We start from the raw sequence: 71,883 nt of genomic DNA on the forward strand, positions 1-71,883 counted from the left end.
CCCCCTTCTATTGGTCCCCCAGGTGCTGCCACCCTCCCCCAGTCATCCCTCATTGCCCCTTGTCACCCCCAGGTGCTGCCACCCTCCCCCAGTCATCCCTCACTGCCACCCTCCCCCAGTCATCCCTCACTGCCCCTTGTCACCCCCAGATGCTGCCACTCTGCCCCAGTCATCCCTCACTGCCCCTTGTCACCCCCAGGTGCTGCCACCTTCTCCCAGTCATCCCCAGTTGCTGCCACCCAGCCCCAGTCACCCCTTGCTGCTGCCACCCTGCCCCTTGTCACCCCCAGGTGCTGCCACCCTCCCCCAGTCATCCCTCACTGTCCCTTGTCACCCCCAGGTGCTGCCACCCTCCCCCAGTCATCCCTCACTGCCCCTTGTCACCCCCAGGTGCTGCCACCTTCCCCCAGTCATCCCTCACTGCCCCTTGTCACCCCCAGATGCTGCCACTCTGCCCCAGTCATCCCTCACTGCCCCTTGTAACCCTCAGGTGCCACCCTTCCCCAGTCATCCCTCACTGCCCCTTGTCACCCCCAGATGCTGCCCCTTGTCACCCCCAGGTGCTGCCACCTTCTCCCAGTCATCCCCAGTTGCTGCCACCCAGCCCCAGTCACCCCTTGCTGCTGCCACCCTGCCCCTTGTCACCCCCAGGTGCTGCCACCCTCCCCCAGTCATCCCTCACTGTCCCTTGTCACCCCCAGGTGCTGCCACCCTCCCCCAGTCATCCCTCACTGCCCCTTGTCACCCCCAGGTGCTGCCACCTTCCCCCAGTCATCCCTCACTGCCCCTTGTCACCCCCAGATGCTGCCACTCTGCCCCAGTCATCCCTCACTGCCCCTTGTAACCCTCAGGTGCCACCCTTCCCCAGTCATCCCTCACTGCCCCTTGTCACCCCCAGATGCTGCCCCTTGTCACCCCCAGGTGCTGCCACCCTCCCCCAGTCATCCCCAGTTGCTGCCACCCAGCCCCAGTCATCCCCAGCTGCTCCAGTCACCCCTTGCTGCTGCCACCCTGCCCCTTGTCACCCACAGCTGTTGCCACCCTGCCCCTTGTCAGCCCCAGCTGCTGCCACACTGCCCTTTGTCAACCCCAGCTGCTGCCACCCTCCCCCAGTCATCCCTCACTGCCCATTGTCACCCCCAGGTGCTGCCACCCTCCCCCAGTCATCCCTCACTGCCCCTTGTCACCCCCAGGTGCTGCCACCCTCCCCCAGTCAACCCTCACTGCCCCTTGTCACCCCCAGGTGCTGCCACCCTCCCCCAGTCATCCCTCACTGCCCCAGTCATCCCCAGTTACTGCCACCCAGCCCCAGTCATCCCTAGCTGCTCCAGTCACCCCTTACTGCTGCCACCCTGCCCCTTGTCACCCCCAGGTGCTGCCACCCTCCTCCAGTCATCCCTCACTGCCCCTTGTCACCCCCAGGTGCTGCCACCCTCCCCCAGTCATCCCTAACTGCCCCCTGTCACCCCCAGGTGCTGCCACCCTCCCCCAGTCATCCCTCACTGCCCCTTGTCACCCCCAGGTGCTGCCACCCTCCCCCAGTCATCCCTCACTGCCCCTTGTCACCCCCAGGTGCTGCCACTCTCCCCCAGTCATCCCTCACTGCCCCTTGTCACCCCCAGGTGCTGCCACCTTCCCCCAGTCATCCCTCACTGCCCCTTGTCCCCCCCAGGTGCTGCCACCCTCCCCCAGTCATCCCTCACTGCCCCTTGTCACCCCCAGGTGCTGCCACCCTCCCCCAGTCATCCCTCACTGCCCCTTGTCACCCCCAGGTGCTGCCACCCTCCCCCAGTCATCCCTCACTGCCCCTTGTCGACCCCAGGTGCTGCCACCCTCCCCCAGTCATCCCTAGTTGCTCCAGTCACCCCTTGCTGCTGCCACCCTGCCCCTTGTCACACACTACAGGATGTGTATACACAGGTATACAGCTATGTACACTCTACAGGACGTGTATACATAGGTATACAGCTTCGTAGTAGCTGTATAAATGTGTAAACACATCCTGTAGGGTGTATATAGCTGTATACTTGAATATACACGTCCTGTAGTGGCTGTATACCTGTATATACACGTCCTGTAGTGTGTGTATAGCTGTATATTTGTATATACACGTCCTGTAGTGTGTATATAGCTGTATATTTGTATATACACGTCCTGTAGTGTGCACATAGCTATTTACATATGTATACACGTTTTGTTTTTGTTTTTTACTCTATTGAAAAAATATGATCCCCAGATTGGCACGGTCAGGTGGGTGTGGCTTGCAAAGGAGCGTGTCATAATTATCGTTCAGTTATCGTTACCGCGGCTACATGTGCGATTAACTGCAATATTGATTTAGGCCAATATCGCGCAGCCCTAGGTCCCTGATGCACTTTGTCTCCAGCGATGTCTAACTGTCTCTGTAAAACTGTTAGATGGCTTACAGCTTAGGCTAAGTTCACACTGCGTTTTCAGCATCCGTTTAACGGATCCGTTTTTTTTAACGTCCAGAAAAATAGGGTCAGCAACGTTTTTTGGGCCGTTTTGGTCCGCCAAAAAAAACGGATCCGTTTTTTTTTATAATGGAAGTCAATGGAAAAACGGATGCACACAAATGAATCCGTTTTTTGCAATCCGTTTTTCATGCGTTTTTTGCAAAAAACGGATGCGTTAAACGGATGCTAAAAACGCAGTGTGAACCTAGCCTTACAGGTATTTCACTCAGGTAAAATACATGTTAAATCATCACCCCCTCTAGAGACTAACAATTTATTCTATACATATCACTACCTTTTCTGTTGCCTTTCCCCAGTCCTGAGCCTGCTTCTTTCTGCTGAAGACACAAAACTGTGTGTGAGCTGTTCTCTCCTTCTCCCCCTCTCTTCCGAGACAGCTTATGTAAACAGTGTCTCTGTCCAGCTGTTTCTGCACTCTATGAGGCCAGAAGGGTTAAAGAGGTTATCCAGTTAGAAAAATGTGGGCACTTTCTTCCAGAGACAGCACCACTCTGGTCTCCAGCTTGGGTGAGGTTTTGAAACTTAATTCCATTGATGTCAATGAAGCTTAATTGCAAACCACACCTGAACTAGAGACAAGAGTGGGGCTGTCTCTGGAAGAAAGTTGGCATGCTTTTCAACCACAATCGCTGTAAGGTCACAAGTAACTTGACCTCAGATTAACCCTCCAGGCATTACACAGTGCTGAGACAGCCGGCCATGGAAACAAAACTGCTAATTTCCAGGAGGGGGGATGATTCAACATGTATTTTATCTGAGTGGAATACCTTTTTAAACTTACCTGTTACATGTTTATTCTATGTGCTGTATTGGATGTGGAATTTATTTTCTATATATGGTCTTATATTATCAATTGTACTGTACTGGCACTTCAAGGGCCCGCATACCTCCATGATTCTTGTTGTTTTTGTGTTTTTTTTGGACAGCCATTTGCAATAACATAGGTATTTTCTACTAAATAAATGTGTTGGACATTCTTACTAATTTATTGAATGATGGATAATCATTGTGTAGGTGTTTATAGAAATAAGCCTAGGTTCACAGTGTGACAGAGGCCTCCACTGCAGAGTTGAATGTACAGGACAAAAAAGAATTTAACACTAGACTCTTTTAAACACAACAAAAATGACATGAGCAGAAAGCCAGACAGACCCCATTAATGTTTGTGTCTAAAGATGTGAACGATAACCATTTCAGGTCTTCAGTTTAATAAAAACATGCTCACTGGAAAATTGTAGGATCTGTATGGTCAGAAAAATCTATGAAAGATCATAAAACTGCATGTCCAGAACCTCAGAGATCTAGAATAGGAACAATATAATGGGAAGATGAAAACTAAATCTGTTTAAATTTTCACATAACCGAGTTTTGACAAAGATTCAACCAGAACCTGATAATGGTAATCCACTTGGCACAATGGAAGGAAAGTGAATGAGGTCCAGCAAAACAATCAAAGCCAACTATACTCAATACAGGTTGTAAAGGCTTGTGGCTCATGAAATAAATCATATATATACAGACTGCTCGCATCTTCTAGGGAGTCTCTATGTACATAATAGAAGTCACTACCTCTTTCTTTTATCCTCACTGTTAAACTGAGGTCTAAACCCGGTCCACCTTTGGTAATGTTTTATCATGTTCATAAAGTCCAATCACATGGAGGTTGTGTCTGATGATGGCAGAATTCAGGTCCCATAAAAATTCCAGGAAATAACCTTTCAGAAGTTCTTCCATGGGTATGAACTCAAGGACCTGCTGAGAAGAAGCAGAGCTCACCAGCTGGTCTACCAGCTGCTTTAACTGGTGAAGGTGCTGGAGAACGGGGCTGGGAAGAGGCTGGTAACCACAGCACATCAGTACAGCATTGGTACCACTGGTAAGATTGCTGGTTGGACATGAGAAGCTGATAATCTGGAAACAATGGCACAATATGTACACAATCCCAGCAGTAAAGCGGGTAAGCGAGGACAGGAGTGGTAGAAGAAATGAGTCACCTGTTTGTAACTGCTGAAAAGCCTGCAGAACCAAAGATATGAGCTGCTGCTGGTAGGCTGGATCTCCATCATGAAGAAGGGAGACTGGATGCTCTGGAGGGGAACACTCAATGAATCCTGAAGACAATTGACTTTGGTGAAGAACTTCAAACACTGAATAAGCCCCACAGACCAATACATGATGTCCATTCTCAACCAGCTCTAGCAATGATGACACTACATCTCTCGCAGGCTGGAGAAAGCAGGAAGAGCAGGAGAGTGATGTCAGGGAAATTACTGATCCCCCTTTAGAACATCCCTCAATTGTTTCATTGTATTTATTTAGCAGTTCACAGTCACAGAATGAAGAGCTGTGTATCCTTGAGAGCCGCTGCCCCTGGAGACAGTACCAGTCTTCTGGTTTCATTTCACAGTTCCATCCTTCCAGAAAGCATCCCTTACCCAAGTTACTGGTCACATGTTCTCCCAAAAAGGAAGTGAAGTACCCCTGAGTGACTTTCTCAGACCAGGTCAGTGCCTCAAGCTGCTTCCTCTCATTGTATGTATCTGTGCGGCGGTTACGAGTCCCCATCCAACGTGCATTAAAACTGCAGCCGACACGTGGTTTCCGGACCAGCCAATGTTTCCTGGGTATGTACTTTATCTGAAACCTCTGCAGGTAATAGGAGACGGCAGACTCCCGCAACATATTCAGGTGCAACTTGTCTTCCTCATCCATATGTGAGAAAAGTTTCAAATTCTCCAAGATAGTATGAGTCTGATGGTCATAAAAATAAGAGCAGCATTCCCAGTGGCACTGTAGGAATGATGCTGGGATGGAGTGATGAGAAAACAAGGATTTTACTCCAACCTCTGTCCCCAAATGTGCAATCATTTTTTCAATATGCCCCTGGATGGCCTCCCTACCTATGTAGCCCAAACACACCACATACACCTCAGAGTTTCCAGATTTGCTGGTGCCAGGCTTTATAAGGTGGACTGTCTCAAAGCAGCAGTTCAGAAGGTACATGAGATTAACAGAAGAATGCTGGAAAAGGGTGAACATCTTCAAGACAAACGATCCCCCAGGGCTGAGCATTGCCAAACACGTGACCACCTCACAGAAGTGTAGAGGGTAGACCAGGGTCTCCTGTTCTCCGGGGTTTCCCTGGCAGTCAAAACTTCCATCTGCTGTAACAAGATGTAAAGAGGACATGTTACTGATGAACTTCTGTAACCCATCCAGGTATCTGGTGGTCATGATGTCTCCTGTGTTGTCTGGGCCAAAATACCACCACGGTAAGGTATTTGCAATCAGGCGGTCATCAGCAATCATCACTAAACCATCATTGGCCTCATGATAAGGGTTTAGAGTGTTAGCCACCCAATTCCAATCACAGCGCACATCCTGGGTTTTCAAGTAGTGGTTGAGGCTGGAGATGAAGGCCCCAGGAGCTTCGCACAGGTGCAGAGTGTTCAGCTCATAGCTCCAGAGTGCTGTGCTGGGCAACAAGGGGTACCTGCATATAATCTCATGGAACTTACACCAGGCCTGAGTGCACAGCTCTGCGTTGGCCTGTCTGCGGACCTCAGGCACAATTTTTCCAGCTTTGTTTGTGAATGACGTATGTCTGTGCCAGTCATCTAGCTTTTTATCGCTTAGAAGATTCTTCACCTTGTTCAGCGACTCCTTCAAGATGAGTAAACGACTGAACTCCTTATGGTCAGAGCTCAAGATCTCAGAGGTTTGAGGCAGATGCCAGTCCTCTTGCTTGTTGTATTTGAACTGCTTATTAAACAGACTCTTGATCTCAGGAGGGAAGTCGCAGTTAAACATGGTGGAATTGGCGCCTGTGAGGAAAGGCAACAGTAGATTAATACTGACTAATATCCTACAGAACAACAGAAACATGACTGCCCGTCACTTCCGCAATGACCCACACCTGCCCGTCGCCTCCCTAAAGACCTACACACCTGCCCGTCGCCTCCCTGATGACCCACACACCTGCCCGTCGCCTCCCTGGTGACCCACACACCTGCCCGTCGCCTCCCTAAAGACCCACACACACCTGCCCGTCGCCTCCCTGGTGACCCACACACCTGCCCGTCGCCTCCCTGGTGACCCACACACCTGCCCGTCGCCTCCCTAAAGACCTACACACCTGCCCGTCGCCTCCCTGGTGACCCACACACCTGCCCGTCGCCTCCCTGGTGACCCACACACCTGCCCGTCGCCTCCCTGGTGACCCACACACCTGCCCTTCGCCTCCCTGGTGACCCACACACCTGCCCGTCGCCTCCCTGGTGACCCACACACCTGCCCGTCGCCTCCCTGGTGACCCACACACCTGCCTGTCGCCTCCCTGGTGACCCACACACCTGGCCGTCGCCTCCCTGGTGTCCCACACACCTGGCCGTCGCCTCCCTGATGTCCCACACACCTGCCCGTCGCCTCCCTGATGTCCCACACACCTGCCCGTCGCCTCCCTGATGTCCGACACACCTGCCCGTCGCCTCCCTGATGTCCGACACACCTGCCCGTCGCCTCCCTGATGACCCACACACCTGCCCGTCGCCCCTCTGATGACCCACACACCTGCCCGTTACCTCCCTGATGACCCACACACCTGCCCGTCGCCTCCCCGGTGACCCACACACCTGCCCGTCGCCTGCCTGGTGACCTACAAACCTGCCCGTCGCCTCCCTGATGACCCACACACCTGCCCGTCGCCTCCCTGGTGACCTACACAACTGCCCCTCGCCCCTCTGATGACCCACACATCTGCCCTTTGCCTCCCTGATGACCCACACATCTGCCCGTCGCCTCCCTGGTGACCCACACACCTGCCCGTCGCCTCCCTGGTGACCCACACACCTGCCCGTCGCCTCCCTGGTGACCCACACACCTGCCCGTCGCCTCCCTGGTGACCCACACACCTGCCCGTCGCCTCCCTGGTGACCCACACACCTGCCCGTCGCCTCCCTGGTTACCTACACACCTGCCCTTTGCCTCCCTGATGACCCACACACCTGCCCTTTGCCTCCCTGATGACCCACACACCTATCACCTTTCTGGCAATTCTGACAACCTATACATGGCACTGTCCTTCCCTGCTTCTCCATACAGCGCTACACACCTGATTCCTTCTGTATACACAGCACTGTACACCCTGCTCCTTCCCTCTATACACAGCATTGTACACACTCCTTCCTTCTCGACACACGGCACATGTTGTGCAACTCTCTTCCTTTACACACGGCTGTGCAACCCTCTTCCTCCTCTATACACAGCACTTTACACCCCTCCACCATACACTGTGCTGTACACCCCTCTCCCTCCTCTATAAACTGTACACCACTTCTTCTCTGCACAGGTTGTGCAACCCTCTTCCTCCTCTATACACAGCACTTTACACTCATCTCTCTTCTCTACACCACTCTTCCTCCTCTATACACCCCTCCACCATACACTGTGCTGTACACCCCTCTCCCTCCTCTATAAACTGTACACCACTTCTTCTCTGCACAGGTTGTGCAACACTCTTCCCTCTTTCCCCATTATACACAGCACTGTACACTCATTTTCCTCCTCTGTACAAAGCACTTTACACCCCTCTTCCTCCTCTATACACTGTGCTGTACACCCCTCCACCTGCTCCATACACTGTGCTGTACACCACTCCTCTTTCTCTATCCACAGCACTGTACACCCCTCCACCGCCTCTATACACGGCGCCGTACACCCTCCGTAGCACGTCTAGGTACTTACTTGATAACCCGGAAGTTACAGCGCGGAGTCAGGTGACGCGCACGCTCTTTAATCACGTGATGTCTCTATAGTAACTGCAGCCTAACGCTCCGCCTATAACGCTCCTTTTGATGGCAGGTTCCCTAACATCAGGAGCTGTAGTCACTGCGGCGGGATGTGAACCGCATAAGCCCACCGCTAATACACTGCTATTATAGCCGGTACAGCGGCGACCTCTAAACAATAATATATAATATATACATGGGGGGCTAGCATACTGAAGTAAATATAGGACCCATTCTAATGTGTGGGCATGCACCTGACCATGGCTTCCATGGAGCATGTCATAGTATGTACGGGCTCCCATACGTCTTATGGTGCGTTTACACAGACAGATTTACCTGACAGATTTTTGGAGCCCAAACCAGGAATGCATATAAGAATAGGAGAAATTCCAATTTTTCCTTTATGACTTGTTCTCTGTTTATAGTCTGTTCCTGGCTTTGGCTTCAAAAATCTGTCAGATAAATCTGTGTAAAGGTACCATTATATGCATTGTCCATGAGTGGGGATGACACTCTGTGGGTCATGATCTTTACCAATGGATGAGTGGTTTTGTTTGTGTGCACACGGCTTAAATATGTGATTAGCCACTAAGTATATTCCCCATTATAATACCTATAGCATGCTTCTAAATATAACCTGACCTTCTGTGAGTGTCCCTATACACCTCTGATTGTGTGTACATAGAGACTACACAGCGTGTGTGATGGGACGTGAATACAGAAAGTGACTCCATGGTGATAAGGGTGTGTACATACTATGGAATCCGCATGGATAACCTGCCGCTCGCCGATGACTTGTCAATTCTTGGGCGGACGGTGGAATCCGCCTGTGCATAGAATGGAGTTTATGGAACGGGTGGAGATGCATGTGGGAGCAAGTGGTGAGTTAACCCTTAAAGGGAAAATAACAGCAGGCTAGAAGGCTCTAACCTGCTGTTATTTTCTCATAGAGAAAACCTTTATCCTCAATGGGGTTTTTGCTAGAGCTTTATTGTAATCAATATGTATAGTAATTGTAGAATAGATTTCAAACAATCGCGCTCCTGGTAAAACACTAAAAAAAATTTTTTTTTTTTATTTTTTTTTATTTTTTTTTAGTGTGCGTACTGCTGCGAGCTATAGCTAGTGGTATCTGCTTCCACTAAAAAAATAAAATTATTATAAGAAAAATGCCGTGCCGCGCTTAGTACTAATATAAAAAACAGCAATAAAAAGCACCACTATTAGTGCATAGTGCGAGCAGTGTAGGGTATTAAAACCAAGACACTCACCATTGGTGCTTGTTGATGTCGGCTTGGATTTGTAGTCCTCCCCGTTTGTAGACCTGTGTGGCTTCCCTTGTGTGACTTCCTTTGTGTGACTTCCTTGTGTGAGTTCTTAGTCACCGATTCCTTTTTAGTTGTTGTTCCTAAAACGTTCTTTACACCGGAATATAATCCAGATAGGGCGTGCGCCCCGGCCGGCTGGATTATATTCCGGTGTAAAGAACGTTTTAGGAACAACAACTAAAAAGGAATCGGTGACTAAGAACTCACACAAGGAAGTCACACAAAGGAAGTCACACAAGGGAAACCACACAGGTCTACAAACGAGGAGGACTACAAATCCAAGCCGACATCAACAAGCACCAATGGTGAGTGTCTTGGTTTTAATACCCTACACTGCTCGCACTATGCACTAATAGTGGTGCTTTTTATTGCTGTTTTTTATATTAGTACTAAGCGCGGCACGGCATTTTTCTTATAATAATATGTATAGTAGATGGTTTGGTGCACTGGGGGTGGTACTACAGCCCTCAGTACAGCGATCCAGCCTGCCCCTCCTCGTGAATATAGGGGTGACTCCCAACACTACAGAGCACCAGTTGAATGCTCATGAGAGGTAAGGGTGGGGATTATTGTGCTGAGAGCAGTAGTCCTACCCCTAGTGCACTGAACCACCTAATTTACATATTGATTAAAGTCAAGAGTTACCAAAAATAGCACTGAGACATAAGAAAAGTACCTTCATCCTCAGTGCTCTGTGGAGACATAACTGCAGGTTAGCATCTAACCTACTGTTACTTTCCCTTTAAGACAACTTATTGTAATAAATATTTTATTGAACTAAAGTCCCCTAAGGTGACCATAGTTGAAATCGCAAACACACACAATTAGTTGGCACAGAAATTAGTGAAAAAAATGTGCTTTTAAAGGGTTAATGGTGTATTTCCAAATTTCTTTTCTAACTGTGCTCAGGATGCAGTTAAATTAAAAAAAAAAAAAAAAAACACTACGCGGCCTGGCTGTTCGATTTATTGTGCTGTATAAAGGCACTGCAAATGAGTGGCAATCTTGCTTATTTGCCCTTGTTTGCATCCTGACGAGGCCCCATGATTGGCTGTGTAAAACAAACCGAAGTGTGCTGTCGTATATTTACTGTCTGCTCCAAATTACAGGTTTAAAGTATTAATTGTTCACAAAAGAACCACCCTGACACATTACATGGTCAAAATAGATCTCCTTTATTCAAAGATGGCAGGCAGTTATATCCTGGGGATTTTAATACTAATGCTGCATTCACACATTCCGTGTTACACGCGGAACACGGACGTACAATGCCAATGTAAGGGATTCCCCCCCACACCCACACACACACGGGCAGCATCTTTGATGTGATGCTGGGAGCAGAGGAACTGTATGAACTCAACCACATTGACCACATTTTTGTGTATGTTAAAAGTAACCATTTAAAGAAAATTTTTGGTACCACAATAAGTGTGCCCATACACATTATACTACAATCAGCAAAATCCACGGGTGGCCTTATGACAGTATAAGCTGTATGGGGGCCTCCCAGACTTTCAAAGAGAAGGGTTGGTTAGTGATGAATTTTCACTGTCTGTCCCCTATGTTTTCGGAGGGATAAGCCAGTGGCAGAGCAGTCTGGCAGCAGCTTAGCCCTCCCTATAGGGAATACTAAAGGCTAAGCCATGCCCACAGTCATAGGCACCTTTAGTGCAAAGCAAGAATAAAATGCTATATGTTCAGCACCATGGACAGTACATCAGCATTCTATGCGTGTCCTATGGAGACAGGTCCAGGTGACTGTCCTCGTTCCAACCTCATCCCACCCAGTAATGGGTACATTCTGCCTGTTACATGCAGTACAGTAAGGTGAGAAGTATCTGAGACACCTGAGAGGGAGAAGGGAAAGCTGAACTGATGACACATACATTATAAATGAGAGCAGATGATGGGAGTGATATACAGAACAAGTATCCTACATTATAATCCGACAAGCAACACCATCTCATCTAACAGTCAGTTGATGTTACACTAGAATAGGAACAAATAATAGTTTTTAGATTAAAGGAGTTTGCTATTATTTTCTTAAAATTAAATTCAGACAAACCTGCATAAAAAAAAGAAAAAGTCCTTACCCATAATTCTACAAATGCTCCACTATTCACGGCTGGCTCTGCCAAAATGATGTCATGTACACACAAGTGCTGCTGCAGCCAATCACTGGCCTCGGCTGTCTCTTCCTGCTTGTACAGCATGTGACTATCGGGGCCTGTGATTGGCTGCAGTGTCATAGGCATACATGACACCATTGCCATAAACCCAGAGGGGGACATGGAGGCAGCAGTTTGGAACTCTACCAGCAGAATAGTGATTGCAGCTCTAGAGAATAAAGCAGGCTGTAATTTGGTGGAATCCTATTCTTTGTGATCGGACTGTAAACTGTGTAACTTTTTATCCTATGTCCGTGCATGTACTCCTGGTCATGTTAAGGCCTTCATTCTGCAGTCGTATAAAGAAGCTTCTGACTGGATAGTGGCCCACACTGACTCGGATTTAAGGGTTCAAGGCCAGAGCTGTATATCATGGCTACATTGGGCATGTAGACATGATATACAGCTTTGGCCTTGAACCCTTAGTGGACAGTCTGGAGGATAAGACTGCTATTCCTCACTTTATCTACAGTGCAGGTCAGTGCCAATATATAAGAGGACATCTGCATATGCAAAGGCATAAGGGGAGGGAAGGAGGTATCATTATAATTAGGTAAACCATACACTTTATGAAATAGACCTACATGTACATGACAAAGACATTGTATGAGGAGACTGAACATACATATAATCATGGTTCCAGTCCCTTGATCTTTGACAATTATATGACTCTGTATAATAACAGGTTCTATATGATTGTAAGGATTAGCATCCCAGGGGTTCTAACTGCCATTGATTACGCCATTTCTGTTTGTAGTACCTTGTCATGCTGGAACACTGATGTTTGGGCTTCTGAATAGAAAGCATTATATGTGCATACATGGATGTTTCCAGGTACATGAAGACTCCATCTTCACATTGTTGCCTTCACCAGGCATATTAGTGCAAACTACTAAATTGCTACAGCTAAACCTTGTCATAAAAATGTAATTCTATGTGACAAAAGGGTGGTTTGGCTAGGAAATAGGTATGGATTTTCAAAAATGGGTCTGGCTTAAATAAGAACATTTCACCACAACATCGGTGAAGAATATTGGTACAAAGTAAGCCATCCAAAGTTTTGTACTGTGAACATTTTGTTAAAAAAGCTATATGTGTGTCCCCTGATAGATCATGCAGGAGGAAAAAAGGATTGGGCATGGGCACTGAATAAATTATTCCTTTTGTGGATATTCAAAAGATAAAAATCCAAACCACCATGAGCAAACAGGTACAAAATCAACGCGTTTCAATACCATGAGTAAGGGGCAATGGAATGAGCCTGAGATGTGCTTATTTTTTACCTGTTTGCTTGTGGTGGTTTGGACCTTTATCCTTTGTACATCAATAAAAGTATATATGGAGGTTTATGGCCTACAATTGATAGGGTGATATAGTGTTTACAGTTATGTCAGATTTACTAACTCATGTAATGAATAAAACCGTATAACAAAACTTGTATGATTCACTTCAATCTTTATTAGAGAGCGAAATATATATACAGCAAGTAAATAACAACCGTCTTATCTGAAGGATTGGGACACAGAAATGATTGTTCTTGTCCACAATTGGTGTCGACTGGTAAGTTGGCAAATCCTATTATGAGCTGCCTGACCACTGGGCGACCCCCTGGCATGGGTGTCCCCAAAGCCAAAAAATAGGAGGGGGCTGTCTCTTTATTATGTTAATGGGTGATGTCATATGGATACAGCAAATGACAAAAAATTGGCAGAGCCCGAATCACATATACAAAAAAGAGTTGGCTGATATAATAGTCATCAGAAATGAGTACAGCATAATGAAAGTTATTCCAGATATTATGATAAAGATTGAAGTCAATCACACCAAGTTTTGTTATATAGTTTTATTCATTACTTGATTTACATTAATAAATGGAACGGTTTTATCCAGTGAGTGCGAACCTACACGTTTATCTCCCTATCAAGATGCCATTGGGATAAAGTGATGAGGCCTATAGTATTCATGGGTATGCAGGCAACAGGAGAGACATATATAGTTAGCCCATGACTACCAAGTCTATGTATTTCACAGGATTAGTAAATTTGTCTCACAGAGCCGTATAGATAGCCCCTGCCCATCTGTAAGTGAGCGCTAATGCCGATTACAGAGCCTTCACAAGGTCCGATCGGTGATGAGGCCTTTCCTGGCATCAGCCTCACATCCCTTATTACAAGGGGAGATGTGTGGCCTATGGCTGATTTCTTTTTTTTTTTTTAATGGTGCCTTGATTAGCTGAGAAACAAGCTTGCTTGGCCAATAATTGCCCGATGTAACAGGACCCTTAGCCATATCATTAACTCTTAATTCCTCATGTTTTTTTCCTGTCAATCACAGAACAGAAATGTGCAAGTGATTTATGATTGCAGCATAAACAATTACCTCCTTGCCTGTCTTATGTTTTTATGGCATGTGCATTGACCAGCTGCTTCTGTGTCTGCAGGTGGCATATCCTATCCATGACTGCTTGTTGCTGAGACTACTCTGGTTGTCACCAATACAGCTAAGTGGTTGAGCAGAGAATATAGTGCTGGAACATCAAGCTGATCAAGGATTAAATCTATAAACCTGGTTTCTTAAGGCAGCAACCCCCGCAAAGACCCAATAAGAACAGGTGAGGATGAGCTCCCAATGCCTCAACTAACAATGGTATTAATGCAATATATGCTGGGCTTGTTTGATCTCACTGAGGCTGCTTATGAGTGCAAAACATATACACACAGATACATACGCAGCCACAGGTGCAGCAGCATCACTAATGGAGACACATTACATTATTATTATTATAGATGTGAATTCATGTTGCCATTTATAGTCTTTGTGTCCTCCTCAACCTAGAAAGGGCACTGTTCATCCTAAACTGCTGCACAAATATAATGCAAGAACCACAGTAAAAGCTGAATATAATATTTATTCATCCATATGCAATGTCTCCTTCATAGGTTGCAGGAGACATCGTGTGTGGATGAATAAATATTATATTCAGTGGCCCAGCTCTATCAGGCTATGTCCAATGTTTTTCACCAGCCGCTATTTTAGACTCAAAATGTAAAATACGTAAAAGGCTTTATTAATTCACAATGTTACTTAAAAATGCATAAAAAGGGCCATACATCTGACAACCATAAAGACAGTTTGGTTAGTACAAGGAGAGAACGATAGGAAATGTTCCCAAAAGTCGTACTGAGTCATCTGAATGAATAAAGTGCATAGTGAAAACATATCCAACCCTTATAGGGGGAACCACAGTACCAAGGGAAATGGAAAATAGAAGTCTGTACCAGAAAACATGTTTCACTTAGTGCTTCTTCCAAGGATATATGCATAGATCATCCCAACCAGAACCATCTGGAATCGAGGCCTTTCTATATGGACTTAGCGCAGGTATTGGGGTGTCACTCATTGGGCAGTCACACATTAAGTTCGTGACCATACAAATGCCAGATGATGTGTGACCTCCCAGAGTGACATCCCAATACCTGCACTTAGTCCATATAGAAGGGCCTCAATCCCAGATGGTTCTGGTTGGGATCATCTATCCATATTGTTCACTCCGGCTTGGAGCCGAGAGTTCCCTGGAGAAAGCTGCGATGGAGGAGGTGTATATATACCCTCTATACAGTTGTGCCTATATATCTGCACAACTCTTCTAGGTGAGTGAAACACACTAAAATGTACTACACCAGAATGCGCCCCGTCTCTCTTTTTCTTCTAGTTCCAAGGATATATGTAACTCTTTGGTACTTTCCAAGTAACAGGGATAGGTTTAGATCATGCATTCATGGAAGTAAAGATTAGTCAGCTCACCATATATGTGAAAGTTCACTTCATGGGCTGGTGGGCTGGGCCCCACAGCAGGGACATGGAAAATAAGACTTGGGCTGAGTCCTGATGAGTATCCAATGTAAAGGCAGTAGTTCCAGCTCCAACATGTACAAAAGCTTGAAACTTCATGTTTTTATTAAATCATGGCTAAGACCATAGGTTTAGGCCAACTAGTAGTTAGTTTTTGTTTTGTGTTGCCACACCTAAAGCCATGGCCATTTTTTATTACCAAGGCCCCTTTTTTAGACCCAGTGAAAAAGTTTTAGGCTAGATTCACTTTGGACGTATCCACAGCGGATACCTCTCCTGTCACTTCCAATGTGATTACATACTCGCAGCAGGATTGCGAGTATGTAAGTCCCGGCCCCATTAACCCCCTGCGGCCGGGATGGTACATTAACTGTTCCACGATGTGGCCGCGTCTGAGGCTCCCAGAGGTCCTGTGCCGCCAATCAGTGCATGGCCCAGCCTCAATCACTGATTGGCTTTGTGCAACCTCCGGGAGCCAGGTGCCTCATATGCGGCCGGAGCATGGAACAAGTAATATATCATCCCGGCGGCAGGGGATTAATGGGGCCTGGACTTACATACTCACAGCGGGATGACAATCCTGGGTATGTAATCACATTGGAAGTGACAGGAGACGTAATCCACTGCGGATACGTCCAGTGTGAATCTAGCCATAACAAAAGTGTCAAAAACGCATAATAAATGTGGCATAAGTCCTATTAGATGGTTTTTGGCACAGTTGCTACAAAATTAGTGCACATTAGCAAGAGTAACTCTGGGCATTGAGTCTCCAGGTGCCAAGTAGAATCAAGCTGATATGTCATTTCTACTGCTTTAGGGTGAGTGTAAAAATTACAACATAAAAACAATGTAACTAGTCAGCATGAGGTAGGTATATCTGATAATGTCACAGGTCAGTATGATGTAGGTATATCTGATAATGTCACAGGTTGGTAAGTCTCAGGTCAGTACGATGAAGGTATATCTAATGATGTCATAGGTCAGGTTATTTTGATGTAGGTATGTATGATGAAAGTTTATTTTAACTTGTCATAGGTCAGGTGAGTATGATGTAGGTATTTCTAATGATGTCCCAGATCAATATGACGTGGGCATATGTGGTCATGCCATAGGTTAACCCACTTTAAGTGGATCCCCTCTCTGTAGAGTGTAGAACTGTTGTTGTTGCTGCTACACTGCGTCTAAGGGAAGAGGGATTCAGCAGCAACCCTACTGCTAGTCTGTGCTAGATTGACACCTGTAAAAGTTTCTCCCCTAAAATACACAAGTGTTTTTCTGCATACAGTTTGTCTAGCAGTAACAGATCTATGTATTAAATGTCAGGTCACCTACTTCAGGAGCATGAGGATAGCTCACACCTCACCCCTTTTCTGTTACTGACATATTCAGTAAGATTCATTATCAGTGCATAGAATACTTGTCTTCTGTGTCCCTGAAATAGGTACATAATCCAACATGACAACTAATGTGTAGACATTTACACTCCCCCGCCCCCCTCGCTTTCATGTGCATGAGAGGGAGGCATCAGTTTTTGTTGTTTTATTAAGCCTTCCATACTGTGCAGCGGCTCCAGGTATCCACCACTCCATATCAGTGTCTGGGTGTATGGCTCAGCACTGCCCTCTGTGTGTGACAGCTAGCAATGCAGCCTGGGAGATGTGTATATAAAGGAGGGGCGCAGTGTGGATCTGGGATCACTGGAGAGAGAGGCACTGAAGCTCCGTCACTTGCTGCTCTCACTGGGAATGATGGCTCACAAGCAGCAGCCTCTGTACCTGCACCTGGCAGAGCTCACAGCCTCGCAGTTCCTGGATATATGGAAACACTACGATTCTGATGGTAAGAGTGACACCCCAAACTTTGCCCCTGTCTAACCTCTGCCCACTGAGAAAGAAAGGGTTAACAGCCTGTGTCTGTTAGTTGGTCTCCCCAATTTTCGCTTTTTCCTGCTCAATGCACTCCTATATTTGGACATTAAAAAACAGATAGCAACAGTTTTCCGGACAATGGACCCTGCCAAAGCGATCAATACCTGGAGTCCTCTGGACACTGGCCTATGTTGGACCTGATGACCAGTACCAGGAGTCTTCCAATCACTGGACAGTGCCTTCCTGAATAGCAATACTAGGAGTCCTCCAGACACTGCACCCTGCCATCCTGCCCACCAACACCAGGGGTCCTTTGGACACTGGACCCTGCCACTCTAATCACCAGAGCCAGGAGTCCTCCATACACTGGACCCTGCATTCCTGATCAATAAAACCAGAAGTCCTCTGGACAATTTGCCCTCCCATCCTGACCACCAAAACCAGGATCCCTCCAGACACTGGATCATGTCATTCTGACCAGCATTACCAGGAGTCCTTTGGACACTGGATCCTACCATTCTCACTACCTCTTTCAGGAGTTCTCTGAATACTGAATTCTGCCATTTTAACCAACAGTACCAGGGGTCCTCTGGACACTGGACTGTGCCATCCTGATCACCAATACCAGGGTTCCTCTGTACACTGCACTGTGCTATCCTGATCACCAATACCTGACGTTCTCTGGACACTGCACCCTACTATCCTAAACATCAGTACCATCTCACCCTTAAACAGTGTCCTCTGGACACTGTACTGTGTCATCCTGATCACTAATTCATCTGACAGTGGACAATATCATTATGACCAACAATGCCAGGAGTCCCCTGGATACTGGACTGTGCCATGCTTACCAACAAAGCCAGGAGTCCCCTGGACACTGGACTGTGCCAAGCCTACTAACAATGCCAGGAGTCCCCTGGACTGTGCCACGCTTACCAACAATACCAGGAGTCCCATGGACTGTGCCATGCTTTCCAACAATACCAGGAGTCCCCTGGACTGTGCCATGCTTACCAACAATACCAGGAGTCCCCTGGACTGTGCCATCCCTACCAACAATACCAGGAGTCCCCTGGACACTGGAATGTGCCATGCTTACCAACAATGAAAGGAGTTCCCTGGACACTGGACTGTGCCATGCTTATCAACAATACCAGGAGTCCCCTGGACACTGGACTGTGCCATGCTTACCAACAATACCAGGAGTCCCCTGGACACTGGACTGTGCCATGCTTACCAACAATACCAGGAGTCCCCTGGACTGTGCCATGCTTACCAACAATACCAGGAGTCCCCTGGACACTGGACTGTGCCATGCTTACCAACAATACCAGGAGTACCCTGGACACTGGACTGTGCCATCCTTACCAACAATGCCAGGAGTCCTCTGGACACTGGACGGCATCATCCTGACTACCAGTACAAGGAGTTCTCCTCTGGACACTGGACCATGCTATCCCTTACCATCAATACTAGGGGTCCTCCAGAGCCACCCTGAACACCTGCAGACACCTGCCTCTGCTTCTGTCTGGGTAACACACCTCTAACCCCAATGATATTATATTGTGCTGCTCTCCATGCGAATACTGTATGCCAGTGATAGTAAGTGGACATGGCCTGTTAGGGTCAGTCATGCTGTGACATTGTTGAAGATGAGAAAGATCAGGGGGTAGACATGTATAAAATCTTTCTCTCCTAGCTGCAAGTCATGGGAAATAAGGGGGCTGCTGCCAGCTCAGCTTACATCCCCCTGGGGGCGCTCTTTTTCTTGCCTTTTGAGATGCTGGAGATATGACATCTGATCCCTCCCCATCACCTGCCCCCCACCTTGTTCTGCGCTTTCCCTGGTGTTTATTTACAAATTCGCCGATTAGTGAAAAGACGCTAAGATCCTGAGAGAGAAGAAAAGCCACCAGAGATCAGAGGAGGACCCCAGGGAAATTTGGAGATGACATGACAAAATAGGAGAGCAGCTGTGGCTCCGCTCATGCCTGCTGGGTCCCCAGGAAAGAAAATCACACTATAGATTCTGCCTCGTGTCCTTAGAATATCAGTTTTCATTGCAGAATCCTATCTCTTTCTGCCCCCAGAATGAGAATAAAATGGCCTCTGCCCCCTAACTTTGTTCTGCTCCAGAATTCATCTACCTGTGACACCAGCTGTTTGTTTCTCTCAAATATATATTGTTTTCCTATCCCTAGCTGTCCTCTTGTAACTTGCTCCCTCTTCTTCTGCAGTCAGATCCATAAAATACATACACTTGCCTGTTCTGTGCTTCCCGGATCTGGAGCAATGTGGCAAGGAGAGGGATACATTTAGAGGATTTCCAAAAGGAAAGGGGTTAAACTCCATTCGAAACCTACCAATACTGCTGAGCCTGCAGCAAACCTAAAAGCAAGTTGAGATTTTTGGAGCTGGACAAACAAGATCCACAGTTTAGTCACATAGATCACATAGAATCTTCAGTGTGCCCTGAAAACGTCTGGTAGGAGGGTATGGTGACAACAGGGTACTGTTGTCAGTGCTGTCAAATCCAACAGGAGATTTGTATTCCTGGGGGTGGGTGGGGGTAGTCTGGAAAAAGCTGAGTTGTTGGAATCCATGTTCTATTAGAAGGTGACATAGCATAGGCTTCAAGGGCTTGGGATGGCAGGTAGGGTGGACCTGTTGAACCTTCCATCAGTAGCACTAGTGTTCACATTGCCATTGCTTCTTCTCTCTCTAGGAAATGGCTACATTGAAGGAAAAGAGCTGGAGAACTTCTTCCAGGAGCTGGAAGCTGCAAGAAGAGGAGCTGGAGTGGTAAGAAATAATAATCAAACAAAACCTCTCCCCAGTACAGTGCTCCTGGTGCTGGGAGGAAGGAGGTCCTTGGAGACATTTTCTGTCTTCTTCTTAAAATGCTCCTTCAGCTCAGTGCAGTCTTCAGGATCTTAGTTACATCTGTTCTTGGAAAAAGCTGGATACAATCAATGTAACTGCCATTACAGACACTCCACTTTTCCAAACTCCTGAATTGGCAGGTCTACTAAAGTCTACATTTCTGCTCTGCGTAAGCGCTTCTTCTGCTCATCGTCAGTCATAGGGAAAGGGTGGATGCTTCCCCCTGCTGGTGATGATACATATTGTTCTATGACTTGTAGAGTGACATCGTCTTCTGCTCTGTAATTAGGAAGGATCCAGCATTAACATTGGGGAGAAGTTGAAAGAGTTCATGCAGAAGTATGACAAGAATGCAGATGGTCGCATAGAGATGTCTGAGGTGAGTTCAATGAATTTAAAGTCTGGGTCCTGAGAGTGAGAAATGTCAGAACATCACTAGGTATGCATGCAGTGCAGAGTATACCATACACACCAGGCTTGTGTCATTGCATCAGGTTCATCTGTCTTCTCCTTTTAGTTGGCTCAGATTCTCCCAACAGAAGAAAATTTTCTGCTTTGCTTTAGACAACACGCCGGCTCTAGCACTGAGTTTATGGAGGTAAGTGGTGAACCACACAATAGTTCACCAGTGCACACTCTGCTACACCACACTGAACCCTACCTGTACATACTCAACTCTCCCACGCTACACTCTCTGCAAACAAACCTGTACTGCATTAGATTATGTTTTATATGCTCACACTAAATTCTGATGCACCAGGGGCGTAACTAGAAATGACTGGGCCCCATAGCAAACTTTTGATTGCAAAATGTATTACTATGCATGACCACTAATGTTACCACTTTACTGACCAAATCTAGTATACTAGCACCAATAATACAAACAGTACCAGTTTACAATTGACAAATATTACCACCACTGCTACTGAATAAAATCTACTCTACAATGATCAATATCACCTTATACAGTGACCATATAGCAGTAGATATCAGGTGTACCTAGGCCCTGCACGCCATAAGTGATTACAGTGCAGTTACAGCCAATGACTCACCAGGGGTGTCTTCTTTAAATTAATCACAAGAGTTGTTCACATTTCCTTTTCTTCTCCATCTGGCCTGGGCAATCATTCACGAGCTGTCCCTGTAGGATTTATCAGATAAACATTTTAGACTTCTCACTCATGTATGATCGTCATCTTCCACATCTGTATTGTCCCATCTGTGCCCTCATATAGCAATTAGTCCCCTTGTATTAATTTAGTAGTTAGATTCTTCTGTGCCCCCATACAGTAGTTAGGTCTCTCTGTGCCCCCCATACAGTAGTTAGGTCTCTCTGTGCCCTCCATATAGTAGTTAGGCCTCTCTGTGCTACTATATAGAGGTCAGCCCCCCCTCAGTGCATCTGTGTAGTATTTTGGCAACTCTGTTTAAGTAGCTCCCCCAGTAAGTAGTCCCTCAGCTATGTTCCCCCATAGGTAGTGTCCCTGGTAAGTAGGCATCCCCCTATAAGTTAACTCCCCAGTGAACTCCCCATGTCCACCAGTATGTAGCATACCATGTGTAGGCATTCTCCCTGTAGGTAATACCCCCTGTTAGTTAGCCCCCTCCCCCATGTAATCATCTCCTAAGGTAGCTAGCCTCTCCATAGGCATTTCCGCTGGTTAGTTAGCCCCCTCTCCCCATATAGGTATCTACCCTGGTAGTTAGTCCCTCTCCCATCTATGTAGTAATCTCCCCTGGTAGTTAGCCCCACTCTGTAGGCATCTCTCTTGGTAGTTAAAACCCACCTATGTAGTCATCTTTCCTGGTAGTTAGCCCCCCTTCCTGCCATGTAGGCATCTCTCTTGGTAGTTACCTCCCACCTAAGTACTCATCTTTCCAGCACACTACACTGCACACACTAACCTGTACCCCACCTGTACATATATTTCTACTGCAGCACACTACACTGCTCCTGCACACACTAACCTGTACCCCACTTGTACACATGTCTACTGCAGCACACTACACTGCACACACTAACCTGTACACATATGTCTACTGCAGCATACTGCACCGCACACACTAACCTCTACCCCACCTGTACACATGTCTACTGCAGGACACTACACTGCACCTGCACACACTAACCTGTACCCCACTTGTACACATATGTCTACTACAGGACACTACACCGCACCTGCACACACTAACCTGTACCCCACTTGTACACATATGTCTACTGCAACACACTACACCGCACACACTAACCTGTACCCCACCTGTACACATATGTCTATTACAGCACACTACACTGCACCTGCACACACTAACCTGTACCCCACCTGTACACATATGTCTACTTCAGCACACTACACTGCACACACTAACCTGTACACATATGTCTACTGCAGCACACTACACTGCACACACTAACCTGTACCACAATTGTACACATATGTCTATTACAGCATACTACACTGCACCTGCACACACTAACCTGTACACATATGTATACTGCAGCACACTACACTACACTGCACACACTAACCTGTACCCCAATTGTACACATATGTCTATTACAGCACACTACACTGCACCTGCACACACTAACCTGTAACCCCACCTGTACACATATGTCTACTGCAGCACACTACACTGCTACACTGCACCTGCACACAATAACCTGTACTCCACTTATACACATATGTCTACTGCAGCACACTACACTGCACACACTAACCTGTACACCGTCTGTACACATATGTCTACTACAGGACACTGCACTGCACCTGCACACACTAACCTGTACCCGACCTGTACACATATGTCTACTGTAGGACACTACACTGCACCTGCAAATACTAACCTGTACCCCAATTGTACACATATATCTACTGCAGCACACTACACTGCACCTGTACACTTATGTATACTGCAGCACACTACACTACACTGCACACACTAACCTGTACCCCACCTGTACACATGTCTATTGCAGGACACTATACTGCACCTGCACACACTAACCTGTACCCCACCTGTACACATATGTCTACTGCAGCACATTACACTGCACCTGCACACACTAACCTGTATCCCACCTGTACACATGTCTACTGCAGCACACTACACTGCACACACTAACCTGTACCCCACCTGTACACAATTGTCTACTGCAGCACATACTGCAGCACACTACCCTGCACACACTAACCTGTACCCCACCTGTACACAATTGTCTACTGCAGCACATACTACAGCACACTACACTGCACCTGCACACACTAACCTGTATCCCACCTGTACACATGTCTACTGCAGCACACTACACTGCACACACTAACCTGTGCCCCACCTGTACACATATGTCTACTACAGCACACTACACTGCACCTGCACACACTAACCTGTACCCCACCTGTACACATATGTCTACTGCAGCACACTACACTGCACACACTTACCTGTACCCCACCTGTACACATATGTCTACTGCAGCACACCACACTGCACCTGCACACACTAACCTGTACCCCACCTGTACACATATGTCTACTACAGCACACTACACTGCACCTGCACACACTAACCTGTACCCCACCTGTACACATATGTCTATTACAGCACACTACACTGCACCTGCACACACTAACCTGTACCCCACCTGTACACATATGTCTACTTCAGCACACTACACTGCACACACTAACCTGTACACATATGTCTACTGCAGCACACTACACTGCACACACTAACCTGTACCACAATTGTACACATATGTCTATTACAGCACACTACACTGCACCTGCACACACTAACCTGTACACATATGTATACTGCAGCACACTACACTACACTGCACACACTAACCTGTACCCCAATTGTACACATATGTCTATTACAGCACACTACACTGCACCTGCACACACTAACCTGTAACCCCACCTGTACACATATGTCTACTGCAGCACACTACACTGCACCTGCACACACTAACCTGTAACCCCACCTGTACACATATGTCTACTGCAGCACACTACACTGCTACACTGCACCTGCACACAATAACCTGTACTCCACTTATACACATATGTCTACTGCAGCACACTACACTGCACACACTAACCTGTACACCGTCTGTACACATATGTCTACTACAGGACACTGCACTGCACCTGCACACACTAACCTGTACCCCACCTGTACACATATGTCTACTGTAGGACACTACACTGCACCTGCACATACTAACTTGTACCCCAATTGTACACATATATCTACTGCAGCACACTACACTGCACCTGTACACATATGCATACTGCAGCACACTACACTACACTGCACACACTAACCTGTACCCCACCTGTACACATGTCTATTGCAGGACACTATACTGCACCTGCACACACTAACCTGTACCCCACCTGTACACATATGTCTACTGCAGCACATTACACTGCACCTGCACACACTAACCTGTATCCCACCTGTACACATGTCTACTGCAGCACACTACACTGCACACACTAACCTGTACCCCACCTGTACACAATTGTCTACTGCAGCACATACTGCAGCACACTACCCTGCACACACTAACCTGTACCCCACCTGTACACAATTGTCTACTGCAGCACATACTGCAGCACACTACACTGCACCTGCACACACTAACCTGTATCCCACCTGTACACATATGTCTACTGCAGCACACTACACTGCACCTGCACACACTAACCTGTACCCCACCTGTACACATATGTCTACTACAGCACACTACACTGCACCTGCACACACTAACCTGTAATGTCACCTGTACATTTATGTCTACTACAGCACACTACACTGCACACACTAACCTGTTATCCCACCTGTACACATATGTCTACTACAGCACACTACACTGCACCTGCACACAGTAACCTATACCCCACCTGTACACATATGTCTACTGCAGCACACTGCACTGCACCTGCCCACACTAACCTGTACCCCACCTGTACACATATGTCTACTGCAGCACACTACACTGCACCTGTACAGACTAACCTCTAACCCACCTGTACACATATGTGTACTGCAGCACACTACACTGCACCTGCACACACTAAAACTATTGCACTGCCCTATTCTGCACCATACTACAACCCAAACTCTACTACATACACCGCTGCTTTCTCAAAATTATGGAAGAGCAGAAAATTAATTTCTTAACAATATTTCAGGCCTGGAGGAAATACGACACAGACAGGAGTGGCTACATTGAAGCCAATGAACTAAAGGTGAGAATGTGCAGAGGGTAGGATGATGGGGTAGGGGCTGTAGGTTTATGCACTTAGGAATTGGCTCTGAAAATTAATCCTGCCCTGTACTTTAATGTAATAACTTCTCCATGTCTTTGTCATTTACCTGATGAAGTTTCTGATCGTTTCAGGGCTTTCTGTCTGATCTGCTGAAGAAAGCAAACCGACCATTTGATGAAAAGAAACTCCAAGAGTACACCCAAACTATAGTGAGTATACTCAGATTATAGAAAGTACACCCAAACTATAGGTAGTTGACTCTAAATATAGTGAGTAAACCATGACCATAGTGACTACAAGTAGACCATAGAGATTATACCAAGACTATAGGTAATTCACCCTGCATATTGTCAGTACATCCCCAACTATAGACAGTGCACACTGATAGTACAGGTGGACTCCAAGAGCACTTCCAGACTTAAGAGAAAGCAGGTAAACTATAGAGAGTACAGGTAGAGTTAAAAAATTAACTCCGACAATAGAGAGTACACACTAACTATAGACAGTTCCCCCTGACTTTAGTGAGTGCACCCTGACTATAGACACTATCCCCTGTCTATTGAGCATTTACCCTAACTAAATTTAATACAAGTAAACTATATAGATTATACCTACATTATAAGAAATACACCTTGATTATAGAGAGTACACACCAACTGTAGGCAGTACACCTCGATTATAGAGAGTACAGGTACACTCTAAAGTATGCCCTCACTGTAGAGAGTATTGGTAGAACATACGGAGTGCAGCCCAACTATAGATAATGGGGGAGATTCGTCAAAGGGTGTAAAATATACACTGGTGTAAACTGCCCACAGCAGCCAATCACAGCTCAGCTTTCAACTGAAAGAGGAGCTGTGATTGGTTGCTGTGGGCAGTTTACACCAGTGTATATTTTACACCCTTTGATAAATTTGGGCCAATGTGTGTATATGTGTATATATTAGATTTTACATCCAAACTGAATATAGAATACATAAAGTAATGCTAAAAAGGGGACTTTAACCAAAAACATTTTTGCTTTCAAATTAGCTGGTGAGAGCACTCTGCTGCCACTTTGAATAATGAGTGCACTCTGCTGCCACTTTGAATAATGAGTGCACTCTGCTGTCACTTTTAATAAAGAGACACAACACCACAAAAAAAACAGGGGTATGTTATATAAAGGAGCACTCCAAGGTAAGAGATAATACAAAAAATGTTTATTGATAATTACCAAAAAGAATAACATATACTGACACAAAGGTTGGCAGAGGAACAGAAATCCCTGCATATTAAAAACAATTAAAATTCCCAAAAGAAAAAAAACACACATGGTGGGACCCACACAATATAGGGGACCCCCGGGGTAAACACACGGTCCTACAGTAAAGCTCAACTGACCCTCATTAGTGAAACACAGTGAATATACAACCTAGAAATACAGGAATCATAACCAAAGGAAAAATGTATATATGTATATAACTGTGTGTGTGTCAAATAATTGGTGACTAAAAGAAAATAGTGAACAGTAATGAATATCAAAAAGAAATGAAGACCATCAAAAAACACATCACCAAATAAAGAGGGAGAGGAGTGATCCGTGGCTACCCATGATGCCCCTACGCGTTACGTTCCACCGGAACTTCGTCAGGGAGAGCTGTAGGACCGTGTGTTTACCTAGGGAGTCCCCTATATTGTTTACCCCGTTTATTTATACCATTTGGTAGTGCATGCCCCAATTCTTGTATATAACTTTTAATAAAGAGTGCGCTCTTCTGCCACTTTTAATAATGAGTGCACTCTGCTGCCACTTTTAATAATGAGTGCACTCTGCTGCCACTTTTAATAATGAGCGCACTCTGCTGTCACTTTTAATAATGAGCGCACTCTGCTGTCACTTTTAATAATGAGCGCATTCTGCTGTCACTTTTAATAATGAGTGCAATGAGTTTTTTAAAAATATTTCTCCTTTTCTATCCCTTTCCTCTACTGCAGCTCCCTTCTCCATTGGAGATGACAAACCTGGCCATAATATGCTCATGACTTGGCTCTATTACCCAGTCGGCATATCATGTTTAATTATATTCCCATGTAAACAGGGTTAAATGAAGTTTAAAACAAACAAAAAAACAACAATCAACTCACTTGTCACCCATTCCTGGCAGCCGTGCGTCTCCCGTCATGTTCCCGATGCTGGCAGGTTGATGCACACTACATGCGCCGGAGGTCTTTGAAGCTCTCCCGGCAGCCGAGCGTCTCATCGGAGAAACTCGGAGACGTACGGCTGCCGGGAGAGCTTTGGGAGAATGACAGAGGCTTCGGGGACTGGTGTCATTTTCCCGAAGCAGCCGAGCATCTGCGAGCTTCTCCAATTAGACGCTCGGCTGTCGGGAGAGCTTCAGGGACTTCTGGCACAGGCAGTGTCTCTGCATTACACTGTCTGCACCAGAAACATGATGGGAGACGCGCAGGTGAGTTGAATTGTTTGTTTTTTTTATAGCGGTCGCCGCATACGGTGGGGCTGTTTTTGAGCTCCCCCACCGCATGGGGCAACCATACCCGATGTATAAGACCACCCCCGACTTCCGAGAAGATTTTTCGGGGTTAAAAAGTCGCCTTATACACCAGAAAATACAGTATATCAAATAGGGGGAAGTATTCTGCACAGCATTCAGTATCAACACCTAGACCCCCACCAATCTAGATTTCTCAAGCCTTACAAAGCTTTTGTGACTTATCCATCCCCTGCCACCTAAACCCCTCACAAAATTACTGTGACTCCTGCAGTCAGAGTGCCCTCATAATTAATAGTACATGTTGTTAATGCTGAGAAAGTCAGACACAACAAATATTATGCTTGTGCATCCTCTAGAGGTCTTGTAACAATAGAGAGTAGTATGGTGTGTGATATGGATCCTCTTTTCTTGCAGCTCCGCATGTTTGACCTGAATGGAGATGGGAAGCTTTGTTTGTCTGAGATGTCCAGGTAACATGACTACATGTTGGGCCGTATTAACAGCTACTGCTGCCCTAGGCACCGAACCTGCAGCCGCCCCTTCACTCTTCACTCACCAATTAGCATCATGATTTTCTAGTTTGTGAACATCATATTGATATCTGATCAATCTTAGGCCGCATTCCTACATTAACTGTACGACGCCACATGCAGCCGAAACCAGACTGTCATGCGTTAACCAGGATCAAGCAACTCATCACATGTAGTCAGGGCACCTTGCAGGGGGCAGCACTAGGGAGCAGGGGGAAGGAAACAACCTTTTTTTGTTTTGTTTTAATTCTTTAGTCTCCCACCTCCCTTTCAGACTTGCCAGTAAATCTGGTGTTTTTTTGAGGGGGATGGTGTTATTGGTAAGGTCTGGTATTGGCCAATAATCCTCTGGTTAACACTGTTATACCAGACCTGACCAATACCGCCGTACAGTGACTGAATAACACCGCCATACCAGACCTGACCAATAACACCCCCCCCCCCCCTAAAAAAAAACACCAAATTTACTGGCAAGTCTGAAAGGGAGGTGGGAGACTAAAAAAATTTAAACAAAAAAAAAGGTCTTTCCTTCCCCCTGCTCCCTGGTGCTGCCCCCCTGCAAGGTGCCCTGACTACATGTGATGAGTTGCTTGATCCTAAAAGCCGCCATCTGGAGATGAGTTATTACAGCGATAACTATTACTTCATAACATAATATTCTGAGCCTGTGTGTGGAGAATGCTTCACCCCCTTTAAATTGGTAGCTATAGTAATAGTTAACATGTACTGATCAATATATTCTGTATTACAGACTGCTTCCTGTGCAGGAAAACTTCTTACTTAAATTCCAGGTATGGCGGGTCCTCTAATACACCAGTGCTGGCCCCTTGTGTTTTTATGTACAGTCCAGGGGTCAGGACTTTACTGTTGTCCTGTTGTCTTCCAGGGTATGAAGCTTAGCTGTGAGGAATTCAATGCAATTTTCAACTTCTATGACAAGGTAATGACAAGACAGTACATGGGGACAGGGCCTGCCGCCGCAGGATGACCTCTAACCTGTGGCTCTTGTTTCAGGATGGGAATGGATACATTGATGAGCATGAGCTGGACGCTTTACTGAAGGATTTCTTTGATAAAAACAAAAAGGTGAGTTACTGAGAGAAGAGATAATGGCATGATGGTGACAAAATGACGCAAGGAATCAGAGCGACTGGGGAAGTGCAAAGGAAACAGGAATAGTATGGCTGTAACAAGGCCAAGAATTCTACAAGGAGGTGACAGAATAATAAAGGATAATAGAACCTCTGTGACCTCTTCCTTTTCTGGACACTTCAACCATTACTTGACACTCGGCCACTGCCTGACACTTTGTCAACTGCTTGAGTTCATTCTGCTATTCAGGAAATGTTTTAGGCCTCTATATTGTGGCCAGTGATCTCTCCCCAGGTGATAAATGTTAGCATGAGGGATAGAGGTGGAGACAAGGCAGCAGTTCAGAGCCACATGGCGCGGGTTTGAGGGACACACTTAGGGCAGGTGAACAAAATGCCACTCACCCTTCTGTAGATGCTGTAGCCAACCTGCTGCTTACCTGCCCTTAAAGCGTACCTGTCATTTCAGGCAGATGTAGGTGTGTACATGAGGATTAGCACTTATATATGGCATTTTTCTGCACACACACAGGAGGTAAACCTGCACTTTTCTGTCTTTGTGTACACCCTAAAAACCAGCAGAAGCATGGGAGCCATGATAAAGCTGTAGTGAGCAGGCTAAACTGTGTAGAAAGCCCTAGGGATCTCATAAGGCTTACCCCATCCCATAGAGAACACAGGAATGCTTGGTGGTTCCTGTGTATGGGGAGGACGGGCAGGGGATGGGAGGTATAACTGACGGCCAGACAATCATTCAGCCGTCAGTTATTAAAAGTGTATGGGGCCCTTACATCAGTGAAATGGAAATGATAAGGAGTTTTTTTGTCTGATGCTCCACTCTCCCATGATCCTGTTGTCTTATTGCAGGAGGTGAACATTCAGAGCCTGACCGGCTATCGTCAGAGCATCATGTCGCTGTGTGATGGTGGACGCCTCTACCGCAAGGAACTGGAGATTGTACTCTGCAATGACTCAACCCCAATGAAGTAACGGGGGGTCCCACTGCTCACAATCACTGCACTGCGCTCCTGTATCTTGCCCCACCCCCTCCCACCAATGAGAGACAGGGGAGAGACTACTGGATTGAGACATTGTGGCACAGGGAAACCGGTGCTGTCAGAGGGTTGTATAGAAGAGACAACAGAGTGAGGGCTAAACTGTCTTTCAGGTCTCACTCTAATTTATATTTCCCAGAGTGGTCAGTGGCTGTTACCAAGGGTGATTAACAGGCAGAGACCTCACCTACCCCTGCACTGGGGCCTTTTCTCTGACACTTTCTGGTTTCAAGTCCCAGGCTGTTTCTCTGAATAGTTTCCCTCTACACCTCATATTCCTGGGTCTCCCCCCTGGCTGCTCTCACCTAGATACCCGCCATCCTGGTTTTAGGGGGCTCATCTCCTTATTTGGGTTTTCCGCAGAGTGGATCCTCGATTTTAATTTCTTTTTGGGTTTTGCTTGTTTTACCTGTTTTACCAAAGAATGAATAAAATGACAGATCCTAAGTGTGGAGTCTGAGTCTATGGGATCCTGCAATACCCTAGAGAAGGGGACTAGGAAATAAGGGGCACCTTATCATATAGGCCACAAAAGACATGTGACATGCGATAAACCTTTTTTTAACGCAACGCGTTTCGGCGCTATATTGCATGAGCGCCTTACATAAGGTGATGCCTGAGGAAGGCCCTCATGTAAGATAGAGCCAAAACAAGTTTAACCAACCCGATGTGTAACTGCCCACAGTGACACCCCAATACCTGTGCTAAGTCCATTCAGAAGGGCCTCGATCCCAGATGGTTCTGGTTGGGATCATCTATCCATATTGGTTATTCCAGCCTAAAGACGAGAGTAGCTTGTAGCAAGGTGTATATATGCTCTCTATAGAGTTGTGCCTATATATCTGCACAACTCCTCTAGGTGAGTGAAACCACTAATTTCTATAGTTTTATTGACTAAGATTTACTACACCAGAAGGCACCAATGTCTCTCTTTTTCATCTACACATTACTAACTGACACACACACTTACTGACACACATTACTGACTGACAAACATCACTCATACACACAGCAATTACAGCTCATACACACAGCAATTACAGCTCAGTCTTCTCCCTCTTCCTATCTGCCCAGGTGATCTGCACACTATACTATTGAGGAACTGCAGTTCATGTGATCCGGTCCTTCATCCCTCTCACTCTCTGCAGGAAGGATCACAGGTCCTGCTCTGTTTTCTGATGTCCAGCACACTCACCTTGCACTACAGTGAGCAGGCTGAACATCAGAACACCGGGCTCCCCTCCTCTCTGGGCCATATGTACTGTATATGTGTGTGTATGATGTATGTGTCAACTAGACTGCCATGGAACGACTAGAAAGAGGACAGGGTGGACACTAACAGCGGGCAATGAACTCACTCCACCCAACTGTGCCTACCTACTTGCCTCAGACAGCCCTAGGCAGCTGCAGGCAACTGGGCAATGTCTCCTAACCTGAGTCAAGGTGTAAACAGGAGAGAAAGACAAACAAAACACCAAAAGATGTTCATAGGAGCCACAGTGAAACCTAACGAACAATAAGAAACAAAGTCAGAATCCAAAGAGTAGACAGAAGAACAAGAGCCAAGGTAAGATAAGCCATGTATAAAAATACAAGAACAGGGTACGCTTATCGCGCTTAATGAGACTAATAGCCAGCAAAGAAAAGGAGACATGTGAAACCTTTTATAGGAGGTCAGGGGCTCAGTCCAGAACGTGATTGGACCACCTTCCCCCTGATCCTCACACAACACCTGATAACGAAACAAACTGGCAGGGAGACCTGCCGATCAAACATAACTGCAGCACAGCTGCCAGGAGAACGATGCCTATCAAGTGGAGCCACTGAGCCATGATGTCACCCAGCCGGGAGCGCCCTCAACAAAGATTTGGAGTGTGATCCTGCAGCACGCTCATTTTGAAGCTGCCGGAGTGCACTTATGGAGGTCTGGGGCAGTGCTCTGGCCACTGAGGAGGAGCACGGACTCTGGAGCACGGTATGGCAAGGATCTGTATGTATGTAAAGTATGTAAGTGTGTGTTTACAATGTATGTATGTATGTACAGTATGTGTGTGTTTATGATGTATGTACCATATGTATATTGTGTATATAAACATTTATGCCATGGCCCGGGTTGCTGTGACTTGTATTAAACCTGCTGGTGAGCTCTGGTGTTTGGGGGGCTACTTGCCACAGTGGCCAGGAGTGGTAACACCCACCCCCGGACACACGGCAACTGGACCTCGTTTAGAACTGATGTGAGGTGTGGTGTGTAGGTGCAGCGGCAGAGTGAGAGTCCCACTTTAAACACTATTCAACTTTTTAATTTTTTTATTTGCATTCTCATTGCAGGGGTAGCATTAACATTATCTAATCATACAGTGCAATAAAAGATTACAAATCATGTTGACATATAGTAAATCCGTCAAAAATTGTATGTAATTAACATGGAGTGTACAATGTTTTCAGAAGTTAAACAAATAAGGCAATAAAAACACCCTGCAATGAGTTCTCCTTTTTCTGTCTTTTCCTCTTTTATGCTTTTTATGTGACTCACCGCCAGTGAGCCAAAAAGGACATAAAAAAAAAGTACAATACAAAAACAGTTTAAGTTTAAAGAGGATGTATCACCACAAATAGATTGGCGCTGTCATGGGGAAGCCGATGCGGTCCGTTTTTCGTTTTTTTTCTGGTTCCGATAGAACGGCGCCGTACACAGGAATCGTGCCGCGGTTCGAAAAACGTACTGCGGCACCGGCTTCCCCATGACAGCGCCAATCTCGGTGTGTTAAATTCAAGAGGATGTACCTGGTGGCACATCCTCTTTAACAGTACCAACGGTTCAAGTTTTAAAATGTCAACTATAGGCTCTATAAGAGTCCAATATGCCACACTAAGTAATCAGCACTAGAGATGAGCGAACCGGGTTCGGGTTTGAGTCCATCCGAACCCGAACGATCGGCATTTGATTAGCGGTGGCTGCTGAACTTAGATAAAGCTGTAAGGTTGTCTGGAAAACATGGATACAGCCAATGACTATATCCATGTTTTCCACATAGCCTTAGAGCTTTATCCAACTTCAGCAGCCACCGCTAATCAAATGCGGAACGTTCGGGTTCAGATGGACTCGAGCTTCGCTCATCTCTAATCAGCACATATTGCATCAGGTTTCTGTCCTGATTGGTAGTACGAGTCCCAGGACTTTGTCTCTGGGGGTAGCTAGGTAGTGTTTTCTTTCCTACTCAGCCAAACAAAAGTCAGTAGAAAGCAGCTATCTTGCACTGTGCTGTACTGCAGTACAGTCCCTTTGATCTCTCCTACTTGAGGGGTATAACTGTCCTGAGGTTAAAGGGGAAGTTCAGGCAAAATAATTTTAAGAAATATTATTGCCCAACAAAAGTTATGAAAATTACTAATAGACACTTATTATGGGAAACACGCCTATAGTGCATTTTCTCTGCATTTACTACAGCATGGCGTGTTCAGGTCTCTGTAAAGTTGGTGACATCATATCACATCAACTGCCGACTCCTGATGCAGCGGTGGGACAGACTGGAGCAGCATGAGTTGGCATGAGTGTGACACCTAGTGGCTGGAGTAGGGCACAGCATTTAACTGTGACACCTGATAGAGACAGTTTTACCTAGGTGTAAGAAGAAAAAGAAGAAAAACATGTATATGGCATAGTTTAAAAGAAAACTGTCAGCTATAACATACATCCCAAACTGGTTACATGGTTACATAGCTATGTGAGCCGTGAGACGTTTCACACCTTTATGGTAGTTGCAGTAGTGGAATATAAAAGGGGCGTTTCGGATAGCAGCCCGGAGCCCTGAGCTCCTGGGGGGCCCATGACCACCCAAAAAGACTTATACTTTCAGTGGTGCACGGTCTCCTGGCTACACTTCCGCCATGATTTGCATGATTCACTGTTTTTTTATGGCAATTTTGCACAAATCAGGGCATCATGACATTATCTATCCTGTACTATGAACGCCACGCTAGTGCTGCCATAGCTACAGTGGGTTGGGGAGGTGGGGCAGGCTTGGTGGGGCCTATGACTATGCCTGGGTAGTTGTTTTTACTGCCTCTCTGAAGCATCTTATAGGTGTGGTGAGGGCACTTCAGTGAGCTTCACTGTCCTGGCCACTCCTCTATGACACTCCAGAGCAACAGTAAGGTGATTGCGGCTTCAGGCAGCTATAATACAGGTATGGCTAGTCACCCCGCTTACATAACTATATAGCTATATAAGCCATTTCGGATGTTTTTAATAGCTGACAATTTCTCTTTAAGGATTTGTACATTTACTTGATTTAGACTACAACATTAAATATAGACTATAAATATACTAAACCAGAGAAAAATCTTGCTGTCATACTTGTGACCTTATTAAAGGAATCTGTACTTGGAGGTCTTTGCCTGTGGACCCGTTTAGAGCACTCTCCAGTTGTTCTCCCTTCTCCCCGCCAAGTGGGGCTGTGCCACTGTGTCTGTGGATTGGTACACTGCGCTCTTCAGTTCTTCATCCTTAACACCAGGTGGCGCTGTGTTTCTGTGTATGTGGATCGTGAAACACTGCGCTCTTCAGTTCTTTCCGCCAGATGGCGCACCTTGTGTCTGTGGACCGTACCATGTGCTCTTCTGTTTTCCGTCCTCCTGTCCTGCAGGTGGCGCTGTGTTACTGTGTCTCGTTCTTCTCCCTCCTCTCCTGCAGGGGTCGCTGTGAAGCTGTCTGTCTGGCAGGGGGCGTGCTTTCTGTGATGTCACCCTGTAATACCCGGCCTCTGTCAGTCGTCCTTCTCTCTCCACCTGGTGTCATGGCTCTCCTGAAGTCTAGTATGTTGGCCGGGGTTTCCCGCTTCCAGCCCTGCCTGGGGGCCGTGCAGAGCCGAGCCAGGTAAGGGCCTCTGTGTCCTGCCGGGGAAGGGAAGGCGCTGATGCCTGGGCCGAGGAGCTGACACTTTCCTTGCACGCGATATGTGCGCTCACCCCATGCACTGTGGAGCTGGCAGTGTGGCACGTCCTTGTGCCCTGATCTAGACCTTGGCAGGATGGGCTGAGCTCAGGAGCTTGCACTCTGTGGTGGAGGGCACTGCAGCTACATTACTGGGTGCCAAGGGTCGCAGGGTTGGTGACAGTCATGTATAGCAGAGGTCACGGTGCAGCTTGGCCCATGAGCTCACACTCTTCTTCCTCTTAGTAACCACTATGCAGCATCTACTGCACACTAGGTCCCAGCTGTTTCTTGTGCTCATAGTCACCTTAGTTTTCACTTATAAGTAATTGTTATACAGCTAATGATGAGTGGAATGGGCTGGTGTAACCCCTTCACTGCCAGGCCATAGGCAGCAGCTCAGCTGTGCAGCTGTTCTAGGTAAATTGTGATTCTGCACCCCCATCCTAACAGCAGCCAGATGACAAGGGTGTTTCAAGGTCACTGTCATGCCTCATCATCAGGGGTTAAATCACTGCACAGGATTAGTAATGAGTGAGCGCCAGAAAATTGTCTGGGTTCGTCCGTGTGGCTGAACCCAAATACTCGGCATTCAGCTCCCGACGTCTGGAGAAGTCTGATGCCACTCGAGGAAGTCCTGGAAAACATGGATACGGCCATAGTCAGTACACGCTTTCCTGGCAGCCCTAGGGTGGCATCCAATTTCTCCAGTCACTGGGATTTGAATACTTGGGTGCTGAGTGTTTGGGTTCAGTCACGCAGACAAACCTGGAAAATTTTGTGATGTGATCACTACACAGGAAATGGAGTCCCTCATACACCACTTTGATTTCTAGTGTCTGGTCATGAAGTGGCTAGATCTGTTTCCTAAGAGTAAGAATACATGTAGGACGCCTACTTCAGGATATGGGAACCTGGACTAGATGAGGGGTTGTGGACCCCTAGTGCTGGGGAAGAGGGCCAATGACTGGATGAGGAAATGTGGACCCCCCACTAAGGTAGGGTAATGGATGACGTGTGCCCCTCCAGTAAGGGGACAAGGTAGGGGAATGGATGAGAGTGTGAACCCTCGATGAGGTGAAACAGTGGGGAATGGATGAGGTTGTGTGGACACCGAGTAAGGAAATGGAGAAGGGGAATGGGTGAGGTGGTGTGGAGCTTCATTGAAGATATGCTGGGGACTGACTGAAGAGTGAACCCCCCAGTGTTGGTGGGAGCTGGGCCTTGATGTAGAGGTGTAACACCCCCCCCCCCCCCCCCCATGCTAAGGATAGGGACTGGATGAGGAGTTGTGGACACCCAATGTCTAAAGTGGTCTTTTCATTTACTGCAAACTATAAGGATGGGGACTGGTTGACATCAGTGCTGGAGGTGTTGGCCACCAGTGCTACAGATGAGGTATGGCTGGATGAGGTGGTGTGGGCCCCCAGTGCTACAGATGAGGTATGGCTGGATGAGGTGGTGTGGGCCCCCAATGCTACATGTGAGGCCAGGGCTGGATGAGAAGGAGGTGTTGGCCCCCAGTGCTACAGATGAGGTATGGCTGGATGAGGAGGAGGTGTTGGCCCCCAGTGCTACAGATGAGGTATGGCTGGATGAGGAGGAGGTGTTGGCCCCCAGTGCTACAGATGAGGTATGGCTGGATGAGGAGGAGGTGTTGGCCCCCAGTGCTACAGATGAGGTATGGCTGGAGGAGGTGTTGGCCCCCAGTGCTACAGATGAGGTATGGCTGGATGAGGTGGTGTTGGCCCCCAGTGCTACAGATGAGGTATGGCTGGATGAGGTGGTGTGGGTCCCCAGTGCTACAGATGAGGTATGGCTGGATGAGGTGGTGTGGGACCCCCCAGTGCTACAGATGAGGTATGGCTGGATGAGGTGGTGTGGGACCCCCCAGTGCTACAGATGAGGTATGGCTGGTTAAGGTGGTGTGGGCCCCCAGTGCTACAGGTGAGGTGGTGTGGGCCCCCCCCAGTGCAACAGATGAGGTGGTGTGGGACCCCCCCAGTGCAACAGATGAGGTGGTGTGGGACCCCCCCAGTGCCACAGATGAGGTGGTGTGGGACCCCCCCCCCCAGTGCAACAGATGAGGCACTGGGGGGGTCCCACACCACAACAGATGAGGTGGTGTGGGACCCCCCAGTGCAACAGATGAGGTATGGCTGGATGAGGTGGTGTGGGCCCCCCAGTGCTACAGATGAGGTATGTCTGGATGAGGTGGTGTGGTCCGCCAGGGCTGGATGAGGAGAGGTAGACTCCCCAGTGCTGGAGATGGGGGTGAAATACAGATGAAGTGTGGACCTTTATTGGAGGAGAAAGGGAACCATAATGGATGAGAGATGCCCCCCCCCCCAGTAGGCAATAGGTTCCTGTATTATGGCAGGTTTGTGACATTAGTTTTCCTTTAGAAACTTGTGAGGGAAACCTCAGGCTGTGTTCACACAATGTAAATGAATGGGAAAAATACATCTCTAGTTTTCAGCATTCATTCACATTGGTTTCAATAGAACAACGGCTGTTGTTCACACTATGTAGCATGCAACAGTTGTTCTACAACTCCTTTACAAATAAATGATGTGTGTGGAAACAACGGCCGCAGAGAATTGACAGTTCACACACTGCGTGGCTGTCATGCCGCCCGTAGCGTGCATGCCAATCAATGGTTTGTTGATTCTCAGACACAACAATACAGTTAGCAGTTTACAAGGGGCTTGAAATAATGTTCCTCCTGCTGATAATGCAGTATCAGACGGAGGAACTCGTTAAACAGCGGCTGTTTTGTGACACTGCAAACAGCCATGTCAAACAATGGCTGCTGTTTTACAGCGTCTGATCTGATACAATGGAGCAGCACAAATGTCCTCCAATGTATATTGCAACATTTTGTTACATTTTCTGTGCAACTGCATTGAAATCCATTAAAATAATGTCCACAATCCATGCGATTTCCAGATTTTCTCAAGTGTCCAGATATCGATTTCACTCAGAAACTTCTACAAAGTTAATTAGTCACTTGGAGATCCAAAATTCTTTATTGATGAATTCTATAGTTCTTTATGGTGGTTTGAGCTGTACACTGCTCCACAGCCCCAAATTTCCTTCATAGGCATAGTCCTGTTCAGGTTGTTGGAGCCCTCTGCTACCTACAGCGTCAATTGCTATCTGCAGAATTTCCTCCTGGGTGCGCTAAGGATGCGCTCTTAGGCCATGTTCACATGGTGTATAACACTGGCCTTTCTGTGACCTGGCCAGATCACAGAACGGCTGGTGTTACTGAAGATCATCCCCGCCTGATGATCTTCACTACTGCTGAATTCAGATGTGTGCCCGCAACCGAATTCACCGCTGCAAACAATGTAGTGTGTGACTGGAGCCCCAAGCTCCATTGTGTAAACTGACAGGATCTCTGCAGCCACTATTCAATGAATAGCGGCTGCAGAAAACTGACATGTCAGTTTTTCGTACGGCCAGATGGAATCCCAGCCAGAGCATATACTATGTGTATACGTTCCGGCTGGGATTCCATTCATTCCAATCCAAGTATGTGTTGTATAAATCATGGTCGTTGTTGCAAATTGCAACAATGGCCGTGATTTATACAACATATACATTGTGTGAACACAGCCTTAATCTGGAAGGCTAGTGACAAACCAACCTTTCACCTTCCAACCTTTTTTTAAGTCTATGCCTGCTTCCTTTAGTCTTTATTTTTGATGGTCCCACACATGCCATCTCCCTACAGTATAGCCACCTTTAACAAGATGGTGCTGGGGAGGCCCCTGGGTTCTGGAACGTGTGGGAGAGATCTTTACAGCTATAGACCCTCTGTCTGTCTAAACATATGGGGGGACATTTATGAAAGGTACTCCCAAGGCATACACCAGGGAGAAGGTGCAGATTTGCCCCTTCTCCCTGGTGTACGCCTCCTGTACACCCCGCTCGCCTGATGGGCAGGCTGGGGGAGCTTGGGGAGGCGAGACAAGGCAGGGAGGAGGTGTGTCCTCCTCCCGTACCTCATTTATCATGATTTAAGCCTCGCAGGTGTAAATCATGATCAAAACCTACACCTGCTGGAAGCAGGTGTAGATTTTGTACGCTGGGTGCAGATTCGGGCGCTCGGCCGGCCGCATCCACTAAGAGGCGTGCGCCTCTTAGTGAATCCTGCCAGAGAAAAGGGGGTTAGGCCTATAAAATACTCCCCCGTTGGTATCGGGTTTCGTCAAAATTGCACTCTACGTTCCGAAAGTGCTTGATACATGTTTGAGTTGTGAAAAGGAGAGAGACATTATGGTCCACGTGTGGTTGGGGGTGTGCGACAAACTGGTGCAGTTTTGGGATGGAGTCTTTGATACATGCCATAAAATCTCTGGGTAGACAGTGGCAAAAACTCCTTAGGTTGATCTACTTTCAATCCTCCTGGGGCTATAGGTAGACACAGCCTCTTTCAATTCTGTTTGATTCCAGATATCTACCATAAGGACTGTGGTTATATGCCAGCGTAGTATCTATTACTAAGGACTATTCTACCTACCTCGAGATGTATTATGAACACCTTAGTGTCCTCCCAAGAATGCAGTTTTCTCATCCCACGGCTGCATTGTTGGATATGTTAGCAACAATTTATTAGATGCACCTTGAACTCCTCTTGTGGGACTGGCACTGCCCTCGCCTCTTTTCAGACTGGCATTGTTCGCTTGTTATGTAATTATAGATTATAGAAAAATGCTTTTAGTCTATAGTAAGATATGTCAAAGGGGCTTTCCAGAGCTCCTGACATCCACTAGGGTGTAACACCTGATTACTCACCTCCCCCACCCCCCATACCTGACCGTGCTTGGGACTCCAGCTTCCAGGTGCCAGTCGGGCACTGAGAAGGGGGGGAGACGCAAGACATTCCAGCCTGCAGATTTTCATGAGCTTTGTACTATAGAATAAAATAGTTTTTCTACATTCTGGAAGCACAGCCATATATATGAAAGGTACCATGTGTCTCCTTGGAACATGAATTGCAGCTGACAGTTTACCTTTAATCAACAATTAAGGAGGGGTGGGGATATATCATCGTTTTACGTATGTCTTGACATAGAAAAGTCACCAATTTTGGCACAATCGATTTGTTGTGACTTGAAAAGTTTACACTGCTCACGTCTGTCCCCAGTAAAGTTCTATTTTTGCCAGTCACTGCACATTTAACAACTGCAACTGTTAAAGTAGGCCACTCCATTCAGGATAGTGAGGATCCTCGTGTGTGACTGTAGATCAGTGTCTGTCTTGTGAGGAGCAGCAGGCCGGTAGTTCCATCTGAGTTCTGTCGCCCCTTCCTGCTGGATTCTGTTTATAGATCACCTTGTGTGTCCCTGACATTATACACAGCTCCATCTGTCACACAGTGGGAAATCTCCGCTCATTCCAGACGAAAGACAAGCCATGTCCTATACCAAGAGCTGTAGCCAAACCAGGATCCACAGTCGTGTGCTACGCTGCAAAACCGCATGTTACGTTGCAAAAACGCTGACTGCAAAGATTGCAGCAATTCATGGGAAAGAATTTGACCTTAAAAAAAAAAAAAAGCACTTCCGATAATTACAGTGCAAAACCATGGTGACTTGTAGTAAAATGTGCGCTGGTTTATGTCTCACCACACTACTGTCCACACTAACCCCAGCTGAAAATGAGTCCATAGTGACCGACACCGCCACCAGCCCTGAAACCCCAGGACAAAAAACCTGCAGCAGAGCATGTGAAGGAGCAGGGCCTCAAGTACCAGAGTGTCAGGGGGATCTGGTGGCAGGTCACAGAGGAGTGATGTTAGGCTCATGCATTGTCAGTTGTGTTCTGAATAACCTTCTGCTTGTTGTCCTTCTAGCTCCTGGTGGTCTCATGTTGAGATGGGCCCACCTGACCCCATTCTTGGTGTGACAGAAGCTTTCAAGAGAGACACCAATCCTAAGAAGATGAATTTGGGTGTCGGGGCATATCGGGACGACAATGGAAAGCCTTATGTCCTCGGCAGCGTACGAAAGGTGAGCAGCAGCCGCCTGCCCTGTGCCATGCACCTCATAATCGGAACCTGACGGCTTTACATAGCCAAGTCCTGGGTGGAGGCCTGTGTGTGTGTGTAGCAGCTGCTGCTCATGCAGGGACATGTAGACTACAGTATATAAATACTCTGCCTGTTCATGTCTGCGCTGTCACCAGGGCCCAGGAAGCTGCTTTGTGCTGCGGTTTGCTATCATATTGTACCTCCTTTTTTTTTTTTTTTTTTTTTTTTTTTTTTTTTATATGCCCATGCAATTTCATGTACTATGTAATAAGTTACTATTTGGCACCAACATTGGCTGACTGGTGTTTGCTAGCACCGAGAGGTTGCAGCATTTGGGGTTATGCAGGGTATTTATATGCTCAGGCAGTCTACTGACCATACACATGCTGTGCATGTGACTTGTTCATGAGATACCTAGGCCCAACTCCCTAGACTAATCTTGGAGTAATTATATGGGGGAGGGAGATGTCTGTACATCTGTATATGGTTTAATTCCAGCAGGTAGGTGGGAGCTGATGTTTCTTCTACTTTGATCCTTTCCTTTTTTTTTTTTTTTTTTGGGCCATAAAACTATTTACCTGATCTTTGATTTGAAGTTGGAAAACAATTGCAGAAACTGACCTATGATACTCTGCAATAACCTGAGAGCCTGGTGGTAGGGAGGTGATGAGCTGCAGAGGCGGGACAGGCTGGTGGTGGGGAGGGGAGGCATGCTGCCTGAGGTGCTACTCTCATAGCGATGCATTTGAACCTTACTTCTGGTCTTCAAAATTTATGCTCTGTTAGGGTGGGTTCACATTGAGGAATTCTTGCGGATAAACTCTGCGGAATTCCGCCGGCTGTACGTGCTCACGGACGTGCGCCTTTCCGCCTGCTCCATAGACACCATTCTATGGGCTGGCTGATTCTGCCGAAAGAATTGACATGTCAGTTCTCTTGGCGGAATGCGGAATCAGCCGGCTCATAGAATGGTGTCTATGGAGCAGGCGGAAAGGCGCGCGTCCTTGAGCGGGTACAGCCGGCGGAATTCCACAGAGTTTATCCGCGAGAATTCCTCAATGTGAACCCACCCTCATGCAGTATTAATATTAGATTTATAGTATTTTTGTATAGTTTTTTTCTTTCTATTGGGGTTGGTATTAGCTACCCCAGTAAATGAAGCTTTGTGTGGCTATTTTCTGCTCTATGATGTGGTATTTATATTATACTTATATTTTTGTGTGATTTTGTTTTCTATTGGGGTTGGTATTAGCTATCCCAGTGAATGAAGTGTTGTGTGAAAAGTCACAGTGACTTCAAACACCGTTACATAATTTCTTTGATGCAGTTGGTTTAGACAATGTTCTGCAGCAGCTGCCAGCATCGTAAATCCGGACTGTATTAGCTGCCTCAATAGTTTTGTCTGTGTGGCAGGTAAAATCTCATCATGTGCTGTCTGTGTCCCTATCCTGACTTTGTCTTCTTTCTTAGGCTGAGGCACAGATGGCAGCTAAGAACCTTGATAAGGAATACCTTCCCATAGGTGGACTGGCAGAATTTGCCCGGGCGTCAGCTCAGCTGGCACTGGGTGATAACTCTGAAGTCATCCAGAGTGGACGAGTGAGTATGCAGAAAGATACAAGAATAATGTGAATGATGACTTGTTGATGTTTCCTGAGATTCTCTCTTGTTCCTCTCAGTATGTTACTGTACAGACCATCTCAGGAACAGGATCCCTGCGAGTTGGCGGAAGCTTCCTGGTGAGTTTGCTGTGGCTGGGACCAGTTTTTCTCTTTTTTTTTTTTTTTTTTTTTTTTTTTTTTAATGAGAATTTTTTATTGAATTTTTTTACAACATTTTGTAAGCAAAAACACACATAGAAACAGTGCCAATTTAAAATAAATTTCCAAATACTTGCTCAGTAACAGTCCAAGTGACCCATAGAGATTTTCCATGTACTTTCTGACATAAAGGTTCCTGACTTCTAAACCAGTGTTCCTTAACGCTGCTTATCTGGTGACCACAAGATCACACCTTGTACTGGACCTATACCTGCAGCCAGTTTGTATTGCCTATACCACAGGTTGTGTTGAGGCTGGATAAAAGCTTTAGGGCCAGTTCACATGGAGTAAAACTGGCGGAATTCTGCAGCGGAACTCTGCCATGGAATCGGGCCACACTCCGTGTCATACAGGAAGTCTATGGGAGGGCCCGCAAACCTCTTCTCTCCACTAGGAAGAATTGACATGTCAGTTTTAATCTGTGTGAACTAGCCTTTAAAGCGACTCTGTACCCACAATCTGACCCCCCCTCAAACCACTTATACCTTCGGATAGCTGCTTTTAATCCAAGATCTGTCCTGGGGTCCGTTCGGCAGGTGATTGTCCTAAAAAACTACTTTTAAAGTTGCAGCCCTGTGCCCAATGGGCGTGGCTTAGAATATCTGTGCCCTAACTTTGCACCACCCCTCCGTCCCTCCTCCCCACCCTCTTCATCATTAGGAATGCCACTAGAACATTTTCTCCATGCTGAACATTGCACAGGTGCCTTAACGATCCAGCCCATGTGACGGGCTGCGACAGGTGGGGAATAGGAGGCAATCTGCCTGGAGCATTCCTAATGATAGAGGGTGGGGAGGAGGGACAGAGAGGGTGTGCCAGCCTAATGCACACACAATCTAGGCCACAGCCATTGGGCACAGGGCTGAAAGTTTAAAAGTTTTTTTTTTAGTACAATAACTGCATCACCTGCCAAACAGACCCCAGGACAGATCTTGGATTAATAGCAGCTATCCAAAGGTACAAGCGGTTTGGGGGGGGGGGGGGGTCAAATTGTGGGTACAGAGTTGCTTTAAGGAGTTTGGTGCACACCTGCCAACGATCCCTGCCCATCTGTTTGCGCACAAACATTGCGCAGGGGGGCTGCCCAGAGGATCTTTGGATCGTCGTGAGGCCCATAGGAGAGAGCGGCTGGCTGGCTGCTGCCGTTGCTCCTATTACACAAAGTAGTGAGCAGAAGACCATCACTGATTGTTTTGTTTCAGCATGTTGAAAGATCACGATCAGCCAACATTGTGCAGGTCAGCTTATTGTGACTTTTCGCATCTATTACGCCAAGCAGTTATCAGCCGAAACAGTCAGTAATTGGCCAAGAACAGCCGATAATAGCTTTGTGTATTAGGGCCTTAAGATTGGAGAAAATGAAGCGTTCAGCAGCAGTGTCTGTTTCTGACAAGGAATCGGTGGCAGGTGAGTACCAGTGTTTTACCCTTCGACCCGCTACGGACGATAATCGTCCTGTGGAATAGAGTGCAACGATCAGCCGACATCGTTCATGTCGGCTGATCGTTGCAGTCGCTTGTTTTTCAACATGTTGAAAAACAAGCGACTGATATAGCAGCGATCTGCTGCCGTCGCTCCGTTGAATAGGAGCGTCGGCAGCAGACGCTGCTATATCCTATGTGCTGCCCGGGCGATCTAGCGATCACCCGGGCAGCTCCCCGCCGCCCCCTCCCGCACTCACCCGCTCGCTGCAGCCGCGTTGAATAGCGGCGCCAGCGAGCGGGGAACGAGGAGCAAACGAGCGCTGAGAGCCCTGACGACCCGTGTAATAGGCCCTTTATGCAGCTATCGCTTTTAGCAGTAGCTGCATACTGGTACATTGGAACTAACCCAGAGCTCAGTAGGACTGTCTATGTAGAAGTTTGCTGTCTATAAACGTAAACGGGAGTGTTTTTATTCACCATTGCTAAAGCACCTGAGTAAGGGCCTATTCCACGGCCCGATCGTTTAGCAAGGGCCTCAGGGACATTGTTACCGATGCCCATACATTACCTAGTAGGGCTTCTCCTCCGCTCCGTCTTCCTCCCCGGGTCCTGTGGCGCAGCATCGACCCCGGAGCGGCCTGACTGAGCCGTCCCGGCCTGTGATTGGCTGAGCGGTCTGAAAGCTCAGTCAGGCCGCACTGATGGTGTGCTGCGGGACCCGGGAGGAAGACTGAGCGGAGAAGAAGCCCTGTTAGGTAATGTATGCTGCTTCTCAAATCGTCGGTCACCTGCCGCCCACCGCTATTCCACGAAGCGATGCGCGTTGGGTGACCGATGATTTTAGGTTTGGACCTAAATAAACGATCAGCCGATGACACGATAATTGTCGGCTGATCGTTTTCTCTAATCCCCTGAGCGATAATCGTCCGATTATTGCTCGGTGGAATAGGCCCCTAAGTGTGAAGAAAATTCAGACTGCATATGGCAGTTACACAACTTCAGCAAGACAATAGAACTACTCCTGTGCAGGAATTGGGGCTTTGCCAGATTCATAACATTAGTTGCTGGGACTCCAGATGTCACTTGAGATGATACGATTTCGTTGTCTTACTTTTGTTCTTCACAGCAAAGATTCTACAAGTTTAGTCGTGACGTGTATCTTCCAAAACCATCGTGGGGCAACCATACCCCAATATTCCGTGACGCTGGAATGGAGCTTAAAGGTTACCGATATTATGATCCCAAGACGTGTGGATTTGATTTTGCTGGTGCTCTGGATGATATATCAGTAAGTGACTGCTAGACTTCACTGTAGGTGGTTTTATAGTTTGCTTCCCCCTTCCCTTATGTTTTGCCATATGGCACACCTCTGTTAAGCTCTCTGTAACTTTCACTTAAGCATTAATCCTAACTTTCTATTTTTAGAAAGTCCCAGAACAGAGCATCATCCTGTTCCATGCCTGCGCCCACAACCCCACCGGCGTTGACCCCAAGAAGGAGCAGTGGAAGGAGCTGGCTGCTGTGGTCAAGGTGCTACTCTAAATGTTCCATTTCTAGTGTAATTTATGTGTCATATTTGATAGTCCCATACTATAGGCACACATTGTATGTGAAGTGCATGTTACCTTAGCAGGGGACATCACTTATTATCTCATTGTTTAATTTTAGAGCCGCCGCCTCTTCCCATTCTTTGACATGGCTTACCAAGGTTTTGCCAGTGGAGACTTTGATAAAGATGCCTGGGCAGTGCGTCACTTTATCCAGGAAGGTCTTAATGTGGTCGTATCCCAATCATATGCAAAAAACATGGGATTGTATGGTGAGGACCATTTCAGCAGCAACATGGGCTGGTGTGCAGCTGGCTATTTATTCTGTGATTCAATAACCGTATCTTTGCTTGTGACCAGTGTGTGTCTCCTGTTCCAGGTGAACGTGTTGGAGCTTTCACAGTAGTCTGCAGTGATGCTGAAGAAGCCAAGAGGGTAGAGTCTCAGTTGAAGATCCTCATTCGTCCCATGTACTCTAACCCACCACTTAATGGAGCCAGGATAGCGGCTACCATCTTGACCCAGCCTGACCTCCGCAGCGAGTGGTAATTAGGATAACAAGCACTACTGTAGGAGACTCCATTTTTCAACCCTCTTTAAAAATGTTAATATCTCTGTAGGGTGCAGGAGGTGAAGGGAATGGCCAACCGTATTATTAGCATGCGTGAGCAGCTGGTGTCCAACCTGAAGAAAGAAGGCTCAATTCACAGCTGGCAGCACATTTCTGACCAGATTGGCATGTTCTGCTTCACTGGCTTACGCCCAGAACAGGTAAGGAGGAAAGCATCGAGGCATTACAAGTAACCTCTACAAGTGACAGTGGTTAGATTGTTACATCAATAGGTTATCCTGTAGGGAAAACTACATCGTTGTAATTTGACAGGATTTGTTGCATTAGACTGTCATCTAAGGTAAACAGTAAAAATTCTGCCCTAGAATTCAAGCCTACGTGTCTGTTTTTTTTTTTTTCTTCTTCACTCTTTTTCACCCTAGACTATAGTCGTCTGTACTCGCTGTTTGCAATGGGTTTGGCTGTTAATCTAAGGTGTATGGGGCTCTTCTGAATGACCACTGACAGATGTGCTTGATGGAAAATCTCCACCTGACCCATGGGCTGCAGCAAGGGCACTCTCGCCACAGCTTATACTTCACCATAGAAGGGACACTTGGCTGTGCCGAACCTTCCTGTGTATGGGGAGGGTGGGCAGGAGAGAGAACTGATGGTTCGGCTGTCAGTTATTGAAGGTGTGTGGCCACTTTTACTCTGATATGCTGGGACAAACAATCAGATGTAAGAAGTATTTGGCCAGAGCATGTCACTGACAGCTATCAGTGATTTAGAATCACAATCTGCAAGAGAGTTATTCAGCTTTTTAAAGTTAATGCGCTCCCTGAGCCAGGTCACCTCTAGCCACTTCAGATAATTGTGGAGGGCGCAGAGAGCCTCCACTTCCAAGTCCTAAACCATTGCATAGAAAAAAGGCCTGACAAATGGTAAAGATACAAGTGAGGTTCCTGTTTTGCTTTTTCTTCTCTAAGTAGAGAAACTCACCACAGCAGTTTTTGAGTGAAAACTAAGATTGGATTCAAAATATAATTTTGCTTCCTGCTGGATCCACTTCTGGCTTTGGATCAAAAACTGCTGAGTGTGACGGCAGTCTTTTATAGAACCTGGAGACTTATATTGTTGTGTTTTTTTTCCCTAAGGTGGAACGCCTTACTAAGGAGTTCTCAATCTACATGACCAAAGATGGCCGCATCTCTGTTGCCGGTGTCACATCAGGAAATGTTGGTTATCTCGCTAATGCCATCCACCAGGTCACCAAGTGAGGAAGAAGGATCTCCTCTCCAGACATGATCTCCCTGACACCCTGACTGGTGTGCAGAGAGGTTTCCATCCCATGTCCACTGTATTAAGCACTTAGAACTGTCCCAGATCCCTGGTGTCTAGTCTTGCCACCTCCATGAGCAGCACTCTGTCTTATCCATGTGTGAATGGGGAATTCTTCTGGTTGAGAGGTAGACTGCAGGTACCTGGATGATGTCTGCTGCTTTTCTCAACCCATGTAGTAGTAGTTGCACCTCAGCAGGCCTGTACATGGAAGTTTTCATCCTGGACCTCGTTGTTTTTCATAATTTAGACAGGGTTCTGAACTCAAGGGGATGAGGGAGTCTTAAAGATCTGAATGTACTGCTTTCAATAAAGTCCATCTTGTCAGAGTTTGTGCTCACCACCGGTAGTCTGATTCTTGCTCCTGTATTTACTGCTATCTTTAAACTCTGGTTACAAAAGGAACAGTGCTACGCATGATCTCTGTATGGAAGTCACGTGGGTCGGGACGGCCTGACATCACTGTGCCAGGGTTCATGGTCTCAGCAGATTTACATGTGTACAGTCACCCTTGTTCCTGACCAAATTTCTGGGAGTTGTGATGCGGTAAACATTCACCTCCTTACACCTAGGCTGAAGCACTATGGGTCACCTTTTAGAGCAGTGTGCCTTCTGATGGAATTGGGGGGACATAGTTAGATTCCCGTCTTCTGACTCCGATATTAACTGAGTTCCTGCAGATGATATCTGCCATTATATCTTAGCATATGTGCAGGACCCAATTCAATAGTGACTAACAGGAGATACTGCACAACATTCTTCCCTTCTCCCAGGATGCAAAATTATTTTTTTCTACCAAAATAGAAATGCCAGATTGCTACAAAACTAACAGTTTTATATAACTTACAGTGATATATAACTTACATGGCTAAAAAAAAAAATTCAAAGTTCAATCTATAACACTTCCCTATTGGTCCAGAGGAAAGCAAAGCCCACTTCTCCCTTATGAGGCAGACTCCAAATATGGCATCAGAACAAATCTCTGCATCAATATCCTATTCTCAGCAATCTCGTACCCATAACTTGTACCCTAAATTTGTCAAGAGTCAGTCATCACAACTTTGTGTGTCAAAGTTCCATGGTCTCACTGCTCTTACAGTAAAATATAATCCCTGTATGGGGTGATGGTGAAACCTTCTTTCCTCTAAATTTAGAAGGTGTCTCAATGTCAAGGTTGTAGGGCTGGGTATAGAAAGATCTTTGTATTGTCTATTTATATATTTATACACTGTGATCAGATAACCCTTAAAGGGAATGCACCACCATAACTGCTGCCGCTCCAGTCTGTCCCACCACTGCCGCAGTAGTTTGCAGTTTGTGACGTGACATCACCAACTTTACAGAGACCTGAACACTCCATGCAGTAGTAAGTGCAGGAAAAAAAATGCACTATAGGTGTGTTTCCCATAATAAGTGTCTATTAGTAATTTCCATACCTTTTGTTGGGCACTAACATATCTTACATTAATATTATTTTGCCTGGACTTTACCTTTTAAGAGGTGGCATATCATTAGACTGAAAGAAGCCGCAGCTCCGACTCATGAATTTTATCAGGATCGACTCAGACTCCTTCATAAATGGCCGGTCAGATACCAGTAGAGTTATTTATCACACTGGTTCAGCAGCTTCTCCCTAATGTCCTACATAAGCCTGTTACAACTTCTGAGTGAATAAAGGAATACTGTATATAAAGCAGCTTTTACTGTGTGTGCAGTGGATGCAGCCAGTCTCCAGCCTCCATGTCCTGAATAACTCAGAACTAGACTGGATGGAGCAGGTGTTTTTTCCTGCTGACAATCTTCCATGTTTCTAACTAATATTCACCATACACAAAGAAACACTGCCAAATTCCTGTGACACAGAGGGGTCAGCCATACTGATAGTCACACAGTGATGTGGAGGGTCACTGTGGGGGCAAGCAATAGCACACACACACACACACACACACAGCCTGCTGCAGCCATAGCCTACACACACACACACACACAGAGCCTGCTGCAGCCATAGCCTACACACACACACAGCCTGCTGCAGCCATAGCCTACACACACACACACACACACACACAGCCTGCTGCAGCCATAGCCTACACACACACAGCCTGCTGCAGCCATAGCCTACACACACAACATGCTGCAGCCATATCACACATACACACACACACACACAGCCTGCTGCAGCCATAGCATACACACACACACACACACACACACACACACAGCCTGCTGCAGCCATAGCTCACATACACACACACACACACACAGCCTGCTGCAGCCATAGCACACACACACACAGCCTGCTGCAGCCATAGCACACACACACTCACACACACACACACAGCCTGCTGCAGCCATAGCACACACACACACAGCTGCTGCCATAGAACACTGAAGAAAAACACACCATCTTCTCCCAGAGAGAAAACACCACACTGAGGACAGAGGTTACTGCTACCCTACTTATGTCTTCTCCTCCTCCTCTATATTTCATAGGATATCTTCATATTACAATACTGCTCAAATACAATCATCCAGCATCCAGGAAGAGAACAGCACAGATCTCCCCCACACAATGGACTCTTCCAGCTCAGAAACAAACTGCCAAATAGTGGCTGACAACTTTTCCCTGACCACCCTTATGTAATAGGGCCAGTGTCATATAACTGATATATTCCCCGACCACCCTTATGTAATAGGGCCAGTGATCTATTAGAATGTTGCTCATAAAATATATTGATGAGCAAAACTTAAAATTAAAATTCATATCAAAACTCAATTCTAAATTGTTTAAAGATTTTTTTAAAGCTGGAGTCGGTACATTTTTTCCCCGACTCCAACTCCAGCCAAAACTAGCCCTGACTCCAAGACTCCGACTCCACAGCCCTGATTACAATGCTGAAGCCAGATCTGATGCTATGTTCCAGGGTCCACTCCCTGTCTCGTGCACTGGGCTGAGGTACAGGTGACATATACACACAGTAAGCTAGATCACTGACTTGGAACCGAAAGGGTTAAATGAAACGTATCATTACATAGTATTCTTGTAATAAGCATAGTATACATATGCCTGGAGGCTATTTTTCAAGTACTTGATGATCTGCAGGTAACGTTGTACATTACTATGAGGGAGCTGTATCAAGCAGTCTTAGGGGCCTATTCCACGGGAGCGATAATTGGCCGAATCAGCCCGATTCAGCTGATTATCGCTCGGTGGCATAGAGAAAACGATCAGCCGATGAACCTGTCCGGGCTTCTCCGCTCAGTCTTCCTCCCCGAGTCCCGCGGCACAGCATCAGCAGCTCTGGAGTGGCCTGACTGAGCAGTCAGACCGCTCAGCTAATCACTGTCCGGGACCGTCGTGGCCAGTGATTGTCTGACAGCTCAGTCAGGCCGCTCCGGAGCTGCTGATGCTGTGCCGCGGGACCCGAGGAGGAAGACTGAGCGGAGGAGAAGTTCTGTTAGGTAATGTATGGTGCAAGGGCTGCAAGGACATCGGTAACGATGTCCCTGCAGCCCCCGCTCAACAATCATCGGGCCGCGGAATAGGCCCAGTAAACGAGCGCCAATCTAGCAGATCGGCGCTCGTTTACATCGTTGATCGGGCCCCCATCGACCCGTAGAATAGGACCCTTACAGTAGAAACGTTCTTTGTTGCCCATAGTAACCAATCACAGATCACCTTTCAAATACGCATGTGCCCTGGTCAGACCTCCAGCAGAGAGGATTAAGTTGCTTACAAGTCACGTCCAAAGTATTAAGCACTTAGAACTGTCCCAGATTCCTAGTATTTAGTCTTACGACCTTAATGAGCAGCATTCTATTTCATGTGTAAATGTGGAGTTCTTCTGGTTGAGAGGTAGACAACTGCAGGTACCTGGGTGATGTCTGCTGCGTTTCTCAACCCGTATAGTATTAGTTGCTTGTCAGCAGGCCTGTACATGGCAGTTTTCGACCTGGACCTTTGTTGCTTTTTGTGATGCTTTTTGTGATTTAGAGAGTGTCAGGGTTCAGACACAGGTGCCACCTTCATTATACCTGGACCATTTCCTGAGGCTTAGCAGAAGAAAATTTGGTGTTGTGGCATCCACTAGGGATCCTGTCATTGACAGACAGACACTATTGCTTTTGTCTGCTGTTGTGTCATGAATCAGAATAACTGAATGCTATGGACAGCAACTGTATTATCTTAAAGGGGTACTCCGGGGGCTAATAAAAAAAAAAAATCATAAACAGTTTTTACATTTACAATCTCTCCTGAGTTTGTCTGCGTTTGAATTTCCCGCTGTTTGCAGGTCCCTGAAGCTCCAGTTGGTGGCTTCATTTTTTCTTCACTTTCTGGTTTGGGATTTCCCATGATGCACTTTGTCTCCTGTGATGTCTAACTGACTCTGTAAAACTGTAAGATGGCTTACATTTTGTTCAGCCAATCAGAGCTGAGCAACCTGTCATCTGACAAAGGTAGGCTGGCTTAACAGGGCTTAGACCCGCCTTCCTCTTGATGATGTCATTGTAACAAAATGGCTTACACAGAGCAGCCTGGGGTCAACAGTCATTAGCTAAGAATGAGTCACTTCACTTCCTGGTGGGGGATTGGAGGGGAGGCAGACAGGTGATTGAAACATATTACAAAGTTATATAACTTTGTAATGTGTTTCAAATACTGGTAAAAAAGCTTTTCACTGAAGTACCCCTTTAACCCCTTAATGACATCGGGCGTAAACTTATGCCCTCGCGCCCTGGTACTTAGCGCATCAGGGCGTAAATTTACGCCCGATGTTTCCCCGATCGCTGCGTGTTCGCACACAGCGATCGGGGAAGATGGCCTGCTATAAATCATAGCAGGCCATCTTAGCTTCTCGGCACGGGGGTGGTTAACAACCCCGTGCTTACGATCGCCGCTATTGGCTGATCAATTCAGATCAGCCAATAGCGGCGATCGGAACCTTTCTGGGTCATCGGTGACCCGATGACCCGGAAAAAAATGGCGGTCGGTGCTGTCCGAGGACGGCACCGACCGCCATTACTGTAAAAAGTAATGGTGGTCACGGTGCCACCGGCCCGATCGCCGAGAACAGCCGGCCGGTGGCACGGCGATTAGAGTCCCCCAAAATAGTAAATACCTGCTCTGGACCCCTCAGCTAGGTAGCTGAGGGGTCCAGAGCAGGTATTTGTACATTACTCACCTGTCTGCGGGGTCCTGATCGGCGTCTTCCGGGTTCGCGGCGTCCTCCGTCTTCTCATTCGGTCTTCGGCTCTTTCCGGCGGTCCCCATCGGCTTGTTTCGGCTATTTTCGGCTCCAGCCTCGTCTTTTTCGGGATTTTGCGCTCTGCTGCCCCCTAGCGGCTGATATGTGTAATACACTTATCAGCAGCTACAGGGATGTTCAGAATGTAGAAAGAGTTTGTTTTTTTTTCAAAAAATTTTTTTTTCTATTTTCCGAACCCTATCGCCGCTGAGAGTTGATCAGCATCGCACGAAAGTGCGCTGCTAATCAGCAACTCCTCCTTTTTTGCGTAGGGTGTTTTTTTTCTATATCCTACTGCCACGGTCTGCTGATAAGTGCCGCACATAAGTGCGGCATTTGTCAGCAACGCCTTTGTTGGCGTAGTTTTTTTTTTATACTTACTGTAAAAAAAAAAACACGTAAAAAACACTACATTACACCACACTACATTGAATAAAGTTTGACACTACACCACTACATACCCCATATACCAATCCCCGTATAAAGATGACCCCCAGGGTGTTTTCGGCGTCAGAGGGATACGTTATTATTGCCTCCGACACCGAAACAGCCAGTGAGGATGAATGGGGGGATCCTTCTTTCCTCCATTCATCCTCATCATCCTCATCATCCAGTGACGTGTCTGGGGGTAGCGTAGCGTACGCTGCCCCCCAGACACGTCTTTTCCGCCAGTACCGTCCCAATAAGAGATGACGGTATGGCGTGAAATTCTACAAACTCTGTGAGCGTACCTCTGGGTACTCTTACAGATTTAGGGTAGGTGCACACTGCGGAATGGCAAAGGATAACCCTTTGTGCATTCCGCAGCTGGCACCCGCCGATGGACTGATGCGGGCGCATGTCTCCACCCGTGTCATAGACTCCATTCTATGCACAGGCGGATTCCATCGTCCATCCAAAGAATGAACACGTTGGACGGAGAGCGGAATCCGCCCGTGCATAGAATGGAGTCTATGACACGGATGGAGACGTGCGCCTGCATCACTCCGCCGGCAGGTGCCAGCTGCGGAATGCACGAAGGGTTATCCTTCTCCATTCCGCAGTGTGCACGTACCCTTAGAGTGTATGTAGGAAGGGACACCCGAATCCAGCCCCAGATGCCCCCTCCCCCCATCCTCAGAACAAGTGGAAGATCGTCCGGGAACTGATCTTCCCACTGCTGGATAAAGGTTACCACCTGTACGGGGATAACTTTTATACCAGCACCCCCTCTTCCGGTCCCTCGCTGCCCTGAAGCTTGCGGCACGATACGAACATATCAGAAGTAGTAATAGAGCCCTAATATTTAGCAGCCATGGAGCGGACCCAGCGCTTCTGGATATGTGGGACCCCGTATCGCACCAGGGCAACATTTTCCAGGTGACGTCCCACACACAGGAAAACAGGAGACCCCAGAAGAAGTGCAGAGTGTGGTGTAACAGGGGGATCAGGAAGGACACCATTTTCCAGTGTGACACCTGTCCTGATCCCCCCGGCCTCTGCATACTGGATCGCTTCAAGGCGTACCACACGTCATTGGAGTTCTACATTGTCTAAATTCTGTCCCTTATTCCTATTTCAGGGGTCACGTTGATCCAGGGATTATTCTGATTGCCATTTTGGAGTCGGGAAGGAATTTTTCCCCTGTGATGAGGCTACTGTCGTCCGCCTCACGAGGGTTTTTTGCCTTCCTCTGGGTCAACACAGGTTGAATTTGATGGACACCTGTCATTTTCAACCTTATAAACCAATAATTGGCCCAATACCCCCAAATAAATTAGAATGGTCCCTTTTCCCCAGCTAAATAGGTATGGCCGCCATTCCCTTCAGAGGATGCCATGATGCAATTACAAAGCCTCTGTGCGGCCAGGACAGTAGAAACCCCCCACAAGTGACCCCATTCTGGAAACTACACCCGATAAGGAATCTAACAAGGGGGGCAGCGGGGATATGGCCCCCTGGTGACGGCCACATTTGGGACGTGAAAATGAAAAAAATGGTATTTTTTATTTTCTTGGCACATGTTTTACGTAAGTGCCCGTCACCAGTGGGGTCCATATCCTCACTGCACCCCTTGTTAGATTCCTTATGGGGTGTAGTTTCCAGAATGGGGTCACTTGTGGGGGGTTTCTACTGTCCTGGCAGCACAGGAGCTTTGTAAATGCGACATGGCCTCCATCCTCCATTCCAGCCTCTAAATGGCGCTCTGTCCCTTTGGTGGCTTGCCCTGTGCCCATATGGCACATTATGCCCACATGTGGGGTATTTTCGTACTCAGGGGAAACTACCCTACACGTTTTGTGTTCATTTTCTTTTTTAACCCCTTGTGGAAATGGAAAAAATCAAGGCTAGACCAACATTTAGTGTAATTTTTGTAAAATTTTTACTCTAAATCATTAATCTTGTCATGATTTTTTCATTTTCACAAGGGGCTAAAAGATAAAAAAAAAACACTAAATGTGTAGCGCAATTTCCCCTGAGTACGGAAATACCCCACATGTGGACATAAAGCGCCATGCGGGTGCAGGGTAAGCCTCCGAAGGGAAGGAGCGCCATATGATTTTTGAAGGCTGGATTTGGATGGAATGGATTTCGAGGGGCCATGTTGCATTCAAAAGGCCCCTGTGTTGCCAAGACAGTTGAAACCCCCCACAAGTGACCCCATTATGGAAACTACACCCCTCATGGAATGTAACAAGGGGTGTAGTGAGCATATGGACCCCACTGGTGACTGGCACAAATGTGGAACAATGTGGTGTGAAAATGAAAAATTAAATTTTTTACACTATAATGTTGGTTTAGCCTTCAATTTATCATTTTCACAAGGGGTTAAAAGAGGGGGAAAAAAACAAAATGTGTAGAGCAATTTCCCCCGAGTCCGTAAATACCCCACATGTGGACATAAAGCGCCATGTGGGCGCAGGGCAAGCCTCCGAAGGGAAGGAGCGCCATTTGGATTTTGGAGGTTGGATTTGGCTAGAATGGATGATGAACGCCATGTCGCATTTACAGAGCCCTCGTGCTGCCATAACACTGGAAACCCCCCACAAGTGACACCATTCTGGAAACTGCACCCCTCAGGGAATCTAACAAGGGGTGCAGTGAGGATATGGACCCCTTGATGACGGGCACATTTGTGCCATGAAAGTGAAAAAATTAAAATTTTCCCTTTCACGTCACATTGTTCCACATTTGTGCCCGTCACCAGTGGGGTCCATATGCTCACTGCACCCCTTGTTAGATTCCTTGAGGGGTGTAGTTGCCAGAATGGGGTCACTTGTGGGGGGTTTCCAGTGTCTTGGCAGCATGAGGGCTCTGTAAATGCGACATGGCCCTTAAAATCCTTTCCAGTGAAATTCAGCTTCCAAAAGCCAATTGGCGCTCCTTCCCTTTGGAGGCTCGTCCTGCGCCCCCTTGGCACTTTATCGCCACATGTGGGGTATTTCGGTACTCGGGAGAAACTGCGCTACACATTTTGTGTCTTTTTTTTCCTCTTATCCCTTTAAGAAAATGAAAAATTGAAGGCTAGAACAACGTTTTAGTGTAAAAAATAAATTTTTCTTTTTTCACGCCATATTGTTCGGAAAATCTGTGAAGCACCTGTGGGGTCCAAATGCTCACCGCACCCCTTGTTACATTCCTTGAGGGGTGTAGTTTTCTAAATGGTGTCCCTTTAGGGGTGTTTTTTAGGTTTTGGCACCCCAGAGCCTCTGCCAACCTGAAGTGGTACAGTCAAAAATGACCAAATATAACGGAGGCATTGAAATTCACTAGGCGCTCCTTTATATCTGAGGCTTGTGGTTGCGTCAAATAGAGCAATAGGGCCACATATGGGGTATTTCTATAAACTGCAAAAACGGGGCAATAATTATTGGGGTGCATTTCTCTGATAATAGGTTTATAATTATGAAAAATATTGGATTACAATAAAATCTCTGCACAGAAAATTAAAATTTTCTAATTTCTTACACACTTAGCTTTTATTTCTGTGACTCCCCTAAAGGGTTAAAACACTTTCTGGATATGCTTTTGCAGAGTGTGGGGGGTGCAGTTTCTGAAATGGGGTGCTTTGTGGGGCTTTCTAACATACAGGCCCCTTAAATACACTTTAAACCTGAACAGGTCCCTAAAAATATCTGATTTTGAAATTTTACTGAAAATTTGGAAATTTGCTGCTAATGTTTTAAGCTTCCTATTGTCTAAAAAAAATGAAAGATTGTTTAATAAATGCCGCCAACATAAATTAGACATGTTGCTAATGCTATTTAATATATAATTTATGTGGTATAACCACTTTCTGTATAAGCAAAAAAATATCAAAGTTGGAAAAATGCATTTTTTCACATTTTTTTTTTTTTTTTCATAAAGATTCGTTATGAGTATCGACTCCAATTTACCAGAAATGTAAAGTACAATATGTCACGAGAAAACAATCTCAGAATCAGCCGGATAGGTAAAAGCATCCCGAAGTTATTAAAGGAGAAGTCCGGCCAAAATTAATTTTTGATATGTTGTTACTTATGAAAAGTTATACAAATTTCTAATGTACATTAATTATGGGAAATGCACATATAGAGCTATTTCCCTTAATTTAGTAGATCAGGAAGTGTTAGAAATATCTCTGAAGAAGTGACGTCACGACCCAGGGTGTAATTCCTATGGAGTGTCCAGCAGGGGGCGCTCTCTATATAGAAGTCTATGGGACTTTATTGTTTCTATGGGTTTCAATGTAATGTAATGTAATGTAGTGTACAGTGCTTTATTGAATGAATACATCTATGGAATACTTTGGGGAGCAAGTGTCCTTGCTCCCCAAAGTATTGCATAAATGTATTCATTCAATACACAGTAAGCCCGCCGATCCGCCGCATTTCCGCCGCATTCCCGCCGATCCGCCACACGCTGATCCGCCGCATTCCCGCCGATCCGGACCATATACATTGAACTACAGCTCCCATCATCTGCTTCTAGTATGAACAGGTGATGGGAGCTGTAGTTGGGTAATGGATATGACATGCCGCCGGGCGCAGGGGGGAGCCGCTCAGTACACAGGAGCGCTCCCCCCTCCTCCTCCTCCTTCCGTGATAACTTCCGCCTATACCAATGCTGAGTCCCTGCCTGGCCGCCGCTCTCCGCTCTCCCCCCCCATACATACCGGCTCCCGATGCATCCTGGTGTCCGCGCTGATGCCGGGAGCCGGTATATGTGAGCGGAGAGCGGCGGCCAGGCAGGGAGTCAGCATTGGTATAGGCGGAAGTTATCCCGGAAGGAGGAGGAGGAGGGGGGAGCGCTGCTGTGTACTGAGCGGCTCCCCCCTGCGCCCGGCGGCATGTCATATCCATTACCCAGCTACAGCTCCCATCACCTGTTCATACTAGAAGCAGATGATGGGAGCTGTAGTTCAATGTATATGGTCCGGATCGGCGGGAATGCGGCGGATCAGCGTGTGGCGGATCGGCGGGAATGCGGCGGAAATTTGGCGGAAATGCGGCGGATCGGCGGGCTTACTGTGTATTGAATGAATACATTTATGCAATACTTTGGGGAGCAAGGACACTTGCTCCCCAAAGTATTCCATAGATGTATTCATTCAATAAAGCACTGTACACTACATTTCATTACATTACATTACATTGAAACCCATAGAAACAATAAAGTCCCATAGACTTCTATATAGAGAGCGCCCCCTGCTGGACACTCCATAGGAATTACACCCTGGGTCGTGACGTCACTTCTTCAGAGATATTTCTAACACTTCCTGATCTACTAAATTAAGGGAAATAGCTCTATATGTGCATTTCCCATAATTAATGTACATTAGAAATTTGTATAACTTTTCATAAGTAACAACATATCAAAAATTAATTTTGGCCGGACTTCTCCTTTAATGACTAAAGTGACACTGGTCATATTCATAAAATTTGTCTCTGTCATTAAGGCCATTTCAGGCTCTGTCCTTAAGGGGTTAAGCAAAAAAAAATTCCAGGGTCTGTTTGGACACCAGTTACGGTTGGGTTGGCCTTATGGTGAGTGAATTAATCCTGCCTTTGCTGTGAAGCAACACACTGCTCCAACTGCTGTTGTGATGGTTGAATGTCACGGTTCCCAACCAGCCAGGGCATTCCAGTGACCATGATGACACTTTTTCCTTAAAGGGGTATTCTACTTAATAAAATGTAACCTTGTTCAATCCCCACACATAATCTAAGCTTTTTAGTAATATGTTTCTATTACATGAATTGGACCGTTTGTCTGCAGTACATCCTGATTTACACCCTGAAGCTGCTGAAAATCCTCACTTCCTGGTCCACATGGTCTCCACTCCTCTGTTCCTCCCTCCTTTCTGAGACCAACGTTACAAGGCAAGCTGTAATGCCTAATATCTAACCCCGCTCACCATTGACATCACACCAATCAGTGAGCACTTGGCCAAGGGGCAGGGAAACAACAGAACAGTGACAGAGCAGTATAAGGGCAAGGAAACCGTTTCATCTCTCTCATCTATCTGTGTAGATGGATATATGGCCCAGGGTAAGCTTGTCTGTCACTGTCAAGGGTTAGAGTAGGTTCACACTACGAAACCCGAGCTGAGAATTTCCGACAGATTCCAGAACTCGTACCCGTTCACGGCCGTGCGCCTCTCTATAGTGTTAACCTACCCTTAAAGTGAATGTACCATTAGGCCGGGGCTGAAGCACTGGAGGCTGACCGACCCACCCCTCTATGATGCCGCTCCATTGATTCTAATGGAGCAGCGTCGTAGAGGGGCGGGGGTTTCCTCCCACTGGAGGTGGGTCGGCCAGCCTGCAGTACTTCAGCCAGGGCCTGATGGTACATCCACTTTAATTAATTACCTCTGCCTGGCAGTTAAAATGCCAGCACACAACATTGCTAGTTGTCCAGCAGTGAGAGAGTTAACAGCAATCAGGAAAGGAGTCCAGCTAGTGTTCTGTGAGGTAAGTGAAGCTCACCTGTGTGTAGGAGGCAGAAACAGGGAGGGTATGTGCACACTACGGAATCACGACAGAACACCAGCCGCAGATTCCGCAGCTCGCACCCACTCGCGTCTCTGCTGCTCCTATAGACTTCATTCTAAGGTTTTACATATTTCACCGTCCAGAGAATAATCCCGCTCATCCTTCTGGCGGATGGTGAAATCTGGCAAACCATAGAATGAAGTCTATGGTGTGAGCTGCGCATGATGAATCTTAGGTACCTGTAACATATACTCCCTGTGAGAAGCAGCAAGACTGTGAGGGTGCTAGGAAGCAGTTCGTCATTGTCACCACTGATGTTTCTTTCTGATGGAGTTTAATGTATATACCTGAATAAATCTCAAAGAACTCACAATGCCCCATGCTGCCATACCATAAGAGTGGCTGTGGATAACAGATTGATAGATATTTAGTTTAGGATAGCTTCATACGTACCGACTCGCAGCATTAATAACGCTGCGAGTCGGCTAGGTCCTGGCAGATCACTTTCACTACATACACACAGCGGTCTGGACGAGCACTGCGTGTATGTAATTCTGCCGGCCGCTTAACCCCTTCAGCTGCTGCCCGGCTCCTGCTCTGTATACATTACCTCTCCTCGCTGCATGGGTCCCGGCGTACTGCTGCGGCAGGGCAACACACTGATTGGTAGGGTGGGAGAGCAGTACGCCGGGACCCCGTGTAGCGAGGAGAGGTAATGTATACAGAGCGGGCGCCGGGCGGCAGCTGAAGGGGTTAAGCGGCCGGCAGAATTACATACACGCAGCGGTCGTTCAGACCACTGTGTGTATGTAGTGAAAGTGATCTGCCAGGACCTAGCAGACTCAAAGCGTTATTAACGCTGCAAGTCGGTACGTGTAAAGCTACCCTTAGGGTACAAACACACACACACCGTATACGCAGCTTACTTACTGCTGCGATATGCAGCAAATACGCAGCAGATTAGATCTAAATAACTGAACACAGCATCAAGTCTTCCCCATCAAATCTGCTGCGTATCTGCTGCATATACGGTGTGTGTGTTTGTACCCTTAGGTTACAAACACACACACCGTATACGCAGCTTATTTACTGCTGCGATACGCAGCAGATTAGATCTAAATAACTGAAAACTGCATCAAATCTGCACCTCCAAGTCTGCTGTAGATCTGCTGCGTATACAGTGTGTGTGTTTGTACCCTTACAGTGTAAAAAAAAAAAAAAAGAAGCAGATTGAGCCAGTGATGGGCACATATTACAAGATGAGGCAGCTACTTGGTAGTAGGCTCTGAGGTGCAATGCCTGCTGGGAAATGTAGTTTCCTGGCCGGTGCCATCTTGGATATAGACTGGCTTTTAGAAAAACTTGTAGTTCAGGAAGCAGCTACAAGGATGGTATATGTCTCAGGGGAACTTGGGAAGACCAGCTAGGTTGGGGGAGTAGTTCATTTTTTAGCTTCTTAGTGGAATACCCCTATAAAGAGACTGTCAGTAGGTATATGCTGCTCTATCTAAGGCTAGCATAAACTAGTGACAGAGGAGCTGAATGGAATAATGTATCACGTACATTCAGAGATATCCTTCTGAATAACATGGACAATAAGTAGTCCTCTCCATTATGTGCATGAGAAGCAGAACACTTGGCCCACCAGCTGACGATTGGCCATTATATATCCATACTGTGTATAGGCAGGAACAAACTTATTGAACGATTCCCTTTAAGCAGCTGCTGGGAATTTCTTGCGGCTTTTGGGTCGCTTTCACTCATGGCTGTCAGAATATCAGGGCCAGATCCCTGTGTTGCCCCATCTTATTCGGCAGGCAGAGTCAGCGCCCCCTGTGGGTTATTCCTGTCAGTTTACCCCCTGATGTTCTGCACCTATCCTGTCCTGAATACCGGGTGCAACGGATTGTATTCGCCTGCACGTGACTCCATCCTATCAGGAAGCATGGAGCTGTGCCGGTGCGGATGCCAGGCTGCTCTACGCGTTCTATACGGGTGATGATGAGCGGATACAGAGACCCCGCCCACAGCCACTTTTGCTGCGAATGCACTTTACAGATGTGAAGCTACCGCTCCGCCCCACCACGTGACGTTGTGATCATGTGACAGGATGTTCTTCCCCGAACTACAATTCCCACAGTGCAACGATCATGTGACAAATACGGTCAGGTGGCCTGAGAACAACAGCTGACCGGGGAAGATCGGAGTAAGAGCCCGGGCTGCTAACGAGGTACCTTGTATATTATAGCACGGCTCATACAACAAGGCTCCATTATAGAGGGGCAGATAGTGACCGGCTCCTCAGTTATATACCCCTCCCCCATTATAGAGGTGCAGATAGTGACCGGCTCCTCGGCTATATACCCCTCCCCCATTATAGAGAGGCAGATAGTGACCGGCTCCTCTTTTATATACCCCTCCCCCATTATAGAGAGGCAGATAGTGACCGACTCCTCTGTTATATACCCCCCCCCCCCCCCCCCCCCCCCCATTATAGAGAGGCAGATAGTGACCGGCTCCTCGGTTATATACCCCTCCCCCATTATAGAGAGGCAGATAGTGACCGGCTCCTCTGTTATATACCCCTCCCCCATTATAGAGAGGCAGATAGTGACCGACTCCTCTGTTATATACCCCTCCCCCATTATAGAGAGGCAGATAGTGACCGACTCCTCTGTTATATACTCCTCCCCCATTATAGAGAGGCAGATAGTGACCGACTCCTCTGTTATATACCCCTCCCCCATTATAGAGAGGCAGATAGTGACCGACTCCTCTGTTATATACTCCTCCCCCATTATAGAGAGGCAGATAGTGACCGACTCCTCTGTTATATACCCCTCCCCCATTATAGAGAGGTAGATAGTGACCGGCTCCTCTGTTATATACCCCTCCCCCATTATAGAGGGGCAGATAGTGATCGCCTCCTCGGTTATATACTCCTCCCCCGTTATAGAGAGGCAGATAGTGACAGGCTCCTCGGTTATATACCCCTCCCCCATTATAGAGGGGCAGATAGTGACCGGCTCCTCGGTTATATACCCCTCCCCCATTATAGAGGGGCAGATAGTGACCGGCTCCTCGGTTATATACTCCCTCATTATAGAGAGGTAGATAGTGACCGCTCCTCTGTTATATACCCCTCCCCCATTATAGAGGGGCAGATAGTGATCGCCTCCTCGGTTATATACTCCTCCCCCGTTATAGAGAGGCAGATAGTGACAGGCTCCTCGGTTATATACCCCTCCCCCATTATAGAGGGGCAGATAGTGACAGGCTCCTCGGTTATATACTCCTCACCCATTATAGAGGGGCAGATAGTGACTGACTCCTCGGTTATATACCCCTCCCCCATTATAGAGAGGTAGATAGTGACCCGCTCCTCGGTTATATACCCCTCCCCCATTATAGAGAGGTAGATAGTGACCGGCTCATCGGTTATATACCCCTCCCCCATTGTTAAAAGGTAGATCGTGACCGGCTCCTCCGTTATATACCCCTTCCCCATTGTAAAGAGGTAGATAGCGACAGGCTCCTCGGTTATATACCCCTCCCCCATTATAGAGGGGCAGATAGTGACCGGCTCCTCGGTTATATACCCCTCCCCCATTATAGAGAGGCAGATTGTGACCGGCTCCTCGGTTATATACTCCTCCCCCATTATAGAGAGGTAGATAGTGATCGGCTCCTCGGTTATATACCCCTCCCCCATTATAGAGGGGCAGATAGTGACCGGCTCCTTTGTTATATACCCCTCCCCCAATAACACGGTGTGTAGATGCTGGCTGTGCCCCTTGGTTATATTCCCCTCAGTCACACAGGGGTAGATAGTTGCTGGGCCCCAATCAGATAACCTGTAGATAGTGGCTGGGGCCTTTATTTATGTTCCTACTCCCCCAAACACATGGTGTGTAGATAGTGGCCGGGCTCCTCTTTTATATACCCCTCCCCCAAACACATGGTGTGTAGATAGTGGCCGGGCTCCTCTTTTATATACCCCTTCCCCAAACACATGGTGTGTAGATAGTGGCTGTGCCCCTTGGTTATATACACCTCAGTCACACAGGGGTAGATAGTGTCTAGACCCCTTCCTCAATCACATAACCTGTAAATAGTGACTGGGCCCCTCATTTATATACCCCTACCCAAATCACATGGTATGTACTTAGTGGCTGGGCTCCTCTGTTATATACCCCTCAATTAGTCACACAAGGGTAGATAGTGGCTGGGTCCCTCAGTTTTATAACCCTCCCCCAATCACATTTAGATTGTGTCTGGGCCTCTCAGTTAAGGTGGCTATAAACCTTTAATAACTTTTGGACAAAAAAATCGTTCAGCTGTCCATTATCTCTCCTGACTGGCCCCCATCCTTCCCATAAACAGGAATGTTTAGCGTGGCTGTGGCTTATCTCCTCCTGAACAAAGTGGTTGGGTGGTGATTTTCTGTCACGCCTGAACCCTATCACCACTGACATCATCTATTGGTGGACGGTCTGGAAAGCCCCATTTACCTGAAAGTGGTGGGTACATTTGACTCAAGAATAATGTGTACGGGGACCTTTCTATTCCTCTGCTGTCCATCTTCCTCATTTGAGCAGCGGTTATATAGCAGGGAGGAAGCAGTGCAGCACAGAGTGCTGGGCCAGCAGTCTGGAGGGAGAAGGCATGTGATCAGCCCTGACATGACACTTGCTGCTTTTATCTTCACAGGGGGCGGATGGTGCCAGTGTTTTCCTGAGCACAATGTCGTTGGGGAATGTGGCCATCAATGCAGACTACTCCTGGGATGCAGGGGAACGCGCCCGCCTCTTGCAAAGTCCCATTGTCCCAGAGACCAGGAGACTGACGGGAGGCACCTCTGCCATCGGAGCAGTTTTCATAGTGGTGAATGCAGCACTAGGTGCTGGTCTGCTAAACTTCCCTGCTGCTTTCAGCGCAGCAGGAGGAGTCACAGCTGGGATTGTGCTGCAGCTGGTAAGTAACTTATGCATTGTCAGCTCTTGTTTACAGTGCCTCTGCTGCTCCCCATCTCTGACCATGAGTCTCCCTAGGTCCTGCTGCTCTTTATCATCAGTGGTTTGGTGATCCTGGCTCACTGTGCTGATGCCTGTAGTGAGCGGACATACCAGGAGGTGGTGCGAGGGATCTGCGGTCGTGTGACGGGGGTGCTCTGTGAGATCCTCATTGCTGTGTACACCTTTGGCACTTGCATTGCCTTCTTTATCATCATAGGAGACCAGCTGGAGAAGCGTGAGTGAAGGGTCGGATTGGGGACCGTGACAGGATTGGGATGATGCATTGTATTCACCCCTCACCTTTTACCTTTTCTTAGCAGTATGTTTCTGTTCTCTTTACAGTTCTAGCCGCCATGATGCACAGCTTAGCAGACAGTGACATCCCGTGGTACGCAGACCGAAAATTCACCATTACTATCACTGGAGTTCTGTTTATTCTGCCACTGTCATTGCCACGAGAGATCAGTGTCCAGAAATATGCCAGGTAAGCTAACCTGTCTGACTTCAAGTGACATAGATTCAGGCAACCATGTAAATGCATGTGCTTTGCTGCTGAGAGTTACATCAGGTCTCGTCAGAACAATGCTTCTTCAAGCAGCTTATAGGTGGCAGAAGCGTCACTGTAGCTCTGGATGTGACTAGAGTATATAGCATTGTGTGACAACAGAACAGTTTTTGCAGCTCTCTGGCCTCCACCACTAGGGGGCCTCCACCAGCCCAAACCCGGAAGCGGGGTTTGTGAAAAAAAAAGCAAACAGTAAAGGATACACAATCTCTCACAGAGTTTAGTGTATCCTCACTGTTTGCTACTAACCATGGCTGCAGCAGCCTGTGTGTCCTGTGACTCCTGCTTCTCCCTGTGAGGACTGTGATATGGCTGAGAGACAGGACACCAGGGCAGCTGCAGGACGGGATACCCTGCTCAGTGTGAGCTAAAGGACCTGCGGTGATGTCAGGCCCATGTGATGTGGGAGAAGCCAGGCTCTGTAAGCTGTCGGAGGGGATGTGTATGGAGAGGAGCTCATGTCTGTATGAGCAGGTAAGGCTAGGTTCACACTGCGTTTTCAGCATCCGTTTAACGCATCCGTTTTTTGCAAAAAACGCATGAAAAACGGATTGCAAAAAACGGATTCATTTGTGTGCATCCGTTTTTCCATTGACTTCCATTATAAAAAAAAACGGATCCGTTTTTTTTGGCGGACCAAAACGGACCAAAAAACGTTGCTGACCCCATTTTTCTGGACGTTAAAAAAAACGGATCCGTTAAACGGATGCTGAAAACGCAGTGTGAACCTAGCCTAACCAGCCTTTCAATGTATATACACACATACACATACCACAGCACTGCCTGTTACATATGCACACACACACACACCACAGCACTGCCTGTTACACACACACACACACACACACACACACACACACACTCACACCTGCCTGTTACAAATACATATCTTTTATTAATGCTCACACACATACAGCTCTGCTATCTTTACTGTACTTACACACTCTGTACTCTCCACATAGCCCCCTTAATGCCCTCTCCCCCCCCCCACACACACAGTTTCCACAACATTGCCCACATTTTGTGGTGAGACCTAATACCCCTTCAGTTGCCCAGTGCACAAATATTGCTGTACTGCTGGACAAATAGCCTCTGTCCACAGAGGCTATTTCATGTTCATGAACATTATACACCGAGCTCTTCATGAATTGTAGTGAAAATGTTAGTAGATGTTTCATTTCTTTCAAATTCAGTTTTGAAAACTGTCAGTTTTCATTGAATTTAATGCGGGCCCCTCTCTGCGTATTATCAGTGTGAAATCAGTGGTCCAAAGTCAAGTAAATTAATTTTGTGTTTTTACTTTGATGCCCATTTTTATGCCAACCGTGTGGTCCTTTTGGCTATGTTTATCACCAATCCCCTCAGGGCTCCTCACTTATGGATAGGTTATGAATATTATACATTTTCTGTAAGAATAATGGATAAAACAGGAAAAAGAAAAACGCTCTAAATAATTAGGGTGCATGTATGTGTGTATGTGTGAGTGAGGTTGCATGTGTGTGAGGTTGCATATATGTATGTGAGATTGTATGTGTGAGTGAGGGTGCATGTATGTGTGAATAAGGTTGTATGTATGTATGTGAGTGAGGTTGCATGTATGTATGTATGTATGTGTGAGGGAGTATGTGCATGTATGTGTGTTGTTATATGTAGGTAGGTATGTATGTATGTGTTTCTATTCCTGGGTGACATCTGCTGTACATATAATTAATGGACACTAGAGAGGTATGGAGCAGGTTCAGGATCTGAGCCTGCTCATACACGGCTGCCTTCTGTAGGTAGGGCCAGGTTCACACTTGCATAATGTAGTTATTGCAAACAATAATTTTTTTCAGCAGAACAGAGGAAAGCCAGGAGTGAGGAGGGGTAGGTACTAAATCCTCTACAGTAAGGCAGCCATTTGTATGGATGGCTCTATTTTTTTTTGGGGGGGGGGGGGGGGGGGATGAGAGGCCCCAAACAAAATTGTCGCCCGGGGCCTCCACCAACCTTAATCCAGCCCTGACTGGAGTATATGGTAAAATGCAACCTGAACTTCCATTGGCAGCTGTGTCTGCATATGGAAGTTTGAAAGGCTGCATTGTGACAGGTATGCTTTATTAAAGGAATCCACGCATGTATCTTATGTATGACAATAAGGTGATCTCAAGCGTAGACAATGTCTCCAGTATTGGTTAGTGGGACATCACTAAAATTGTTTTGCTAATAATTGTATTCTCTTATTGCTTCTCTTGGCAGCTCTCTCAGCGTCCTGGGGACTTGCTATGTGACCTTCATTGTCATCTACCGATGTGTGAAACCCACTACTGAGATTCCATCTGACAGTGCCACCCGCAGGTGTGATGATGTAATCTGCACATCGCCTAAAAAACAAACTTCACCAGTGAATAGATACCTTAGCTCTTGGTCGTCCTTATAATAACTATAATGTGATAGAAACTCTCTCAAAACCTGGACACCCCCTTTAAGTGGATACATTTTTTTAGATGTTTTCAGTAAAGCTGCATTCACACATCCGTAGATTTTGCAGACCTACGGGTGTAAATGCAGCCTGAAGCTGGCTGACCAACAGTATAGCTTCCCCAGGGGTTGTTGCCCAATTTTCCTGAAATCCTGATTAATAAATCTGCCTAGCTATGCTGTGACACATCTGCTCTGTTATTGTTGCATAACTTGATTGTAGGTGACAACCCCTCTGAGCTGTAGTAGCCAACACGCTTGCTGTCACTAAACCTAAAGTTGTCACTAAAATCCTAAGAGTTGGATCCAGGAGTAATGTAACATCATTGTGAAGTGTATAATTTCAGCTTTAGCTGAAGGGATTTAACAAAAATGTTGCACTAGCTCTTTAGGAATTCCAGCCATTTTATACACCGCCCTTCCACAGGCTCAAAAATAGTTGTACAATGAGCATTTTCACGGACCGGTGTGGCTTTTCACATCATTCTTTCTTGCCAGATCAAAGGGGTACCCTGGCACTTTAAATCTTTTTATATAATGCTGTCCTTATATACAACATAATAAACATCTTATTCGCCCGGTCCACTGCCATCACTTCTGAACTTGTGTCAGCAGGGACAGCTCAAGTCAGACACTTGAAACACTAGGAAGACACCAGGGGAGTGTGGTAAAGTAAGAATAAGATGTTTATTATGTTGTAGCATTGTCTAAAAAGAAATTAAAGTGTTGAAGTTTATGGGGTAAAAGGTCTGTTTAATTTTTTAGGTGTTTTAATTTGGATTCTGTTGCTGTTTATGGGATCTTTCAATATGTTGTCTAAACAGGTATTAATGCAAGTGCAGGAGACCAGCATTAGGCTGAACAAAAAGCTAAACAATCTATCAGATCGCTAGCAGAAACTTTAGTAGTGGCTAAGAAACCATTTAGACAGAAGGAAAACATTATTGGCCTCAGCAACACAAAAAGATTCTCTACAGAGCGTCTACACAACATCTAGTTAAGTCAAGAAGGCATATCTCTATCAAAGTCTTAGGGTACTTCACGCTACAGAATCCGAACAGAGAACTTCCCATGGATCCCACCACTTGCCCCCCCCCCCCCAAAAGCGCGCACTCCCACTTGAAGATCTGCCTGTCCCATAGGTTTCATTCTATTCAGGCAGATTCTGCCGTCCGCTCAAAAAAGAATTGACATGTCAATTCTTTGAGCGGACTGCGGAATCTGCCTAAGTATAGAATGGAGTCTATGGGATGGCCAGATCTTCAAGCAGGGGGGGGGGGGTCACTTGAGCGGTGAAATCCGCAGGAAGTTCTCAGCGCGGAATCCCTAGTGTGAATGCTCCCTTAAAACAAGCACCAGCTAAAAGCTTATTGGTGGGGTGCTGGCTGTCTGACCCCTGCCAATCTGAAATTGATGGCCTATCAGACAATAGTCCATCAGTTTTTAGCAGATGGATAGCCCCTTTTTAATACCCCTTTGAAAAAAAAAGTCTACACCTCAGTCACTTAGTGATGACTAGTTTAAATTAAAAATAAACTTATAAATAAATTTAAATAAGAAACTCATTTGGTTAAAAAGTATGCAATTGACCCTGTCCATCTGGTTCTAATCACAGCCGCGAATAATGCTCATGATCGATCATTATCCGCAGCCATAATTATAACAAGATGGGCGCCTTTATGGCCATGAGGTGGTACATTAACTTTATGATTGCCATGTGGTCGTTCTAATACCTTATTTCTATCTCTCCTTAGTGCTTCCTCTTGGATCGCTGTGTTCAATGCTGTCCCCACAATATGTTTTGGATACCAGGTACATGTATCACTATTGTGTAACTCCAGCCTATTATATCACCACTCGTGCCTCCCCTCATTATTGGTTTGTGTTTCTGGCAGTGCCATGTCAGCAGTGTCCCGGTGTATGGCAGCATGCAGCGGCAGGATATCCGACATTGGGCCATCATAGTGACAACAGCCATGTTTATTGCTCTGTGTGTCTACACAGGGACAGGTGGGATTCTGCGCATATTGTGCTGTAGTGTTTGATGTACACGGCTGGATGCTGTGTTGTCATCCTGTGATCTCTGTGTCCTCAGGAGTGTGCGGCTATCTGCTATTTGGCTCAGGAGTGGACCAGGATGTCCTCCTCTCCTTCCCTTCTGATGATGTTCCAGTTGCTGTAGCTCGAGCGTTCATAATCGTGTGTGTGCTGACATCGTACCCCATATTACACTACTGTGGGCGGTGAGATCTCCTTAACATAAGCTATGATGAAGTCTTGTAAGGTTTCCCTCCTCTTCTGGTCATAATCCTTGTCCTCGCCACTACCTGCTCATTACGCTCCATGCAAGTTAAATATTTTTGCAAATACATTCATTTAGCAAACTTGCCGCCTTGTCCTCATAAGCCCTAGAAGTGTAACTATGTTAGTATAGATAGGAATATCCTTTTAATGTGCAATATACTGTCAACCAGATAGTCTGGTAATATAGGAGCACACTTTGTATTGGAAGTCTCCCATCATTACCCATGTTCTTGCTCCAGGTAAGCATCACATTACTGGTACAGTGCTGACTTCGTCCTATTTAGCGTGGCATTTGTGGGGCCTTGGTGAATAGAAAACCATATACTGATTAATAGGCAGCACATCTTTTGTCTTGCAGGGCTGTGGTAGAGGGTTTGTGGCTGAGGTTTACAGCACAAGAAGCTGGCGAGGAGCCAGCTAGAGAACGTCGTCGGAGAATCCTTCAGACCCTGACCTGGTTTGTCCTCACGCTGCTATTGGCACTTTTCATCCCAGACATTGGGAGAGTGATTTCCCTCATTGGGGGTCTTGCTGCTTGTTTCATCTTTATATTTCCAGGTAGGAGTCAATGGTGATCTGTACTATAAGAAATTTCTTCAGAAGGAACTGATCTTGTATTATGCTTTGCAGGTCTCTGTCTCATAAATCTAAAACTGTCTGAAATTCAGGAACAAAAGAGCAGAAGGTAAATCCCTGAATGACTAGAACTATAGGATGTGTATGTGTAAAGGTCATTGTATTGTTTCTAAAGCCCCTTATATATATACGGGGCGACATGGAGGTCATGTCAGGTCAGCGATCGCTTTCTCCTCGTTCCCCCGCGCACTGGCGGCGCTA

The 71,883-nt window shown here is 46.7% G+C and overlaps 4 protein-coding genes across 6 annotated transcripts in view; 3 read left to right on the plus strand and 1 right to left on the minus strand.

Moving 5' to 3' along the window:
* Window positions 1-3,498: 3,498 nt before the first annotated feature.
* Window positions 3,499-8,278, minus strand: CMTR2 (cap methyltransferase 2). Of its 3 annotated transcripts, none has more exons than XM_069966388.1 (2): window positions 8,241-8,278; window positions 3,499-6,322 (listed from the first exon to the last, which is right to left on the minus strand). In XM_069966388.1, exon 2 carries the CDS (start codon window positions 6,306-6,308, stop codon window positions 4,101-4,103), a length of 2,208 nt encoding a protein of 735 aa, XP_069822489.1. In that variant the 5' UTR covers window positions 6,309-6,322; window positions 8,241-8,278; the 3' UTR covers window positions 3,499-4,100. The 3 variants fall into 3 exon arrangements, with proteins under 3 accessions (XP_069822489.1, XP_069822487.1, XP_069822490.1); XM_069966386.1 differs by lacking the exon at window positions 8,241-8,278 and adding an exon at window positions 7,609-7,921; XM_069966389.1 differs by lacking the exon at window positions 8,241-8,278 and having other exon boundaries at window positions 3,499-5,662; window positions 6,017-6,470.
* Window positions 8,279-17,344: 9,066 nt separating this feature from the next.
* On the plus strand, window positions 17,345-31,256 carry CALB2 (calbindin 2). Its single transcript, XM_069966390.1, has 11 exons — window positions 17,345-17,471; window positions 20,226-20,302; window positions 20,673-20,762; window positions 20,901-20,981; window positions 25,591-25,647; window positions 25,800-25,877; window positions 28,581-28,636; window positions 29,448-29,487; window positions 29,583-29,636; window positions 29,711-29,782; window positions 30,655-31,256. Exons 1-11 carry the CDS (start codon window positions 17,378-17,380, stop codon window positions 30,775-30,777), a joined length of 822 nt encoding a protein of 273 aa, XP_069822491.1. The 5' UTR covers window positions 17,345-17,377; the 3' UTR covers window positions 30,778-31,256.
* A 4,336-nt stretch (window positions 31,257-35,592) lies between these two features.
* GOT2 (glutamic-oxaloacetic transaminase 2) lies at window positions 35,593-48,829 on the plus strand. The gene is made up of 10 exons (XM_069966391.1): window positions 35,593-35,721; window positions 41,642-41,798; window positions 43,289-43,417; window positions 43,498-43,557; window positions 46,189-46,350; window positions 46,488-46,592; window positions 46,731-46,881; window positions 46,989-47,154; window positions 47,230-47,380; window positions 48,317-48,829. Exons 1-10 carry the CDS (start codon window positions 35,642-35,644, stop codon window positions 48,437-48,439), a joined length of 1,284 nt encoding a protein of 427 aa, XP_069822492.1. The 5' UTR covers window positions 35,593-35,641; the 3' UTR covers window positions 48,440-48,829.
* Window positions 48,830-62,853: 14,024 nt separating this feature from the next.
* The window catches only part of SLC38A7 (solute carrier family 38 member 7), a 13,069-nt gene continuing 4,039 nt past the window's right edge, over window positions 62,854-71,883 (plus strand). Inside the window, exons 1-10 of the mRNA XM_069966392.1 lie at window positions 62,854-62,932; window positions 65,413-65,676; window positions 65,754-65,952; window positions 66,060-66,201; window positions 68,521-68,619; window positions 70,497-70,554; window positions 70,638-70,752; window positions 70,838-70,985; window positions 71,405-71,604; window positions 71,677-71,731. Of these exons, the coding sequence (XP_069822493.1) occupies window positions 65,446-65,676; window positions 65,754-65,952; window positions 66,060-66,201; window positions 68,521-68,619; window positions 70,497-70,554; window positions 70,638-70,752; window positions 70,838-70,985; window positions 71,405-71,604; window positions 71,677-71,731 (1,247 nt within the window). The 5' untranslated portion in view covers window positions 62,854-62,932; window positions 65,413-65,445. The remainder of the gene's footprint in view (window positions 62,933-65,412; window positions 65,677-65,753; window positions 65,953-66,059; window positions 66,202-68,520; window positions 68,620-70,496; window positions 70,555-70,637; window positions 70,753-70,837; window positions 70,986-71,404; window positions 71,605-71,676; window positions 71,732-71,883) is intronic.

The sequence above is a fragment of the Dendropsophus ebraccatus genome, chromosome 4 (assembly GCF_027789765.1).
Source record: "Dendropsophus ebraccatus isolate aDenEbr1 chromosome 4, aDenEbr1.pat, whole genome shotgun sequence".
NCBI lineage: Eukaryota > Metazoa > Chordata > Amphibia > Anura > Hylidae > Dendropsophus > Dendropsophus ebraccatus.

Excerpts from the sequence above, each read along its gene's own strand:
- CMTR2 (XM_069966388.1), bottom strand. The coding sequence starts at position 6,308 with ATGTTTAACTGCGACTTCCCTCCTGAGATCAAGAGTCTGTTTAATAAG.
- CALB2 (XM_069966390.1), top strand. The coding sequence starts at position 17,378 with ATGATGGCTCACAAGCAGCAGCCTCTGTACCTGCACCTGGCAGAGCTC. Across the intron at positions 29,488-29,582 it reads ACTTCTTACTTAAATTCCAG|GGTATGAAGCTTAGCTGTGA; the intron begins GTATGGCGGGTC and ends GTTGTCTTCCAG. Across the intron at positions 29,783-30,654 it reads TCTTTGATAAAAACAAAAAG|GAGGTGAACATTCAGAGCCT; the intron begins GTGAGTTACTGA and ends GTCTTATTGCAG.
- GOT2 (XM_069966391.1), top strand. The coding sequence starts at position 35,642 with ATGGCTCTCCTGAAGTCTAGTATGTTGGCCGGGGTTTCCCGCTTCCAG. Across the intron at positions 43,558-46,188 it reads GAGTTGGCGGAAGCTTCCTG|CAAAGATTCTACAAGTTTAG; the intron begins GTGAGTTTGCTG and ends TGTTCTTCACAG. Across the intron at positions 46,351-46,487 it reads GTGCTCTGGATGATATATCA|AAAGTCCCAGAACAGAGCAT; the intron begins GTAAGTGACTGC and ends TTCTATTTTTAG.